At 43.1% G+C, this 72,089-nt stretch overlaps 2 protein-coding genes across 2 annotated transcripts; one reads left to right on the top strand and one right to left on the bottom strand.

Annotated features, from left to right (window-relative positions):
- The first annotated feature begins 38,961 nt into the window (after nt 1–38,961).
- On the top strand, nt 38,962–40,172 carry LOC124688709 (protein FAR1-RELATED SEQUENCE 11-like). The gene is made up of 3 exons (XM_047222345.1): nt 38,962–39,107; nt 39,231–39,512; nt 39,621–40,172. Exons 1-3 carry the CDS (start codon nt 38,991–38,993, stop codon nt 39,777–39,779), a joined length of 558 nt encoding a protein of 185 aa, XP_047078301.1. The 5' UTR covers nt 38,962–38,990; the 3' UTR covers nt 39,780–40,172.
- Nucleotides 40,173–44,176: 4,004 nt separating this feature from the next.
- LOC124688710 (probable CCR4-associated factor 1 homolog 7) lies at nt 44,177–45,436 on the bottom strand. Its single transcript, XM_047222346.1, has one exon. It carries the CDS (start codon nt 45,343–45,345, stop codon nt 44,479–44,481), a length of 867 nt encoding a protein of 288 aa, XP_047078302.1. The 5' UTR covers nt 45,346–45,436; the 3' UTR covers nt 44,177–44,478.
- Between the last annotated feature and the right edge of the window lie 26,653 nt (nt 45,437–72,089).

Raw genomic sequence — 72,089 nt, forward strand, 5'->3', positions numbered from 1 at the left:
GCGGGGTCCCCAAACGGCCACCTCCTTGCGGTGTTCCCCAAACGGCCGATCCGACGCATTTGCCGGACATGATTTGGGGGACGTGGATGGATATGCTATGATACCATCTATACCTTAGCAACGAGTAGTGAAATTCAACTCTTCATTTATTTTGAAGAAGATCATGTTGGTTGAAAGGATTGTTAGAGCTCTCATAGCCAATCACCTACCAAAGACCAACCTCATGACCAATGGATTGCTTGTTATTGACCTACTGGAGGAACAATGGCTTCATATGACTTCCTGCAACCAAACTCTTCTATAAGTAGCAAGGCTAGCCCAAGCATAGGATGATCGGCTTATTTCTAGTGCTCTACTTATTTCTGTATCTTCTGATTACACTATCTGAGTTGGTGTACTATTTGGGCTATCTCTACACACCAGTAGAATGTTAGTTTCGGTATACATATGGGCATAGGGGACACCAGGAAATACGGATGAATTGCCGAAATCACAATATGCACTTGGTTACTTTTGCTGCCTCTATGCTTGGCCGGGCCGTGATGGATCCAGTCCAGAGTTCGAGGCCCGGCAACCATGTGAAGTAGATCATGGACGCAGCTCCGCTCTTTGATAGACGAGTCCTGTTGGACTTGAACAAGCTGACTTCGTCAGAGAGGCAACAGCTCACGAACACATACGTCTATCACAGCCCTAGGATCAGGTAGATGGACGCTAGACCGCTCATTGACACGGTGATGCCTGCAGTGCAACGCTAAGCTGCAAGGGTCAATGGATCTGAATCTTCTACTACGTCTTGCTCTGGCTGCCGTCGTAAAACCTGGCTGATCCTCGACACTGACGACAGAGCCCGCCGCTGACGACACTTCAGAAGGTCATCTAGATGATTGATGCGGGATCATGGAGGCCGAGCAGACCATGGCTGTCTCGGCTGGTACTGCATCCATCTCAGAGGTGACTGTCTCCATCAATGTGTAAGAATTGTAATTCGTCGGTGCTACGTACACGGGTCGTAGCATAGGACTGTAATTTACTATCAAAAGAACCAAAAGGCACCCACCTGCATCCACTAAGTAGTAATTAAAAAAAGGAAAACACTTGGAACCCTCCTAGATAGAGGGGGCAAGACGGAAATAAGCCGATCATCCTATGCTTTTCAAAGTGAATTTGGAAAATACCCACCTCCATGTAGCTCGAGCTTCAAAGTGAATTTCCGAATTCAACTCTTCGTTTATTGAAAGAAAATTTGTTGTTTGTTGAAAGGATTATTATACTTCCTCCGGTCCAAGTTAATTGCCTTAACTTTATCTAGATATGGATGTATCCAGACCTATTTGTTGACTAGATACATCTATATTTGGACAAAGTTGAGTTAAATAATATGAATCAGAGGCTTTCATAGCCGTGAACCTACCAATGATGGAGCTCATAACTATATGGCTGCATACCATTTCAAGTGTTTATAAGTAGCAATGCTTCCCCAAGCACAAGATGAGTCTCTTATTTCTCGTTCTACTTCTTTGTATGATAATTACACAACCCAAGTTGTTGCACTATTTGTTGCCCTCTACACATTAGGATATTTATTTTTTGAACATTAAGATACTATTAATTTGGTATGTATTATGGGCATAGAAGGCACCGGGATCACAATAGGCACTTTAATTCCTGAGGCTATTGCGATGCGCGAAGAGTGACAGAGCAATCCCAAAGTTCATGGCCAAGCAACCGTGTGAATTGTTTTGTTTTGGTCAGGCCCAAGACCATGTTGCAGATTATGCTGAGCTTTTTGGTTGTGGCCAAGGCCAATTTCCAATTAGGTACTTGGGAATTCCGATTCACTATCGAAGACTTACCAATGCTGAGTGGAAATTGGTTGAGGAAAGACTTCACATCAGATTAAGTAGCTGGAAAGGTAAATTACTGTCTCTGGGAGGAAGATTAGTACTCATAAATGCGGTACTAAGTAATATGGTACTTTATATGATATCTTTCTTCCAACTTCCCAGAGGAGTCTTAAAACGATTGGATTATTTCCGATCAAGATTCTTCTGGCAAGGGGATAGTGAGAAGCGTAAATATCGACTGGCTAAATGGAGTGTGCTGTGTCGGCCCAAAGATCATGGAGGACTTGGTATTCAAGACCTACAGGTCAAGAATAGGGCACTCCTCGGTAAATGGTTGTACAAACTACTTACCGAAGAGGGCATATGGCAAACACTCCTCAAGAGGAAGTATATTGGCTCAAAGGCTATGTCTTAGGTTCTTTGGAAACCAGGAGATTCGTGTTTTTGGGCTGGTCGTATGGAAACAAAGAAGATTTTCTTTCTATATGGATCTTTCTCTATTAAGGATGGGTCGGAAATTCGTTTCTGGGAGGATAAATGGTTGGGTAATACCACACTCCGAGAACAGTATCCGGCATTGTACAATATAGTACGCCACAAAAGCGATACTATCGCTAAGGTGTTGGAAACTTTCCCACCAAATGTGGATTTTAGAAGAAGTCTCATCGGTCCCAGACAAACCGCTTGGCAGGAATTGTTACAACGTCTTGAGTCAATTCAATTGACGCAGGGACCTGATGTATTTCGATGGAATCTTACCGGGAATAGTTCATTCTGAGTGGCTTCCATGTACAATGCTCTCATTCAACCTGAGTTATCAGTCGATAATAATTTAAAAATCTGGAAGATGAAGATACCATTGAGAACAAAAATCTTGCTTGGTATCTTCGTCGGGGGGTTATTCTTACTAAAGATAATCTTGCCAAACGCAACTGGCATGGAAGTAAAAAGTGTGTCTTCTGTCATCATGACGAGACTATTAAACACTTATTCTTCCATTGTAAGTTTGTTAGGTCTATATGGTCAGCTGTCCAAATAGGGTCTACCTTATACCCACCTCGTAATGTTGCCAATTTATTTGGCAACTGGCTCAATGGTGTGGATGTTAGGTTTATTCTTATTAGGATGGGAGCGATTGCAATTATTTGGTCGCTATGGCTGTGTAGAAATGAAAAAAAAATCAATAACAACTCTTCTTCTTTTCTACAGGTCATCTATCGGTGCACTGCTATGCTTCGTTCATGGATACCTCTGCACCGAGTGGAGCACCGGGACCTTTTTACGGAGGTGTCTTCACGATTGAAGGATATGGCGAGGGATATTTTCTCCCAACATGGGTGGCAGCGTGACTTCCGGCTAGATCCTCCTAGCTAGTCTTTTTATTTCTCTATGAACTCTGTTTTCTCTTTGAACACCATTCGTGGATTTGTAATGGATCTTTGTGCGGCTGTGTGCATCTTAGTTATGCAGAGGTCAGGTATATAATAAAATGCCCATTTTCGAAAAAAGCAACCGTGCGCGAGAAGGAGATCCTTGATGCATCTATGCTCATCAATGCTGAGTGAAAGCTGCCCTGAACAAGCTGGCAATTGAGTCATCGTCGGCGAAGAAGCAACAGCTCATGAACAAAGATGTTCGTCGCAACCCCAGGATCAAATGGATGCATGGTGGACTACGTGTTGATACGGCGACGCATGTGCACACGGCGCTAAGCGCTAGTGGATCTAAATCTTCTACAATGGAACACCAACCAAACATACCCTAGTTCTGTCTGGACTCGAATTTCTGAAGCTTCAGTAATCTGTACATTGTAAGCTCTATTTACTAGCTCACTTAATAAACTGAAAGGAAAAAAAAACCTTCAGAAAAAATTAAACCAACTATGTTTACAGTGCAACGCTAAGCTGTAAGCGACAGTGGATATGAATCTTCTACTACGTCTTACTTTGGTCCGCCATCGCAAGACCTGGCTGATCTCTGACACTTGAGAAGGTCAGCTAGACGATTGATGCGGGATCATGAAGGCCGAGCAGACCATAGCCGTCTCGGCCGGTGGGTAAAAACTCATTAAAAGTAGGTATGGAACAAAAAATACCAATAAATGTGTAACTGAAAAATTATCATACCCAAAGGGTAGGACGGTTATGAAACCATAGAACCCTTACCCATGTACCCATCTAACATTTGACAAGTGCAGCTTTCATAATATTCTAAAGTACTTATTTTCCCACTAGTCACACGTGCACGTAGCTAGGTCGGATCGCACACCTCCTAGTCCCACGATCGCTGGTAGATTAGATAGGATTAGGCACTAGTTAGGATCGCTACGTCTCCGTTTCGTAATGGTTGGGTCTGTATATTCTTTACGTGATCACATCAAGATGTGTTGTTGTTTACGGGCAAGTATTGTTGTTCATGAAAATGCATGTGATCTTTATAATATGATTTTGTTCATAAATATGTGTTTATGTCTATAATGTGTTGTTGTTTTTTTAGACGGAAGGCTCGAAATGAGCCCGGCTTTGAATTAACGAAGTAAACAATTGGCCAGGAGTTACACCAACAGCTACAACACACACACCAAACGCAAACCGAAAACCAACAACAAAAGACAACACAAAGAATGCCGCCAAGCACCAGGTTGAGGGAGCCTTGTCTTCTGTTGCACCGGAGCGAGCACGTCCTAGTCCACGCCAACAAACCTCTACGCACCTACACCACAACTCAAGGGGGACTCGACAACGGGCCAGCAGCCTAGCAGAACTTGAGGATCCAAAGAGGAGGGGGTCTTGCAGCGATGCCTCCAAGAAGGTGCATGGCGCACGACTGCGTCATCGTCGTCGGCAGAGACCGAGGTCCTACAAAGCTTTCACCCAGACCCCAAACCACCACCCCCGAGCTCGGGGTAGGTCCAGACCCGAAACACAACATCTTCTAGTGGCATTGGGATACGCACACCGTCCGAAACTACGGCCAAACACCGACCTAGCAATGCCCCCCAAGGCACTAGGCGAGCAATCAGCTACCGAAGCAAGGCCGTGTATAAGCAGCCAGGCTGACAAGGTGAGAGGTCTGGGACACCAGCGGGAGCAACGGGCGATCCACAAGGCACTACAAGAGAAGCATGCCCAAAGCGGGGCCACCAAGATTAGTAGGTTGAGGCGGAGGGATGAAATCCATCAATTCGAAACGGAGGATCCACAACGGGACGCCTTCAATAAGGGAACGCCACCTGAAAGGTGATGTCGTCATGGGCAATGGCAAGGCCATGCGTAGCTTTCGCTTAGATCCCACCGGGTCAAAATCTGGTCGCCATCGCGAGGACGCAGAGCGGACGGAACAAAACTCGCTGCCGCACCTCCAACCCAGGCCACACTATGACCTAGCCCCAGCTAAAGTCACCCGCAGGAGGGATGCAAGAGCTGGTTGGCCAACCCGACCAGACTCGGAACCAGACATTGCTCGACGCTAGCTCGGCGGCACCACGACGGCTGCAACATCCTAGCACGCCAAACCCTGCAGAAGCACGACATCAATAGATCGGAGGGAGAAACTATAGCCGCAAGAGCACCTGCAGTACATGTTGCCTACCCCGGCGAGCACGCGCCGACTTAGGAACCCTATCCCAGAAAAAGCCGGACAAGACGGGCGTAGAGGTTGCAAGAACCACAAATGCAGAGGAATAGATCTGGCGGCCGACAGCCAACATCGCGACCGAAGGCCACAATGCCTGTCACGGCAGAAGGAGATCCGGGACGGGCCCTACCAGGCCTAGATCTAGGCCCACAAGCCCAGATATGGCAAAACCCTAAGGTCCAAGCCCACAGCCACCGGTGGCCGGAGGAGCACCATGTTGGGCGCTGCCGCTGCCGACAACCACCCTGCCGCCAGGGCCGAGCCAGAGCAGAGCTGGCCTGAGCCAATGTCGACGCCCCCCCCCCGCCCCCACGGTGAGGCCACGGCCCGCCCCAACAGGCCTGCCTGACGCGCGGGAGGAGAGCGACCAGGGCACGTTGTTGCGAGGGGCAACGAGGCGCCGCTGCGACCGCACGACCCGCCGCCCGCGGCACCAACCGGAGCCTGCGCCACGGCGCTTCGCCGCGTGCTAAGCCGGGGCTGCCCCGCCGGGCCGCCTAGCGCGCAGAGAAGAGGAGCACCACCGCCGCCGGCACCGCACGGGCTTTGCCCGGTGGCTCTCGCCGGCGGTGGCCGCCAGGGAGGAGTGGGAGGCGGCGGGTGTTGGGTGGGCGAGGTGGGGCGCCCCGGTCGCCTCGGGGTGGCGACGGGAGCGGGGGTCCCGGATCAATTCCGTACACCTGACTCAATTTCATCACTCCTAATGTGTCGTTGTTCATAAATTATGGTTACCTATTGTTTTTTATAACTATATTTTGGTCAATTTGATGTGTTGTAAAGGCGGATATCTTTACGGGTGGGTAGCCATTTACCCTGTCGGGTGACGGGTATGGAATTTTTTTGTACCCGTTGATAGATATGGGTACGGGTGTGGGTAAGATTGAAGTAGTCGCATATGGGTGTGGGGTGGCTCCGCTCCGTGCGGATGCTATCCCTAGTTGTAGCATAGGATTGTAATTGCTTTCCAACCACATTCTGTTTACAATCAAAAGAACAAAAAAAAAACACCCACCCTGCATCCATAAAGTAGCAATTTTAAAAAAGGAAAACACTTGGGACCCTCCTAGACAGAGGAGGCAAGTCGGAAATACTCCAATCATCCTATGCTTTTCAAAGTGAATTCGGAAAACACTCACCCCATGTAGCTCGAGCTCCAAAGTAAATTTCTGGATCAACTCTTCACTTATTGAAATAAAGTTTGTTGTTTGTTGAAAGGATTATTATAGCTTTCATAGTTGCTGACCTACCAATGACGGAGCACGTAACTAAGGGGCTGTTAGCTATTGACCTCCCAGGAGGACCAGCGGCTTGATATGGCTGCATACCATTTCAGGTCTTTATAAGTAGCAAGGCTTCCCCAAGCGCATGATGAGCGGCTTATTTCGCATTCTACTTCTTTGTCTGATAATTAGACAAACACAATCCAGGTTGTTGCACTATTTGTTGTTCTCTACTACACGCTAGGATTTTTGTTCTATTTTAATTAAACACTCTAGGCACTAAGATATTAATTTGGTATATATATGGACATGGAAGGCATCGGGATCACAGTAGGCACTGTAACTCTGGACTCTACTGCACTGCACGGAGCCATGACGGAGCAAGGCCAGAATTCATGGCCTAGCAACCGTGCGAGAAGGAGATACTTGGTGCAATTCCGCTCGTTGACACCGAGTGTTGCCCTGAACGAGCTGGCGACCGAGTCATCCTCGACCAAGAAGAAACATGTCATGAAGAGATATGTCTGTGGCATCCTCAGGATAAGGCAGATGCACGGTGGACCTCGCATCGGTACGGTGACGGGTGCATCCCATTGCCAAGCTGCAAGCCCTAGTGGATCATAACATTCTACTGCGGTTTCTGATGTGTCGCATGGGATTTATTTTACACTAGAAAATATAAATTGTAATACAAGTGAAACCTATATGTGATCCACTTGGCATCCTTCCTATTCTGCCTGCTGTTGCAAGACCCCGACATTAAAAAGGTCATGCATCTGCAGAACAGTGACCTTGAGCCCGCCGCTGACCACGCTGAGTAGACCATGACGGGTCTCGGCTGCTACTGCATCCAGCTCTGATGGAACGGTCTCCTGTAATTGATAAGCACTCTGTACTAGCCTAGCTCATGGGTGGTATACATTGTAGTAGAGAGTTGTATTTGCTTTCCAAACACATTCATTTTACTTTCTCTTCAAAGCTGGTGATGCACACGCTAAGTGGCGCTCCAGAGATCAGCACCTAGTCTACTACTTCACTTCAGTGCACACTGTTGAACCCTGTAACACCTATCATTTGTTATGTGATTTGTCATGTTTCTCTATCTGATATGGTGGCGAACTCCCGTGGGATCTGACCAGGAAAAAACCCTCCCCTGCCGCTCCCCTCCCGAGCGGCGGGGGAGGCCCCAAATTCACAACCCTAGCGGCCGCCCTTCAGACCGCCGCTTATGCGGACTCCGGTGGTGGTGGCGGCGCCCCTCCCGTCGAAGGACGAAGGGATGGAGAGGTCTTCCAGCGGCGCTTCATGGGAGGCGGTGGGTCGCATGCTGAGGACGCCGGGCGGCATGGCCCCGGTGGCCGTAGCCTGATGCACTTCGCCGGTCGTCCTAGAGGAGTGGGTGGAGCGTGGCGACCATCGCCTCCGGCGGCGGTTCAGCAGTGGTGGCAATCTGGGCCAGATTTGGACCCTCTTGGCCCCAATCATCGGTGCCAGAACCATGGCTTCAACCAAGCCATCGTCGGTGCTCCGTGCCGCCTTATTCTTCTCTGGTGATCCGGTAGGAGAGACTGGCAGAGTGAGGGCTGCTAGTCTCGTAAATAATGGTGGTCCTAGGGTTCCTCTCGTGCTAGGACAAAGATCCACTTGATCATGTCCCTTTGGATTTGGCTCGAGTGTGGATTTCCGGAAGGCTCCGCCGGCGAATGTAATAGTGCGCCTTATGCCTGGAGTTTGCTGGATCGGGATGTATTCGGTCGTGCGCACCCATGCTTTTATTCCGACCGTTTGGTTCTGGAGGGAGCGGCACGAAGCTCTCTTTTGGGTTGCCATCAGATGACTTTCTGGTCCATGGTGAAATCAGAGACGGAGAATATCATGAAGGCCGGATGAGATGAATAGTGATGTAGGTTCGAGTCTCTGCGATGTTGAGGCACTTGCTTGGTATTCTGGGTTTGGCGGCAACAATATGCAAGTGGGGGCGGCAACACAGGTGAAGTTCAGACTCTTACCTTTCAGGGTGAAAATTCAAGGTCTGGCCTTAATTGGTTGTGACTGGCAATTGACCTTCTTAAAGGCATTGTTTTAAAAGCGGAGACTATCTTTAGAATGAAAAGCTAAAATCTTTTGATCGGGCGACGATGACGCTTGTGCATTGTTCCTTCTTGGAGGCGTCGCTTTTGGACAGACTGGAGTTTAGGTGTTGTCTTCGTGGTGGTTATACTGTTACTGCTAGGGCTGGAGTACCGTAGCTGGACTTTTCATTTTTTTGTTTTCCTTTTCTTTTTTGGCTTTGTGCATCTATATTACTATTAGGGTATTGCATTGTTGCAGAGACTGGGTGTAATTGATATTTTTTATTAATATATTTCCTTTATAAAAAAAATGTTTCTCTTTGCATTTTTCATGTCTCCTATCTGTGCCTATTTTCGATCATTTCCATGTGCATCATGCTCTGTTTTCTCTCTTTGTTATTGCACCAGGGTTTTTCACTGAAATGAGAGTCATGCCATGGACTGTGCGAGGACCAGGGGATGAGGGAAAAATACGACACTCATTAAAGATATTATGGATGCAATACTGAAATAGTTTCTCCCTTCAAAGTAGCACGGTTTCTCCGGACACATATTCAGAGCTTTGTCTTCCAGACCTTCGAGGGCGTATCGGTTGGGACCTTGATTGCATGGAGTAGCAAAGAATAATCTGGCATGATTATCCAGCAGTCTTAGCAAAGAATAATCTACGCTCCCATCTAAACAAACGTCTAGGCTCCAAGCTACAACTGGCATAGCTATGTTTTATGAGGAAATGAAAACCACAAGATAGATGTGTAAAGCTTATGGATCCGCCAAAATTTTGGGAATGAAAGTGAAGACATCTAGCTAGGCGCATAATACAAATCTTGCCCGTGAAAGAAGCCGGTGAATAATGAGTTGATCTTGACCCTTTCTATGAAGTCTATTGGCATCGAATGGATGTTTCATTGAGTCACCTAATAACCTGTATCACTAGGTATGTTCTTGCTCCATGATGTTCTTACATGTGATGACGTGTTGTCTCGAATGTTGTAGTAATTCATGTTCAATGAAACGAAGCAACATTGTCTCTACTTGGCTCACTTTTTGTCTCTCTAGGGACGGGATTTGTGTGAATAACAACCATTAGATTATTTTCATGAACTGTGTGATAATGAACTGCTTTAGATAGGTGCATCATCTTTATCTTGGTACTGAGAATGCAGTACAATTATTCATTTTTTTTAAAGAAAAGCTATGAAAATTATTTTTTTAGGAGTTGTTAGAGCTCTCATACCCATTGACCTACCAAGGATCAAGCTCATAACCAACAAAATCGTAGCTATTGACCTACCTGAGGAATAATGGCTTCGTATGATTTCCTACCACTCAAGTCATCTAAGTAGCAAGGATTTCCGGATAAGTTGGTTATTTATAGTTCTACTTCTTTGTACACAAGAGGATATGAATTTGTTACATATAAGCATAGAATGCACCAAAAATTACAGATGATTTATCGAAATCACAACAACCGTTGAGTTGCTCTTCCCACTAGCGTGTCTTTCCTTCCTACTTCACCATCTCAGCTATTCTCCCCCCTCCACATCTTCTACCAGACCATGTATGCATTCTGAGCTATCCATCGTGTATGCCATACTCTATTGGAGTTTCGAGAAAGTACTATATTGATATACTCCCTCCGTCCTTAAATAAGTATACGTTAGGACATGTGTTAAGTTAAACTTAATTAACTTTGACCAACTTTTTAAGAAAAAATAGCAACATTTGTGACACTAAATTAGTATCGCTAGATTCATCTTAACATGTAGTTCAACAATATATTGACTTGATGTCACATATATTGATATTTTTTTGTAAAAATTAATCAAATTTAAAATATTTAATTTCTAAAAAAAGAACGTACACTTATTAGCGGATTAAGGGAGTACCCCTACTTTGCTGGGGTTGGTTGGAGGCAGCAGCCCTCTCAAGGATAGCAGTTAGAAAGAATGTGGTATTAATGTGGTGGAAGTGGATATGGCTTGTTCGGGCCTCACGTGTTGTTGTTATATAGTAGTAGGAAAAGCCTCTATTGTGACGTATATATTTTTCGATAAAGGGAATATATTAATATCAAGAAGATACCAATTACACCCGGCCTCTGCAACAACGCACCACCCTAATGGCACTACGGATGCACACAGCCAAAAAAAGAAAAAGAAAACTAAGAAACAAAAGCCCCGCTACAGCATCTCGGGCCTAACTGAAGGAGATATGCCCTAGAGGCAATAATAAAGTGGTTATTATTTATATCTTTATGTTTATGATAAATATTTATATATCATGCTATAATTGTATTAACCGAAACATTAGTACATGTGTGATATGTAGACAACAAGAAGTCCCTAGTATGCCTCTTAAACTAGCTTGTTGATTAATGGATGATTAGTTTCATAATCATGAGCATTGGATGTTATTAATAACAAGGTTATATCATTATATGAATGATATAATGGACACACCCAATTAAGCGTAGCATAAGATCTCGTCATTAAGTTATTTGCTATAAGCTTTCGATACATAGTTACCTAGTCCTTATGACCATGAGATCATGTAAATCACTTATACCGGAAAGGTACTTTAATTACACCAAACGCCACTGCGTAAATGGGTGGTTATAAAGGTGGGATTAAGTATCCGGAAAGTATGAGTTGAGGCATATGGATCAACAGTGGGATTTGTCCATCCCAATGACGGATAGATATACTCTGGGCCCTCTCGGTGGAATGTCGTCTAATGTCTTGCAAGCATATGAATGAGTTCATAAGAGACCACATACCACGGTACGAGTAAAGAGTACTTGTCAGGAAACGAGGTTGAACAAGGTATAGAGTGATACTGAAGATCAAACCTCGAACAAGTAAAATATCGCGTGACAAAGGGAATTGGTATCGTATGTGAATGGTTCATTCGATCACTAAAGTTATCGTTGAATATGTGGGAGCCATTATGGATCTCCAGATCCCGCTATTGGTTATTGGTCGGAGTGAGTACTCAACCATGTCCGCATAGTTCACGAACCGTAGGGTGACACACTTAAAGTTGGATGTTGAAATGGTAGTAGTTGAATATGGAATGGAGTTCGAATATTTGTTCGGAGTCCCGGATGAGATCCCGGACATCACGAGGAGTTCCGGAATGGTCCGGAGAATAAGATTCATATATAGGAAGTCATATTCCAAGTTTGGAAATGATCCGGTGCATTTATGGCGGGTTCTAGAAGGTTCTAGAAAAGTCCGGAAGAATGGCACTTTGGAAAGTGGAGTCCGAAAGAGACTCCACTTGCATGACCAGCCAACCCTAAAGGGGAGGAGTCCAAGGTGGACTCCCTAGGGTGGCCGGCCAACCCACCTCAAGGAAAGGTGGGAGTCCCACCTTGGGTAGGACTCCCTCCTTGAGTAGGTTTCCCACATATGGGAGGTTTTAGTGTTGGGGTCTTATTCGAAGACTTGGACTAGAACTCTTGGGGCTTCCACCTATATAATGAGGAGGAGAGGGAGGGGGGCAGCCACTCTTTGGCTCAGCCTTGGCCGCACCCCTTAGAGGGCCGGCGCCCAACCCCCTCTCTCCCCAAACCCTAGCGGTCTCTCTTCTCCACCATATCCCGCACGCTTAAGCGAAGCTCCGCCGGATTTCTCCACCACCACCGACACCACGCCGTCGTGCTGTCGGATTCAAGAGGAGCTACTACTTCCGCTGCCCGCTGGAACGGGGAGGTGGACGTCGTCTTCATCAACAACCGAACGTGTGACCGAGTACGGAGGTGCTGCCCGTTCGTGGCGCCGGAACCGATCGTGATCAAGATCTTCTACGCGCTTTTGCAAGCGGCAAGTGAACGTCTACCGCAGCAACAAGAGCCTCATCTTGTAGGCTTTGGAATCTCTTCAAGGGTGAGACTCGATAATCCCCTCGTTGCTACCGTCTTCTAGATTGCATCTTGGCTTGGATTGCGTGTTCGCGGTAGGAAATTTTTTGTTTTCTATGCAACGTTATCCTACAGTGGTATCACAGCCGTGTCTATGCATAGATGGTTGCACGAGTAGAACACAATGGTTTTGTGGGCGTTGATGCTCTTGTTATCTTTAGTTTGAGTACTTTGCATCTTTGTGGCATAGTGGGATGAAGCGGCCCGGACTAACTTTACATGACCGCGTTCATGAGACTTGTTCCTCGTTCGACATGCAACTTGTATTGCATAAGAGGCTTTGCGGGTGTCTCGTCTCTCCTACTATAGTGAAGATTCAACTTACTCTTCTATTGACAACACTAGTATCACCGTTGTGGTTCATGTTCGTAGGTAGATTAGATCTTACTCGAAAACCCTAAACCACGTAAAATATGCAAACCAAATTAGAGACGTCTAACTTGTTTTTGCAGGGTTTGGTGATGTGATATGGCCATGATATGATGATGAATATGTATGAGATGATCATTATTGTATTGTGGCAACCGGCAGGAGCCTTATGGTTGTCTTTAATTTTCATGTTGAGTAGTATTTCAAAGTAGTTGTAATAGTTGCTACATGAGGTGAACAACCATGAAGACGGCGCCATGAATCTTGACGCTACGCCGACGATGATGGAGATCATGCCCGTTGATGATGGAGATCATGTCCGTGCTTTGGAAATGAAGATCGAAAGCGCAAAGACAAAAGGGCCATATCATATCACATATGAACTGCATGTGATGTTAATCCTTTATGCATCTTATTTTGCTTAGATCGCGACGGTAGCATTATTAGATGATCCCTCACATTAATATCAAGATAATAAAGTGTTCTCCCCTCGTATGCACCGTTGTACAGTTCGTCGTTTCGAAGCATCTCGTGATGATCGGATGTGATAGACTCAACGTTCACATACAACGGGTGTAAGCAATGTTGCACACGCGGAATACTTGGGTTTGCTTGACGAGCCTAGCATGTACAGACATGGCCTCGGCACAACGGAAACCGAAAGGTTGAACACGAGTCATATGGATGATATGATCAACATGTTGATGTTCACCATTGAAGCTACATCATCTCACGTGATGATCGGTTTTGGTGTAGTGGATTTGGATCGTGTACCACTTAACAACTATGAGGGATGTTGTATTAAGTGGGAGTTCATTAGTAATTAGATTAAAACATGAACTAATTACCATAAACTTAGTCTGAGTAGTATTTTGAATTAATTTTGTAGTTTTGGCATCCGTTTACTACTATGCGCTAGTCTTGTTATTGAGATATAAATACTGTTAAATCTGATAAGAAACTTTACGGACTGGTACTGTATTGTTAAAGAATCAAGAATTGATTAAGTCCTATTGCAAACTTTTAGTAAACCTCACTTTGTTGATTCAAAGAGCTATGTTTTCAATTAGTACCCAAAGTTATCTTGTCTCCGTGAAACTTGAAGTTCAAATCTGTTTGAAAAGTAAGGAGCTGAAAATTTAGTTTTCAGAAATAATCAAGGTATGAGATATATGTGATATCTAAGACCTTATTGCAAGATGATAGAATATAAATTTGGTGAGACTACATAAACTCATAAGTTTTATGGGAATGCATGAAGGTTGAAGACGCCAGAGCGTCACAATCCTCCAACTATTGGGGCACTAATAATATTCGCATATCCATGAAGTTATCATCCTTAGTATGCACCGTTGCTAAGACTCGTCGTTTCGAAGCATCACGTGATGATCGGGTGTGATAGATTCTACGTGTGCATACAACGGGTGCAAGCCAGATTTGCACATGCGAATACTAAGGTTGAACTTTATGAGCCTAGCATGTACAGACATGGTCTCAAAAAGTTGTCATGAATTGATGGATAAAAATATGAGTGAAATTGTTCATCATATTACAAAGTTACTAATAAGTGAAATCTAGAACACTTGTCATGTGATGATCAACTTCAAAGTAAGAACCTCAAGGTTATTGGTATTTGACCAACAAACCTAGAAGTTATTGATGTTAAAGTGTTTTTCTGAATAATGAGGAAAGCTAAAAGAGAAACTGCAAAAGATATTTTGGCAAAAGAAAGAAAAGACTAGAAAGTCTAGCTCAGGTGTATATAAATGATATACATGTTATGGTTGTATTCCTAGTTAGGTCACACAATGAAATTCTTGGGTATTTGTACCATATTGGTTGGTATGAAGTGTCATACAAAACAACGCAATACAAGAATACAATGGCCTAAGTGATCGACAAGGAATATGATAAGAATGCACGTCTGGAACAAAAATAAAGTGTTATTATGTTCGTCGTTGGCATCCTATCTAGCCCTTAGAATTTATAATAAAGAACTTAATAATTGTTATTTTGCTCTGGTCAAATGAAAACAATGAGTTGTTCAAATTATGACATTACTCCATATACGATGGATAAGTTATTATAAATCTTAATGGTGAAACACACACACATAATACTGACGCTAAAATGCCATAAGGCAAATGATTTGAATTCCACTTATTTGTGGAACCGCCATTTAGGTCATATTGGAAAGGAACGCATGAAGAAACTCCATGCAAATGGATTATTGGAGTCATTTGATTTTTGAATCATTTGGCGCTTGCAAATCTTTTCAAAAGAGAATGACTAAAATACCGTTCATAGGCCAAGAGTTGAACGGGTAACTAACTTAGTGAAAAACATACATGATGATGTATGTGGTTCATCAGGCATAGTTGTGTGCGGGAGATTCTTCTACTTCATGAAAACTTTCAAACAATGAATTGAGTATATGTGGATATATTCGATAAGGAAGAAGTTTGAAACATTTGAATGGATTCAAATAATTTTCAGCATGAAGTGGAAATCACCGTAATAGAAAAGTCAAATATCTATGATTGGATCATGGTGGAAATATTTGAATTACGAGTTTTAGCGAACATCTAAGAGAGTTATGAAATTGTTCTACAACTCACGTTTCTTGGAGTATCATAGTGATGATGTAGTATCCAAGAGATGTATCCAAACTTTGTTGGATTAATGATGAGATAAAATAAAATAAAGCCATTATATTTTTGTGGATTATGCTTTAGTGACTACCGCTTTTACACTAAATAGAGCATCATCATGATCCGTTGAAATGACACCATATGAGTTATGGCATAGGTAAGAAACCTGATAGTCTTTTCTTAAATTTTGGTATGCATAGCATAAGTAAATAAGTTTACAACCAAAATCGGATGAATGTCTTTGTTGGTTATCCCAAAGATTTGATTGAGAATTCTTCCCACGAGACAAAGACAAAAGTGTTTGTCAATGTTTCTTATTTCCGAGAAAATGTTTCTAGTGAAGTATTTGAGTGGGAGGACAATATAATTTGATAAGGTTTATGAACCTGAGCATAATGATCAGAGTAGTGCAGCATCGGAATTGGTTTCGGAAGCGGCCACAACGATCATGGCTCCCATGACTACAAAGTGTTTTAGTCATGGAGATCGAAGTACATATTGAACCTTGTAGGTATGGTTTACTTTGTGATCAAATAAATGATTTGTGGACAAAGGATTGATTTTGAACAATGATAAACCAACTACAAAAAACAAAGAAGTTATGATGGGCCCTGACTCCGTTAAAATGGCCATGCGCCATGAAATCCATAATAGATGAATATTTTTTGAAAGTAAATGGATCTATAGACTTGGATGAAATATCCTTGAAGAAGCTCGACTTGTCGAAAAATTGTTTACGACAAAGTTCAAAAGAGTTGACTACGATAAGATTAGATCTTCCGTAGAAATGCTTATAGTCTATATGGATTATTCTAGTAGGATGGCAAAATACATTACTTATCAGAAGTATGTATTAAAGGTGTATACAAGATACAACCAAGAGTTTTGCTAGTCTGTGGAATACTAGATAGGTATACAAACTTCAATTTGATGAAGTGAGTATCGCGGAGTTTGAATCTTCACCGGATGAAATAGTCAAAGAGTTTTTGATTTCATCAGAGACGATGAAGAGGATTGCATTTGCAAGAAATTAAGTGGGAGCGCTAAGACATATTTATAATACTTTATGTAGGTGACATATAGTTGGTTATAAATAATGTAATTATATACTTGATTAAAAGGTTTCATTGAGAAATTAACTTCAATGAAAAGATATGGACTGAAACAAATTTAGTGTCAAGATCTATGAAGATAGATTGAAACACAAAATAAGTTTAAGTCAAAGTACATAGAATGGATATTGAAATAGTTCAATATAGAAATATTAAGAAGATGTTCTTGTCATGTGAAGTTTTAACAAGACTTGAGTGTATCTGACACTCAATGAGTAAAAACACATGAGTGATTATAGATCACGAATAATATGTACACAATCAGATATCCTATGCTCTAAGAGTGTTATGAGCATGATTCATGTGATAATCACTGAAAAACAGTAAGAATATTCTTGAGTACTTAAGAAGAACCAAGTATATATATATAGTTTTATATGGAGAAATGACAAAACAAAATCGCTGTAAGGTGTTGCACCGATACTAATTTTGTCACATATGAAAATAAAATTTCAAATCTCAAATTAGACTAAGTGTTGTTTAAAAGGTAGCACAATGAGCTAGAAGTTGTCTATGCTAGATTTAGAAGAGTTCTAAATATTGTGACGGATTCTACAAAAGAAGGCAGAGTATGTCATTATTTTGACAATGACAAAGGATGTTAAGTCAAGAAGTTCTTTGAGAACTAGGTGTAGTTCCGATAGTGTCAGAACTTTGAAGCTATATTGTGTGTGACAATATTAGTGACATATTTCAGACCGCGGAATTAAGGTTCCACCAGAAGACCAAACATATTTAATGCCGACTCATTTGGAAATGAGTGATGCGTTGAGACGCAAATGAATTACAAAATACATATGTTTCTGAACGTGTCAGATCCGTTGACTAAAACCTCTCCCGTGAGCAAAACATGATAAAGCACCGGAAGGCCAAGGTGTTATATCTTTACAAATGTAAACTAGATTATTGACTCTAGTGCAAGTGGGAGACTGAAGGAGATATGCCCTAGAGGCAATAATAAAGTGGTTATTATTTATATCTTTATGTTTATGATAAATGTTTATATATCATGCTATAATTGTATTAACCAAAACATTAGTACATGTGTGATATGTAGACAACAAGAAGTCCCTAGTATGCCTCTTAAACTAGCTTGTTGATTAATGGATGATTAGTTTCATAATTATGAACATTGGATGTTATTAATAACAAGGTTATATCATTATATGAATGATATAATGGACACACCCAATTAAGCGTAGCATAAGATCTCGTCATTAAGTTATTTGCTATAAGCTTTCGATACATAGTTACCTAGTCCTTATGACCATGAGATCATGTAAATCACTTATACCGGAAAGGTACTTTGATTACACCAAACGCCACTGCGTAAATGGGTGGTTATAAAGGTGGGATTAAGTATCCGGAAAGTATGAGTTGAGGCATATGGATCAAACAGTGGGATTTGTCCATCCCAATGACGGATAGATATACTCTGGGCCCTCTCGGTGGAATGTCGTCTAATGTCTTGCAAGCATATGAATGAGTTCATAAGAGACCACATACCACGGTACGAGTAAAGAGTACTTGTCGAGGAAACGAGGTTGAACAAGGTATAGAGTGATACTGAAGATCAAACCTCGAACAAGTAAAATATCGCGTGACAAAGGGAATTGGTATCGTATGTGAATGGTTCATTCGATCACTAAAGTTATCGTTGAATATGTGGGAGCCATTATGGATCTCCAGATCCCGCTATTGGTTATTGGTCGGAGTGAGTACTCAACCATGTCCGCATAGTTCACGAACCGTAGGGTGACACACTTAAAGTTGGATGTTGAAATGGTAGTAGTTGAATATGGAATGGAGTTCGAATATTTGTTCGGAGTCCCGGATGAGATCCCGGACATCACGAGGAGTCCGGAATGGTCCGGAGAATAAGATTCATATATAGGAAGTCATATTCCAAGTTTGGAAATGATCCGGTGCATTTATGGCAGGTTCTAGAAGGTTCTAGAAAAGTCCGGAAGAATGGCACTTTGGAAAGTGGAGTCCGGAAGAGACTCCACTTGCATGACCAGCCAACCCTAAAGGGGAGGAGTCCAAGGTGGACTCCCCTAGGGTGGCCGGCCAACCCACCTCAAGGAAAGGTGGGAGTCCCACCTTGGGTAGGACTCCCTCCTTGAGTAGGTTTCCCACATATGGGAGGTTTTAGTGTTGGGGTCTTATTCGAAGACTTGGACTAGAACTCTTGGGGCTTCCACCTATATAATGAGGAGGAGAGGGAGGGGGGCAGCCACTCTTTGGCTCAGCCTTGGCCGCACCCCTTAGAGGGCCGGCGCCCAACCCCCTCTCTCCCCAAACCCTAGCGGTCTCTCTCCTCCACCATATCCCGCACGCTTAAGCGAAGCTCCGCCGGATTTCTCCACCACCACCGACACCACGCCGTCGTGCTGTCGGATTCAAGAGGAGCTACTACTTCCGCTGCCCGCCTGGAACAGGGAGGTGGACGTCGTCTTCATCAACAACCGAACGTGTGACCGAGTACGGAGGTGCTGCCCGTTCGTGGCGCCGGAACCGATCGTGATCAAGATCTTCTACGCGCTTTTGCAAGCGGCAAGTGAACGTCTACCGCAGCAACAAGAGCCTCATCTTGTAGGCTTTGGAATCTCTTCAAGGGTGAGACTCGATAATCCCCTCGTTGCTACCGTCTTCTAGATTGCATCTTGGCTTGGATTGCGTGTTCGCGGTAGGAAATTTTTTGTTTTCTATGCAACGTTATCCTACACTAACAACAGCAGTACATCCACCGCCAAGACAACACCTGAATTACAGACTCTCCAAAAAACGACGCCTCCAAGAAGGAAACAGTGCTCAAACACCATCGTCGCCCGATCAAAGATCTTAGGTTTTCACCCTGAAGATAGTCCCCGCTCTTAAAACAATGCCTCCACCAAGACCATTGGCAGGCACAACCAGTTAAGGCTAGACCTTGGGTTTTCACCCTGAAAGGTAGGACTCTGCGCTTCACTGTGTTGTCGCCCCCACTTTCATACCGCTGCTGCGAAGCCCGGAACACCAAGCCAGTCTCTCAACAGCGTGGAGACTTAAACCTCCCTTAGCTAGTCCTCCCCTCCGGCCTTCATGAAATTCTCCTCTTCCGACTTTCATCATGGATCCATAGTCACTTGATGTCAACACAGAAAAAGAGCTTCGCGCCGCTCCCTCCAGAACCAATCGGTCGGAATAAAAGCATGGGTGCGCACGACCGAATACCTCCGATCCAGCAAACTCCAGGCAAAGCACTGTTACATTCACCGGCGGAGCCTTCCGGAACTCAACCCTCCGGCCAGATCACGAGTCCAGGCCTCCGGTAGGTCCTCCTCTTCACGCAAGAGAGGCCCTAGGACCGCCGCATTTTATTCTGCAAGACATGAGATCCCAAGATCCACCATATCTTGCTGGCCATCTCCGGCGGAAGGAGGAGGCCGCCGCCCCGACGCCCAAGTGATGCGGGCAGAGCCGCAGACCATCGATGCAACCCGCGACGGAACAACATGGTGCAGGAGCTCGGGACCCTCCAGACCCATGCGGGTCTAGATCGAGCCCAACCACCCCACCCCATCTGCCAACCGCCAATCGCCGCACCTCCGGCCGCCGTTGCCACGCACCACCACCGCAAGGCCCGAGAGCGAGCGCCGCCGTCGCCGAGCCCTGCCGCGACCAGCAGGAGCCCCGCCGCCGCCACACCGCGCGAGCTTTGCCCGGCAGCGCCTTCGGCGGTGGCGGAGGGAAGGGAGGGCGGAGGGGAGGGATACTCGGGCGGCGGCAGATGGAGCCCCGGTGCGGCGCAGCGCCGCCGCACGGGGGGCGGGGGAGGGGTTATATGTGTACATATACGGATGGAGAACTACTCCATATCGTATTGTATAGATATTACATTTTATTTGTTTAACAACCCCCTTTAATCTAAATCTTCATTGTGCCTAAACTCATGAAAACTTGCAACTGGCACGTTCACAAAAAAAGTGGAAGTCAATTTCTATGTGGTTTGTACGAGCATGGGAAACTGGATTTGCACATAAATAGGTGGCTCCTAAGTTGGCATACCATGAGCATGATTTTTTCCTTTAATTTTATGCCAAATTATTGAAGGAGAGCTTCAATCCAAATTAGCTCAGTTGCAGTAATTGCAAGTGCCTTATACTTGACCTTGAAACTGTGGTTTGTTTTTTAGCACTCCATGAGACAAGATTTTATCATACAAAGATAGCAAAGTCTCCTATAGAACACCTATCATCAATGCATCCAGCCCATTTTACATCTAAAAAAAGCACTTAATAGAGTAAATATGGACTTCTGAAAAATAAATGTCTAATTTTAGAGTGTCACAAATATCTCAAAATCCTTTTTTACCATTGTCCAATGAGAGGTCATAAGTGCATGCAGTTATTGGCAAACCTTGTTCATAGAAAATGACAGATCAGAACATGTCAAAGTAAGATACTGAAGAGCACCAACAATGTTTCGATATCGTGTGCTATCTTTTGTACCAAGTGGCTCCCCCTTAGTAAGAGATAGCTTTTCACTGGAGGACAAGGGTGTGGGCGCGGACTTGCAACCATTTATACCAACTTTAGCTAGTAAATCAAATGCATATTTACCTTGAGTAAGAAATGGAGATCACCAAAATCCTTGATAGCAAAATGAATATTATGGTCCTTGAGTAATATTGCGATAGCCTGATCTGAAGAGCTAGTCACATAAATCAAGACATAAATAATAATATATGCCTTCTGATAAAGGAACAAGAATGTATCAGGCTAAGATGGAAGATCAAGAAGGTTGGAACTCAACCGAGAGAAGCAGGCATGAGGGGGGGGGGGGGCTCTGCTTTAAACCATATAAAGCCTTATCAAGCTTGCACATGTGATGAGCATTGAGCTTTTCAAAATTTGGAGGTTGTTGCATGTAAACTTCCTCTTCCAGAATACCATGTAAAACATGTTCTTAACATCTACTTGCCAGAACTACCGATAGATCATCAAAATCACAACACACTCACCCTGGTCCTCTCTTTCTGGCAGAAACACCACGCTCTCGTGCCATATTAGGAAAACGTTGGTCTGATACTAGCTTGCTTGGCTGGGATGGAAGGTAGACATGAGGCTAAGATGTAATGGGGATCGTACCAGATGGAGTGTCAGTAGTAACTCTTGGAAAACGTGGGCAAGAGAAGCAGCCTGCAAAATGCCAATGCCCTTCGATGGTGCTATTCAGCTGTTATAAGAACCTACATACTTGCTAGTTCTTCTTCCTTTCTTTGTTTTTTTTGGCGAGCTTGCTAGATTAGATATAACTGTAATAATTATGGGTCAAGGAAATGTCGTCCTTAAGCAATCACACTACACATTTTACAACTTCACAAGCATTACGCGGTTGAAGAAGCGATAACATCTTGCTAGAGATCGGTGCTGCTGACACCTCGGCGATGGAGACGACATGCAAGGCGTCATGTAGATACACTGACACAAAACATACCATGCTTATGAACTGACAAAGGGAAAACCATTAAAAAAACTCAAACAATTATTCTCAAGTTGTCTATAGTAGAAAGATTATGTCTCCTTCAATTTTTCTGCCAGGGGAAACACCCCTCAGCAACCTTCTTAATTAATTATGCAAAGGCATCAGTACTAAAGGGTTTAGCATTTATCTGCAAAAGATATATCGAAGGATTGGCAATAACCCAATGACAATAGCCTATTTGCACCAAAGCAAATAAGCAATCTTAAGTCTAATATTACAGGTTGCAAAAGAAATGACTAGCAAGATACAGGAACATTGCTCTAAAAGTATTTAAATTTGTACTAAATGATGTAAAACTTGCAGCGATAATTCTCCTAGATATTTGGTTATTGAAAATAAAGAAACGAATTCAATGAAAATCTCTTGGATATACTTTTGGAGTAGATAACAAATTCAAGTCTTGCATGAGAATGAGTTAATTAGCATCAGCAGCAATAGCTCAAGAGGATACTTATCCTGCTCAACATCGCATCATGAGAAAACAGATCCAGGATGAAATTAAATTACTCGGACTTCCAAGTTATTTGCATAGTTTGTACTTCGTACAAATTGGAGATACATAACAGTATAAAATTTGAAATGTTTTGTGCAGAAGTGCTATCTCTAACTGAGCACCGGGTAGGAAAAAATTGCAGGAACTCCTTCATGAAAGCAAATAAGCAATCTTAATTGCAGGAACTCCTTCATGAAACTGATGAGTAGATACCTGAACTATAAAATTCTCAATCAAGTGGCGATATTTACGAGCTGCTATCATGGATACCAAAATCATGCTAGCTCAAGCAAAGCATCAGAAAGCACCTTCTATAATCATTTTTTTCTTTGAACTTCTTCGCTTATATTGCAACACGGGTACATGTTGTTACAATCTCGAATAATAAAACCCATCACCTAGGTGGTGGAATATAGTCAATCAATACTTCCTGTCAACACCCGGATTTTTAATTCTAGATGCCTATTATGACATACATCGCAATCCCAGCAATATTGTTTTTGCGAGATATAATAGTTTTATATCACAGAACATCATTCATTACAAACCATAATAGTCTTACATCAAAGGATCACATGATCCAGTCTTAATACAACAGTTGATCTAAGGATCAATTACAAAACACACAGCGGAAGAAACGTAGTAGCGGTCTATCTGTTCCACAGGCAACGCTTTGACGTCAGGAGGTAGTCCTAGTTATCATAAAAGTCCCGATGTCCATCCTCCTGGTATTGGTGCTCCTCTTCATAGTCTGGCCATTTGAATAGCCAGGGACAAAGCCATGAGTACTTTTAAAGTACTCGCAAACTATACTAATAGCAATACTAATAACTCTAAGCGGGTTCTAAGCTCTAGGTCCATTTGCACAAAGCCAATTTTATTTCATAAGCACTTACTAGTCAAGACCCTTTTTTTACCTAGACTTACTCAAGTGGGAACATTAGTGTCATTCCCACAACTCTGTTGTGATTCAAGTCAAAGTCACATTTCAAGTCACCCTTCATTTTAGAAAACATCTGACAACGGAACAGTATGGCCATCCAACTGTCCATGACCGCGGACGCGGATATTCTAATAGTTTAACACTCTGCAGAGGTCGTACTCTTGTACCACAACATTTGATTACATCCGTCAGGGGTAACCCTGAATCATCATAACTCAGTATGCGGATCATCAAGCATTAACCTTTCACTTACATACTCTAGTATAGGCACCTCCCCTATGAGCTTGGCCTCCTAGTGATGTCAAACTGCCATCCTAGGAACTGCACAGAGCTTGGGTAGGGCATTCAACTCTTTTTCACGTCATTTCACTTTCAACAGAGGCAGCCTTAGCATAACCTCTATGACGCTTGTTCAGAGGGAACCCATACTAAGATACATAAATTTCAAGCTAAAGCCTTACCCATAATCAGGTATTGTGGGGGTACTCTAAAATTGGAATGGTATCGCATCCGAACCCAACCATCAGTTTTTATCAAATTCACCATGTCATTCAAAGGTCATATTCACCTTCAACACTTTCAATAGAATGACTCATCATTCCAAGGTTTTCAAAGTCATTTGATTCAGAAGTTCCCATCTAGAGTAGTCAATTTTAGTTTAGCACTAGCAACTAGTCATGAGGGGTGCTAACTACATTTTGACTCTCTAGGCTAAGTGTGAAGCTCTTGTGATACTCTACACTTGTACACAAATTAACTACAACAAGTAAACCTTGGTAAATCAAAGTAAAGTTAAAGCAAGATAAAACTTGGGTTTGGATGAATAAGACTTTAAATACCAATACTAGTGCCATAGTATCTTGCACTAGTAACTTGGCAATAGTAGAGCTTGCATTAGGGTAGCTTGCCTTGGTTGGTGTATTGATCAAAGTGTTCTTCTTCTTCTTCGTAGAAGACCTCCTCCTTCTCGTAGCCTTCGGTACTAGCGTCTATAAATGGATACGAGGTAACAATCACCATACAATGCTTAAGGAGACTACTTATCCCCAATGGCTCCCACAAGATGATCTATCATCATCACAATCATCACTCCAAATCATACTAGGGTTTTCTTATTTAGTGTTAGGAAAATAATTTCCTCTCATTGAAATATTTATTAGGGTTTCTATTTATTTTCTTTGAGAAATAATTTCCTCTTATTGAATATTACTAAAGTTCAATATCCTCCAATAATAAAGTATGAGATCATGTCGACCAAGGTCAACAATTCATATTTATTCATTTGAGAAAATGATTTAAATGAGATACTACATCTCATACCATTTAAATACTACTTTGGAAATGATTTAATATCCTCAAGTAATAACATATGAGGTCATGAAGACTAATGTCATCACCTCACATTGAATTACTTAGAAAAGTGATTTAAATGAGATGCCACACCTCATAGATTTGAAATACTAAATTTGAAATAATTTAAATGGGCTAGAAATGACTACATAGCCATTATTTGAATCTAGCCCATGATCATATGAAACAACTATGTCATATTTTTGCATATTCAGAAATAAAATATGAAATGTGATTTTTGAGAGTTGGAATCAACTCAAAATGAATTATGGTTGATTTGTAATAAATGTTTGAAATTTGAAAAGGTACTGCCTTGTTAATTTTATTGCAAGTGTTATATAATGTGCTAGGGTTTGAGACCAGTGGGGTTGGGTAGATATTTTCATCTACTTTCACAGAAAATTGGAATTACCCAAGTTGGATGGGTAGATTTGTTTTTATTCCAATTTGAATAAGGCACCGGTATTGAAATTGAATTTAAACGAATTAACAGAATTTGAATTTTTGGGCTCGCGCGGGAAAACGAATTGGGCCAGAGAGGGGGGGTTAGCAGGCCGGCCCAGCAGTGCGTTTCGCGCAGCAGGCCGCCTGACATTGGGTCCCACTGTCAGCGTGTCTTAACGTACCGAAACGGTACGCGCGAGGTGAGCCTTAGGATTAGAAGGGGATCGAACGGTCGAGGCTCGTCGTCGTCGACGGCGAGCTCAAACCCTATCTGCGGCGGAGCTAGGGGGTCGGAGGGCTCACCGGTGGCCGGAGGAGCTCAGGGGTGAGGTAGATTGGCGTTGCGGATGACGAGGAAGCAGCTGGTGGTCGCGGCAGATCCGGGGGAGCTCTACAGCTCCAGCTCCACCTTCTCCTGCTCTAGCGATGCTCCGGCTAGCAATTGGGAGGCTACAGGCTAAATTGGGACGAGAGAGTGCTTGGGCAGGCTCAGGGAGAAGAGGGAAGGAGGTTGGTGTGCTCAGAATGCTTGGGGAGGGGCACCTTTTATAGGGTCGACGAGGTGCCGAGGCTTGCGGACATGGAGATGGTGGCGACGGTGCTACAGCAGCTCAGTGACGTGGGCGAGGATGCGACACTGCTCTACATGTCACGGTGATCATCACACGCTTCATCGCACGGAGAATGGTGGTCCAGAACAGTGGGGAGATCGATGTGTCCAGAGGTACTATGGCGGACAGCGTCGATGAGGATGACGGCGACGGGGCACGGGGGAGAGAGGGCGAGTGTCTGGCAGGTTCTTGGCATCATGGCGACTCTCCTGGCGGGCGCTGACGGCGAGGCGAGGGCTAGGTCAACGGGGCACCATGGCGCTCTGGCGCCCTCTGGGGCGTGTCCATGCGCATCATGGCATCCCTGGGCTGACATGGGCGTGCCCTGTGCTGACCTGGGCAAGCCTCTCCTTGGCCAATGGCTGGCATGAGCAGGTGCAGGGGAGTGAGGGGAGTCTCCAGGACAGGATGATGTAGGCCAGAGGTGAGAGGAGAGGAGTTGGCATGGTGGAGTGGCATGGTGATTGGCATGAGAAAGGTTTGGTCATGTGTGGCCTTGGAACAGTGAAGCAAGGGCATGGTGAGGTAGAGGAGAGGTGCAGGGATACTGTGGATGACCAGAGCATCCAAGTGCATGCTAAAATCCACTAGGTTTTAGTGTGTGTCAATTTGGCCAAATGGTGCACACAAGGTGTTTGATGAAATGGCCGAATGAAATTTGAATTTGAATTTTGGCAAAATATTTTATGGGTGTTACTCTAATAATGTTTAGCACACCTTGGTGGCATTGGTTAGCAAAATGGGTTTGATTTGATGAAAATCAAAATTGGGGTGATCTTAAATCTGATTCAAAGTTGCAACTTTGGATGCAATTTATAAGAATTCGAAAATACTTCTGCAAGGTTGGTGCTGACGTGGGAGTTGGATTGCAACGGCACCAGAAAGTAGCTTCCTTGTGATGGTAAAGCACTCGTCTGTTGGGAACCCCAAGAGGAAGGTATGATGAGTACAGCAGCAAGTTTTCCCTCAGTAAGAAACCAAGGTTTATCGAACCAGTAGGAGATGAAGGCCACGCGAAGGTTGTTGGTGGAGGAGTGTAGTGCGGCGCAACACCAGTGATTCCGGCGCCAACGTGGAACCTGCATAACACAATCAAAATACTTTGCCCCAACTTAACTGTGAGGTTGTCAATCTCACCGGCTTGTTGTAAACAAAGGATTAAACGTATGGTGTGGAGAATGATGTTTGTTTGCAAAGAACAGCAGAGAACAATGATTGCAGTAGGTTGTATTTCAGATGTAAAAGAATGGACTGGGGTCCACAGTTCACTAGTGGTGTCTCTCCAATAAGATAAATAGCATGTTGGGTGAACAAATTACAGTTGGGCAATTGACAAATAGAGAGGGCATAGCAATGCACATACATATCATGATGACTACTATGAGTTTTACTTAGGGCATTACGACAAAGAACATAGACCGCTATCCAGCATGCATCTATGCCTAAAAAGTCCACCTTCGGGTTAGCATCCGTACCCCTTCCAAGTATTAAGTTGCAAACAACAGACAATTGCATTAAGTACTGTGCGTAATGTAAACAATACAAATATCCTTAGACAAAGCATTGTTGTTTTATCCCTAGTGGCAACAGCACAACCATAACCTTAGAACTTTCTGTCATTGTCCCAGATTCAATGGAGGCATGAACCCCTATCGAGCATACATACTCCCTCTTGGAGTTACAAGTATCAACTTGGCCAGAGCCTCTACTAGCAACGGAGAGCATGCAAGATCATATACAACACATATATGATATATCAATAATCAACTTGACATAGTATTCCATATTCATCGGATCCCAACAAACACAACATGTAGCATTACAAATAGATGATCTTGATCATGATAGGCAGCTCACAAGATCTAAACATGATAGCACAAGAGGAGAAGACAACCATCTAGCTACTGCTATGGACCCATAGTCCAGGGATGAACTACTCACGCATCAATCCGGAAGCGGGCATGGTGATGTAGAGCCCTCCGGTGATGATTCCCCTCTCCGGCAGGGTGCCGGAGGCGATCTCCAGAATCCCCCGAGATGGGATTGGCGGCGACGGCGTCACAATATGTTTTCTCGTATCGTGGCTCTCGGTATTAGGGTTTTCGCGACGGAGAGAATAAATAGGCGAAAGAGCAGAGTCGGGGGAGGCACGAGGGGCCCACCCCATAAGGAGGCGCGCCCAGAGGTGGGGCCGCGCCCCCCTAGGGTGTGGCCGCCTCGTCGCCCCTCTTCGTCTCCTCTTCGGACTTCTGGAAGGCTCCGTGGAAAATAAGACCCTGGGCTTTTGTTTCGTCCAATTCCGAGAATATTTCCTGTGTAGGATTTCTGAAACCAAAAACAGCAGAAAACAGGAACTGGCGCTTCGGCATCTTGTTAATAGGTTAGTGCCGGAAAATGCATCAAAATGATATAAAGTGTATATAAAACATGTGAGTATTGTCATAAAACTAGCATGGAACATAAGAAATTATAGATACGTTTGAGACGTATCAGTTGGCAAGCTCCAAAGTGATCACCTTGATGTGCTCTTAGATGAGGAGCAAAGAGTTGAGAAAGTTTGGTTTAGAAATAAATAACCACAGGGGTCCAAAGTGGGTAACATGTTAAAAATGCCACATGTGACCATTATCATATGTGACTAGGTTTTTCATTTCCTTTTGTTTTGTTTTCAATTTCTTTGACCAATAGGCATTGTTTTGGGTTCATTTAGGGTTAGGTTGAGTTTAGTATTGGTTTCAACCATTTTGGTAAAGTAATTTGGGCATAGGCCTATATTTGCCAAAAATGGCCATAAGCTCACATATGCTTTTTCTTTTATTTTATTTTTCTTTTGCTTTGTTTCTTTTTGACTCCAAAGAGCAAGGTTTAGGGTTTAGGAACATTTCCAAACACTTCACACAACAATCATGGCCTAAACACAACATTCATGCATGAACACTATGCACACTATTAAAAATCAATTAAGTTTTTGTTGGCTCAAAATTTTGGAATAAGGAAATTGCATGTCTTCTTTGTTTTGAAATTTGGGATGTTACAAACCTTCCCCCCTTAAACAAAATCTCGTCCCGAGATTTAAGAAAAGTTAGGATCCTAAGAGAGATTGGGCAAATGGGTTAACAGGAAAACATACTCTCTGTGGTATTGGGTGCTTCCTGGGCTTCGGTTGCACTCATGCGGTAGAAACGACCGTTGCGGTTGTTTGGGTTCCTTCCAGTTGAGACACGGCGCTGTTGCTAGGAAGGTGTAGCGGTATTGGGGGCTGTCTTCGCCTGTTTCTTGGGGCACTCATTGGAGTAATGACCAGTAACTCCACATTCATAACAAGTCATAGTTGACTTGTCTTTTGGGGCAATGGGGACAACATTGCTTCCAGTCCTTGGGGCAGTGTTGGTGTTGTTGTTGTTACCAGTATGGTTGTTGTTGTTGTTGTTATTGTTGTGGTTGTTTCCTCCGGGCTTCGGGGGTCCTCCATTGTGGTTGATGAAGTTTGAACGGAACGTTGAAACAGTTGGCTTGTTGTGTCTTGAGGAAAATCCTCCAGGTGAATTGGTGTGGTACTTCTGTGTATTGTTGGGTCCATTCTGGTGCATCATTCTGTGCTTGCGGTTCTCATTGGCTTGGTGGAGCTTTCCTTCCATCTGGATGGCAGAGTCTACTAGTGCTTCTAGGTCAGCAAATGGAATGTTCACTAACACTGTCTACATCTCGTCATGCAGTCCATTCAGAAATCTTTTCTTCTTCTCGGTGGTGTCGGTCTCATCCGGAGCGTACCTAGACAGAGTGAGGAATCTGTCACGGTATTCCACCACGGACATCCTTCCTTTTTTGAGTTCGCGGAACTCATCCCTCATCTTCTTGATCAGACCCGGTGGCACATGGTATCTGCTGAACTTGAGCTTGAAGTCTTCCCAAGTCATCATTTGTCCGGCATTCATTGCACGGGTACTGTTCCACCAGGCTCTGGCAGGTCCTGACAAGTAGTGGGTGGCAAATAGTACTTTCTCCGCAGCTTCAACTCCTGCAACTTCCAGGTTGTTCTCCATTGATTGGAGTCAGTCATCTGCATCTAGGGGCTCTTCAGTCTTGCTAAGCATTGGGGGGTTAGTATTCTGGAAATTCTTCAACTTAGATCCAGGATGATCATTATGTCCATTTCCTTGGTTGTTCTGGGCTATCCGTTGCAGTACGGCAAGGTTGGCTTGTCGCTCAGCCCTTTCGACTTCTCTATCTTCCATCATCATTTGTAGCATCTGCAGCATTGCATCTTGGTTGGTGCTGCGGGTTGGAGGGGCCATCTGAACATTGAAATAGATCATAAGATAAGAGGGAAATTTCTATGGTTTGTTTGGTTTAAAGTTTAAAAAGTTTCAAAACTTGAGTAGTGCTGAGGTGGTAAAAACCAACAACACTTTTTCATTCATTCGAAACAACACACATTACAAACTAACACACAAATGGTTTGAAGAACTATTTCCTCGTTCTACGATACAAGTGGGACAGATACAAACTCACACTAGTGCTCTCTTGCGTAGGTGTAAGTTCTACTAAAGTGATCTAGGGATACTACTCTTCATCCGGAATGGTGGGTTCTTCGTCTTCACGGGTAATGTGCTTGGCGAAAGGCGCAGGCATTGTCTAACTCCTTGCGGGTCTTGTACAGCATGAAGTCCAGGTATGCCACATAGTGGTTCATCTCCGGGTGCGGTGGCAGGGTTATTGGCCTTCCCATGGGATCATGACTTGGGTAGTAGAAGAAGCGAGTGTTCTTGATCTTGTTCTCATTATGTCCACATAGACGGGCAAGTGCTTCTTGCATGGCCTTGGCTATTCCATTCTTCCAGCTGTTCCCCTTTACAGAAAACCATATGGTTTCCCAAATTGGGGCTCCCAGGTTTCCTCTTAGATCTGCAGTAACTTCCCACTGAGGTTGTCCTCCCGATTGATTATTGAGGGGTACTCCAAAGAACTCGGGATATGGGCATCCTAGATATTCAACTAGCTGTTCCAAATCCTTCTCGAACATTAGGTCTCCTCTGTGGCCAAGCTGATAGGACTCATAGTTGTACTCCATCTGTGGGCAATTAGGATGAGTAAGTTTGTGAAGTGGTCAAGTGTGCCAAATTTTATGTAGAATTTCAAGAAAAAGTAGAGCATGGATTTTTTATTTTGAAAAGATCTCAAGGATAAGAGTGAGAATAAGTTTTCATAAATATTCACTTCCTTTGTTTTGAAACTAAGTTTTTCAGACGTCCATTCTAACTAGGGCCTCCTAAGGTCAAACAATGGCTCCGATACCAACTTGTCAACACCCGGATTTTTAATTCCAGATGCCTATTATGCCATACATTGCAATCCCAGGAATATTGTTTTTGCGAGACATAATAGCTTGATATCACAGAACATCATTCATTACAAACCATAATAGTCTTACATCAAAGGATCACATGATCCAGTCTTAATACAACAGTTGATCTAAGGATCAATTACCAAACACACCGCGAAAGAAACGTAGTAGCGGTCCATCTGTTCCACAGGCAACGCTTGACGTTAGGAGGTAGTCCTAGTTATCATAGACGTCCCGATGCCCATCCTCCTGGTACTGGTGCTCCTCTTCATAGTCTGGCCATTTGAATAGCCAGGGACAAAGCCATGAGTACTTTTAAAGTACTCGCAAACTATACTAATAGCAATACTAATAACTCTAAGCGGGTTCTAAGCTCTAGGTCCATTTGCACAAAGCCAATTTTATTTCATAAGCACTTACTAGTCAAGACCCTTTTTTACCTAGACTTACTCAAGTGGGAACATTAGTGTCATTCCCACAACTCTGTTGTGATTCAAGTCAAAGTCACATTTCAAGTCACCCTTCATTTTAGAAAACATCTGACAACGGAACAGTATGGCCATCCAACTGTCCATGGCCGCGGACGCGGCTATTCGAATAGTTTAACACTCTGCAGAGGTCGTACTCTTGTGCCACAACATTTGATTACATCCGTCAGGGGTAACCCTGAATCATCATAACTCAGTATGCGGATCATCAACCATTAACATTTCACTTACATACTCTAGTATAGGCACCTCCCCTATGAGGTTGGCCTCCTAGTGATGTCAAACTGCCATCCTAGGAACTGCACAGGGCTTGGGTAGGGCATTCAACTCTTTTTCACGTCATTTAACTTTCAACGGTGGCAGCCTCAGCATAACCTCTATGACACTTGTTCAGAGGGAACCCATACTAAGATACATAAATTTCAAGCTAAAGCCTTACCCATAATCAGGTATTGTGGGGGTACTCCAAAATTTGAATGGTATCGCATCCGAAACCAACCATCATTTTTTATCAAATTCACCATGTCATTCAAAGGTCATATTCACCTTCAACACTTTCAATAGAATGACTCATCATTCCAAGGTTTTCAAAGTCATTTGATTCACAAGTTCCCATCTAGAGTAGTCAATTTTAGTTTAGCACTAGCAACTAGTCATGAGGGGTGCTAACTACATTTTGACTCTCTAGGCTAAGTGTGAAGCTCTTGTGATACTCTACACTTGTACACAAATTAACTACAACAAGTAAACTTGGTAAATCAAAGTAAAGTTAAAGCAAGATAAAACTTGGGTTTGGATGAATAAGACTTTAAATACCAATACTAGTGCCATAGTATCTTGCACTAGTAACTTGGCAATAGTAGAGCTTGCATTAGGGTAGCTTGCCTTGGTTGGTGTATTGATCGAAGTGTTCTTCTTCTTCTTCGTAGAAGACCTCCTTCTCGTAGCCTTCGGTACTAGCGTCTATAAATGGATACGAGGTAACAATCACCATACAATGCTTAAGGAGACTACTTAGCCCTAATGGCTCACACAAGATGATCTATCATCATCACAATCATCACTCCACATCATACTAGGGTTTTCTTATTTAGTGTTAGAAAAATAATTTCCTCTCACTGAAATATTTATTAGGGTTTCTATTTATTTCCTTTGAGAAATAATTTCCTCTTATTGAATATTACTAAGGTTCGATATCCTCCAATAATAAAGTATGAGATCATGTCGACCAAGGTCAACAATTCATATTTATTCATTTGAGAAAATGATTTAAATGAGATACTACATCTCATACCATTTAAATACTACTTTGGAAATGATTTAATATCCTCAAGTAATAACATATGAGGTCATGAAGACTAATGTCATCCCCTCACATTCAATTACTTAGAAAAGTGATTTAAATGATATGCTACACCTCATAGATTTGAAATACTAAATTTGAAATAATTTAAATGGGCTAGAAATGACTACATAGCCATTATTTGAATCTAGCCCATGATCATATGAAACAACTATGTCATATTTTTGCATATTCAGAAAGACAATATGAAATGTGAATTTTGAGAGTTGGAATCAACTCAAAATGAATTATGGTTAATTTTTAATAAATGTTTGAAATTTGAAAAGGTACTGCCTTGTTAATTTTATTGCAAGTGTTTTATAATGTTTTAGGGTTTGAGACCAGTGGGGTTGGGTAGATATTTTCATCTACTTTCACCCAAAATTGGAATTGCCCAAATTGGATGGGTAGATTAGTTTTTATTCCAATTTGAATAAGGCACCAGTATTGAAATTGAACTTAAACGAATTAACAGAATTTGAATCTGTGGGCTCGCGCGGGAAAACGAATTGGGCCAGAGAGGGGGGTTAGCAGGCCAGCCCAGCAGTGCGTTTCGCGCAGCAGACCACCTGATAGCGGGTCCCACTGTCAGTGTGTCTTAACGTACCGAAATAGTACGCGCGAGTTGAGCCTTAGGATTAGAAGGGGATCGAATGGTCGAGGCTCGTCGTCGTCGACGGCGAGCTCAAACCCTATCTGCGGCGGAGCTAGGGGGTCAGAGGGCTCACCGGTGGCCGGCGGAGCTCAGGGGTGAGGTAGATTGGCGTTGCGGACAACGAGGAAGCAGCTGGTGGTCGCGGCAGCTCCGGGGGAGCTCTACAGCTCCAGCTCCACCTTCTCCTGCTCCGGCGATGCTCCGGCTAGCAATTGGGAGGTTACAGGCTGAATTGGGACGAGAGAGTGCTTGGGCGGGCTCAGGGAGAAGAGGGAAGGAGGTTGGTGTGCTAAGAATGCTTGGGGAGGGGCTCCTTTTATAGGGTCGACGAGGTGCCGAGGCTTGCGGACATGACGATGGTGGCGATGGTGCTACAGCGGCTCAGTGACGTGGGCGAGGATGCGACGCTGCTCTATACGTCACGGTGATCATCACGCGCGTCATCGCACGGAGAATGGTGGTCCAGAACAGTGGGGAGATCGATGTGTCCAGAGGTACTGTGGCGGACGGCGTCGATGAGGATGATGGCGACGGGGCACGGGGGAGAGAGGGGGAGTGTCTGGCAGGTTCCTGGCGTCATGGCGACTCTCCTGGCGGGCGCTGACGGCGAGGCGAGGGCTAGGTCAACGGGGCACCGTGGCACTCTGGCGCGCTCTGGGGCGTGTCCATGCGCATCATGGCGTCCCTGGGCTGACATGGGCGTGTCCTGTGTTGACCTGGGCAAGCCTCTCCTTGGCCAATGGCTAGCATGAGCAGGTGCAGGGGAGTGAGGGGAGTCTCCATGACAGGATGATGTAGGCGAGAGGTGAGAGGAGAGGAGTTGGCATGGTGGAGTGGCATGGTGATTGGCATGAGCAAGGTTTGGTCATGTGTGGCCTTGGAACAATGAAGCAAGGGCATGGTGAGGTAGAGGAGAGGTGCAGGGATACTGTGGATGACCAGAGCATCCAAGTGCATACTAAAATTCACTAGGTTTTAGTGTGTGTCAATTTGGCCAAATGGTGCACACAAGGTGTTTGATGAAATGGCCGAATGAAATTTGAATTTGAATTTTGGCAAAATATTTTATGGGTGTTACTCTAATAATGTTTGGCACACCTTGGTGGCATTGGTTAGCAAAATGGGTTTGGTTTGATGAAAATCAAAAGTGGGGTGATCTTAAATCTGATTCAAAGTTGCAACTTTGGATGCAATTTATAAGAATTTGAAAATACTTCTACAAGGTTGGCAAGCTCCAAAGTGATCACCTTGATATTCTCTTGGATGAGGAGCAAAGAGTTGAGAAAGTTTGGTTTAGAAATAAATAACCACAGGGGTCTAAAGTGGGTAACATGTTAAAAATGCCACATGTGACCATTATCATATGTGACTAGGTTTTTCATTTCCTTTTGTTTTTTTTTTTTCAATTTCTTTGACCAATAGGCATTGTTTTGGGTTCATTTAGGGTTAGGTTGAGTTTAGTAATGGTTTCAACCATTTTGGTAAAGTAATTTGGGCATAGGCCTATATTTGCCAAAAATGGCCATAAGCTCACATATGCTTTTTCTTTATTTTATTTTTCTTTTGCTTTGTTTCTTTTTAACTCCAAAGAGCAAGGTTTAGGGTTTAGGAACATTTCCAAACACTTCACACAACAATCATGGCAAAAACACAACATTCATGCATGAACACTATGCACACTATTAAAAATCAATTAAGTTTTTGTTGGCTCAAAATTTTGGAATAAGAAAATTGTATGTCTTCTTTGTTTTGAAATTTGGGATGTTACACTTCCCCACTCGGCCCACTATCTCCTAGTTTTACCAGTTCATGAGAAATTTTCTTTCCAGTCCAACTGATCTTTGAAACAGTATAGGACGATAAGGAGGACAAAATAAATTTATGTGCATCATAGTCCCAGCAATAGCAGACTTTGTAAGGCCAGAATTCTGGAGTTCAGCAACGAGAAAAGCACAGTCGCTCTCGATAAGTAAAGGCACAGCATAAATTGAAAGGATGGCTTGATTCTCTGGACAGTCTCTTGGCGATGGACAGTTCATGGCATCTACCCTGTCACGTCTGCTTATGCAGCGCAATTTGAGGGATCATTCTAGGACTTCAGGTGTACAGTTTGGTGCAGTGACGCTCCCATGAAGTGTTGCATCTTTGCCTGGCTTGCTATCTGGGGCTGGTGGCTGACCGGCGATGTCCTCACTCGCCGTGGATCGCCTCAGAGTGATTCATGCCCTCTTTGCCTCTCCGGCCAGTAGACTGCAGTTCACCTGCTCAAACCTTGCCCCTATCATTGCAGCTACGGTGCCACATTCTGCAGCAAGCCAATCTGCCAATCATGCTTACTCCCGCAGACTAAACGATCATCGACCATGTGGATATCTTCGACACAACAGCTCATTCCTTGCAGCAAGCGTAAAGATTGGACCTCACGTGTCCAACTGGTGTGGTGGTCTCTCTAAAAGGAACGCAACACGCGCGGATCTTCCAATACCAAGCTGCTCATCTACATCGTCGGCAAGGTCGTTGAAAAAGCTGTGTTGTGGCAGGCTGCCGGACGCCCTCGTTCTAGTAGCCCGATTGGGACATGTATTGCTGTTTAGATTAGAATAGATGTTGTCTCTTTTTTTTCTTTCTTTTCCTGTTTGGTTTGTACTCCTATACACTTCCTCTATGATCAATGAAATAGCGGCTCCGTCTGCATTTCCGTCAAAATAAACCTGCTCACAATTAATAGAACAAGGGTGTGACTATTTCTCAGTTGACTAAAAATTAACTTCGTTCTCAGTCAGATGATGGCATCAAAGTTGATGATATCATCAAAGTTTAGTTATAACTCATGTTCAACTAATGATTAACATAAATTACGATGCAAATTAAATGGTGTAAGATTTGATTGAATACAAAGTTCGTTCTCAGCTAGCTAAGAACTAACAAATCTCATACTGTAGAACAAGTTGAATCCAAAAAAGAGCTAGATGTAAAACTGAGAAAATGTTTCCGTCAATTTTCCTTTGACTAAACACAAATAGTGACATGGGGAAATTTCATGATTTGTTTGAGGAATGATGATGCTTTTGTAGCCACTTACGTACCCAAGGACTAGGGTCATAACCCCACATGATTCTTAGCTATTGGCCTACCAGATGACCAAAGACTTCATGTCACTGTCTAGCGTCTACCACTAAGTTATTTATAAATAGCAAGGCTTCCCTGAGCATAGGATGCATAGCTATGAGAGCGGACGAATAGCGCCCGGGCTTGGGTGGTCCGGATATCTGCAGACTTAGTGTGTGGCGATGCGGCTATGGAGCAGCATTAAATGATGCAATGCCAGAACAGGAATTGAAAGAAATACGCCGTATGATACGTGAACGGTGGCGCTGGCGCAGGAACAGGGGCCGACGATATTAATGGGGGCAGTTGGGCCGACGATAGTACATGATGTCCGGGCGGCGGTGAAACATGTTCCGCCGGCCGGCGCCGATGCCCGCCACCTTCTTCGGAGATCTGGAGCCGAGGACCCCCCCCCCCCACCCCCCACCCCCCACCCCCCACACGGTCAGACCACATCCGCCTTGGGGCCTTTTGCAAGCCCTGCTGGCGCAAGTCAGGAGCGGCAGAGATGAAGTGGAAGCAGTCGTTGGCTGTTCTTGACTGCCCGAGGAGGATCATAAAATATTCCCCGAGGAGGTGGCGCCGGCGGCGGCCGCTGGCGAGAGTACCAGTACTGGATCGGGCAATTCGGTGGTGGGGCTCAATTGCACGGCGGGCGCTGGCGAGGAATTGCAGACGGAGGTATCCATGGCCGATGCCGGCAATGTGGGCGAGCGCGCCGTCGTCTCGGGATGGAAGAGGGGGTACTGGGCCGTCTCCCGTTTTCCTTTTTGCGATTACGCACGCCTGTGTGTCACGCTGGCATAGTTTGTTTTTGTTGTTTGATTGGATGATCCGTGTTACTTTACTCGCTCGCGCGCCTAAGTATGCCTTTTGCTTAGTCGGGCAGGTGCTAGTTGAAAACTGAGGGGAAAAATGTCTCGCGACCGCGGCCGTGCCCAGGTAGGTGCCCTGCCGCCGCCGCGCTGATCTGCCTTCTCCGGCCTCCTCCACCCTTGCTGAGGCCAGATCCGGGATCCCCTACACGCCCTCTCTCTCTCCCACCTTCCAGTCCAGCCTCGGAAGCCTGCGTCGGAGGCTGCCGAGCTCCATCTCCCCGGCAATCTTCCCTGCAACCTTCGGCGACTCCGCGTCCCGTCGCGGGCCGCGTCGTCGCTCCGCCTCGACCGGCACCACCGACAGGGAGAAAAAATTTGCGCTCGGTAATTCTCTTAGCAGGGGGGCTCTTTTTCTTGTAATGGTCACTGTTGCCCATCCAGGTGGTGTATGAAAACAAAGCTACGGTTATGATGCGACCAACCAGATTCTAAATTCTGGTTATGAAATTAGATCTACTTTTTGGTTATAAAATTAGATCTACTTTTTGGTTATGGTTGATAGCATTTCACGAATTTGTAGAATAGTTAGTCAACTTCCAGCCGAAATGGTGATAGTATGCATCCATCTCTTTACTTGGCACCTTTCAAATTAAGTTGAATAAAAGCGTGGTTTGGCGCGAACCTTGTGTAGATCTAGTGCAACAAAAAAGTTCACCTACATGGAGTTTTCAGTTTGTTAGCTGCAGGAATGACTCTGATTGTTTGCTCTTCAAAGTTGACACACGGATATGTAGGATTCTATTGCATATTAGCCTTCATCTGTAGCAGCATTTGATCAACAGAAACTGTTTCGCTGGTTGTTACAAGCCTTGAAAATGCAGTATACTTGTAACAAAAGCGTTCAGTAATTTTTCAGCAAATTTGGATACTGTACAGACTTTAATCATGCAGCGAGTAACCTTATTACATACAGAAACGCTCTATGGCAAACATGATGATGACTAGCACTCAGAGAAGCGAAAGTGCGAATCACATGCTCAGGACATATGTGCCTCCTGGATCGGCAATGTACGTGTTTGTTAAACAATTTAACAAATTGTTGTATGATAGGGACGTAGAAGAGAGCTTCCAGGAGAAGAGGACACGCCTGGTAAAGCCCCGAAAACAATGAGAATAATCGTGACTGTGGTTTTGCATGTTTTGTAATGCTTGCCATGTGTCCCCTCCTCTTTTTTGGACTGACCTGGTTTTTTTCCATTACTGTACCCCGCAGGGTGGGGTGGTTTGCAAGGTTGGTGAGCCTATGGAGAATCATGCCGCAAAGATCTACATGCGAACAATGTTCGAGAAGTTCCAGGATAGTATGTACAAGATTGGTTCTTACTACGCCGACAAGGTGGTGCCAGGGGAGATGTATGTTACAACACATTTTGATTGCGAGAGCCGAGAGAAGTGGTGCAAGGTGCAGTACAAGGTTTCGGGTAGCGGTGGCTATTACACATGCGAATGCGGCATGTATGAGCACATGGGCATGCTCTGCTGCCATGTCCTTAAGGTACAAAATGGAAGTGTTTTTTTTCCATTTAATTGTTCTACTTTTTGGCGCGGCTGGCACGATCTGGAAACTTTGGTGGTAATGGCATACCTTTTTGCCCTGGTGCAGGTTCTGGTCCACCTCAGGTTCAAATTGACGGTGGACGCGCGCGATGTGTTGCCCATGCACCTGGTGCACTACCAGAAAGATCAGGGCCTGATGACATCCTTCAGTTTCCGGCATTCCCAGCTATACCTCAATTGCATGGAAGTGGGATGTAAATGTTGATGCATACACCACAACAATGGAGTCCATAAAGGTTATGGTGCCAAAGCTCAAGAAGGTAGGTGTCGAAGGGGATGGTTTAGGTCTCGAGGCGAGGCTCAACGTGAAGAAAGCTCGGGTAGATGGTGCGGCTGCACAAATGGTCGTGCAGTACCTCCACTGGGACAATGGGGTCTCTGATGCAATCAGTCTGGATGCAACCCTGCTCGCTCCATCGAAGAACAGAAGTGGTGGAAGGCCAACAAATAGCCATGACAAGCCGCCGTATGAGACTACGTCGAAGCGTACTAGATTCTACACGATATGCAGGTTCCCCGGACACAAGAGCACAACATGCCCAGACTGTCCTCCGGGGGTGGCGAAGCCTCGGAAAGAAGCAAAATGCTCGAATTGTGGTCTGCCAGGGCACAGTAACAGTAAGACAAGCTGTGTCAACAAAAATACAGCGGTTTAGCTTGTTCGTGCATTTGCAGGGATGTGCCCTAGATTGCTGTGAGGAAATTTTGGTTCCGCAATCTGCTGATAGCAGAATGAGAGATTGGAAATGTATTATCTTTTATTTATTGGACAAGGACATGTGTGCGGGCTCGCTGTGGATCGTGCCTGTGCGATGTTTGTTCTTTCCTGCAATTCTATTTTTTAGCATGATTTGTTTTTGCCATCCCCTCCCCTTCCATTGCTGTGTGTCTGGAGTTCAAAGCTTAATGGACTGTGTACTCCGTCTTCCGTATGCATTCGTTCCAATTCCAGGCTCATGATCTGATCAATTGTTCTTTCTTTGTAATATGGTGGCGAGAAGCCTGCGCCTGCTGGGGGAAGCGCCATGGGAGCTCGAGCAACCAGATCGGGCCATTGTTTTGTTGTGGATCTGGATGGGGGGTTGAGCTGCTCGGTGTGGCCCTGGATCTGGGTAATATAGCCAAGCGGATGCGGTGGAACATGATGGTCTGCTGGCTGCTGCCTACCGCGTCGAACTATTCTCTTCTTGGTTCGCACCAGAGCGTTGCTTACGTTGGAGGTAGTTGGCCGTCCGCGCCGGGCGTATTCCGTGCCTGAATTACTCCATCTGATACAGCCCCTATTATGACGTCAGTTAAAGATGCCAACGGTCTGATGTAGTGTGGATATCCGGATCACTCCAGCTCGGGCGTACTAGTGAGTTTTCGGCATAGCTATTTCTCATTTTACTTGTCTATCTTGGAGTAATGCACTTCTATGGTGTACATTATTTGTTGTGTCTCTGCACATTGAGGATATGAATTTTGTATCTATATGGGCATAGAATGCACCAGGAACCACTAATGGACCATCTGAATCACATTCTGCACTGATTCTGGTTCGCTTTGTCCCCCCTATTTTTATTACCTCTGCCTGGCCTTTGCGTCCTGCTCCTGTGCCTGTCAGGAACGAGGTTTCATAAATCTCATGTAAGTGTATCAAGGAGATGCTGTCCTCAAACCACCACACAGCACATTTTACAACTTCACAGGCATTCAACCATCACAAAAGCGATAACCTTTTGCTGGAGCAGTGCAGCTAGCACCTTGGCCAAGGAGACGACATGCAAGGATCATGTAGACATTGTACATTTTTCTTCAGTGAAAATCCCACACACAAGACGAGTCTAAGGCTGGTCATAGTGGGAGTAACTTAGACTAGTAACATATGTCATGCTACTAGTTTAGGTTACTACCTTCATAGTGGGTACTAACGTATATATGGTGTCATGCATTGTATCATTTATTGTGTTGTAGACTCATCTTGCCTTGAGGTGTGTGATGTTATGGTAACATAGCTAGTTATCATCTCACTCTCTTTCTTCATTTATTAGCATGCCATGTCACCAAAATGCCTTGAGATATATGATGTTACTAGCTATGTTACTCCTACTATGAGCAGTCTAACACCACGATTGCACAGGCTTCAAAGAATGATGTGTTGGACAAATACATAATGTCTCCTTCAATGTTTCTATGACTGAATGCGAACAGCAAAACGGGCAAATTACACCAATCAATGACCATATTGATTACACAAAGAAAGCAGACCCAAATCAGTCCTATGTGGTCTAGCATTAATCTCCAAAAATATATTTAAGGAACCAGCTATGAGACCATAACCCAATGACAAAGTGCCTGTTTGCACCATAGCAATATACAGTCTAATATTCGACGTTACAAAGGAGAATGACAAGAGAAGTCGAGTAGACTAGCAGTCAAGTAGGATACAGAAGCAATAATATTGCCCTACAAGTATTTAGATTTGCAGCAAAGTATAGAAATTTGTAGCAAGACATCTTCTACATATTCAGTTGTTGGCAAAGAAATAAATGAATCCAATGCAAATCTCTTATCTCCTAAATATAGTTTGGAGAAGTGGATATCAAATCCAAGTCTTGCATCAGAATAAGTTAATTAGCATCACGAGCAATAGCTTAAGACAGATATAGTTAATCCTGATCAGCATCGCGTCATGAGAAAACAGGTTCATGATGAAATTAAATTGCTAGGACTTCTAAGTTTTGTGCATAATCTGTACTTGGTCCAAATAAGAAAATACATAGCAGTATAAATTTAAAATATGTTGTGGATTATGGAGAAGTGATATTGATAATTGAACTTGGCGCAGGAAAAAAAAATGCAGGATCTCCCTTGTGAAATTGACTGACCAACAAAAGGAAGAAAGTAGATACTAGAACTGGTGAGCAGATAACACAACACTTTACCCAGAAATCCATCAACTATACATTTTTTTAATCAAGTGGCAGTATTTACAACCTGTTCTCACGGATACCAAACTCATGCTAGTTTCTAGCTCCACAACAGCATCAGACAGCACCTTGTTAATAACTACTAACTACTGTATCTGAATGAAGAATACCAAATAAATTAAACTAACAAATGGAACAATAAGACCATGAGATACACTGATTCTAATTGCAAATTATGAAATGGCATTCTGTAGAAGGACAGTAATGAATTTTCTTTCGTATTGCTTGGGTAAGTAAAAAAAAGCAGCCTTGTGTGACACTTCCTCAAGATCTGAATGAAGAGTACCAAATAAATGAAGGTATAGACAGTGGTATGATAAGATCATAACTCAAAAGATACACTGCAAATTATGTAGTGGTGCATTCCTCGGAAGGGGAATGATGTGGTGCCTTTCATATTGGCTGGGTAAAAGAGCAACAGTGAGAAATAGCAACGTCCTAATGGATGGTGGCATTTTCTCATGTAGTGGTATAAACTATAAAGTATACATTTCTTGATGCTTAGATGTGCCGTCACCCCACCCTACTAATACAACCAGCTTCTGCCCACGTTGTTTTCTAATCATGATCACAAAATAGCAAGAAAAAGGACTCGTTTTGCCACATTGAAGTATTGAACAGAGATAAATGAGCTATGTTATCGTTAAAAAACAGAGGAGTCCTTGTCCGAGATTTAAAGGTGTTATTTTCTGTTTAATTAATGTGCATAGAAGGCTAACAAAATAACACTAGTTCAATGGGAACACTGAAAAACACTAGTTACCATGCAAATATCTTGAGTATAGTTTGGATAAGTAGATACCAAATCCAAACCTCGCTGGAGAATAAGTTAATTATCAGCAGCAGCAATAGCTCAAAATAGATATACTTATTCTGATGTTCAATGAAGTTATGTGCATAATCAGTACCTTGTAGAAAGTGGAAATACATAACGATATAAATTTGAAATATGTTGTGCAATCTCAAGAAGTGCCATCTCTAATTAAACTTGATGTAGGAAAAGAAAATCAGGATCTCCCTCATGAAATTGACTGACTGCACAAGGCAGAAAGTAGATATCCGAACTGGTGAGCAGATAGATAACAGAATACTTTACCCAACAAAACCATCAACTATACATTTTTTAATCAAGTGACGATATTTACAAGCTGCTATCACAGATACCAGCATCAGAAAGCACATTGCTAAGATCTGGATGGAGATTGCCAAATAATTGAGCTAAGAAATGAAACCCATAAGATACACTGATTCTCCAGTAGAACAGTAAATTCATATTGCTTGGGTAACTACAAAAGAGCACTTCCTTTTGTATATAACAAAAAAGTGTACATTTGTGAAAGCTTAGATCAGAATAGTTGGTTAGTTCCCAAGATCTGAATGAAGATACAAAGGAGCTACAAAATCATAAGATGCACTTTCTCATAGTAAATTATGTAGTGGCGATTCTACAGCACAGTGCTGTGGTGCCTTTTCATATTGACTGGGCAATTGAAGAGCAACCTCGAGAAATACCAATGTGCCAATGGATGGTGGTGTTTTCTCTTGTAGTGTGGTATAGAGTGTACATTTCTGGATGCTTGCAAGTGCCGCCAGCTTCTCTCCATATTGTTTTCCAAACATGACAACAAAATAGCAAGGACTTTTTTTGCCACATTGAACAGAGCTAAAGATGTTAATGCTATCATTCAAATAGAGGAGTCCTTGTCCAAGATTTGAAGGTGATAGTTTTCTATTTAATTAATGTGCAGACAAGGCTAACAAAATAAGTAAAAAAAAAACACCATTTCAATGGGAATACTGAAAAACACTACATTCAATGAAATGGGATTGAGCGAGATAACTCAACCTACATAACTGGTCCTCATTTTGCCTGCTTGGTCATCTGTCTGTCCTAAACCAATTCATTCACAGAGCTAAGGGAGCGATCATCCGTCAATGTGCAGTGACGCCATTCTCTGCATTGAGCCCATAGAGCACGCCTGCATATTTCTCCGTCGATCCAGCGAAGAAGGAATCCTTGAGCTTCCAGAAGGCGCAGGACGTGACCAGGCTATCGGAGCCGGCCTGGTGGGACTCCCCAACGCGCTCCACGTCGAGGAGCTCGGCGAGCTTGTTGAGCCCGCCGTGCAGGCTGTTGCAGAACTTCATGAGGTGCTTGATGTCGTAGACGGTGGGGAAGTAAATCTTCATGAGCTTGAAGAACCCCGCCTGCGTGTCCGGGAGGGTGTCGCAGGTGAGGATCTTGAGCAGGTAGCCGAAGTCGTAGCCGGCGTGGAAGGTGACCCAGTAGACGCCGTCGTTGAGCACGACGCCCGAGGACATGAGCAGCTCGGCGAAGCGGCGCGCGTCGACGCCGCGCTCGGCGTTGCGGCGGAAGTCGATGCCGCTGTGGCGGAGCAGCTCGATGGAGTCGGTGGCGTAGATGTCGCGCGAGTCGTCGAACTCGCGGAAGTTGAACTGCCAGACGCAGCGGCGGCGGCCGGCGCCGAGGGCCGGGAGCTCGCCCGTGGGGCCGGAGAAGGTGAGGCCGAGCTGGATGAGGTGGAGCATGTCGACGTTGGCCTTGAGGGTGGCGTAGTTGTAGTCGGCGGGGGAGCGGAAGGCCCCGACGGGGCGGCAGACGATGCCCGGGAACTCGGTGTCCATGGCGACGAAGGGGAACTCGTCGACGACGTCGCGGATCAGCGCGAACTCCGCCTCCAGGTTGTCCGCCCACACCTCCCGGATCTCCACCGTCTCCTCGTTCACGCGGCCGTTGGCCGTGGAGATCACCGCGGCCGCGAGGTCCGACATGGCCATTGCAGCTGCAGATCTCCGCCTCCGGTGCTAGGGTTTGGACGGATTTGGGGGAGATGAGATCGGAGAAGGCTCTGGATTTTCTAGACGGAGAAAGATGGGGCAGCGCTGGTGCGGCGTTGCTTTGCCTCTATCCCGACTCGACGGTCCAGATCAAGGATCTCAGACCGGATGGACGACAGAGAATGGGCCTCGCACCTGGCCGCAGTTTCAAATCTGGTGCACGAATGGGTTACCTGGGCCCTTTTGATAACCTGGGCCGATTTCCTGCACTGCGCCAGAAAAAGAAACCTCTACTCGTTTTAGATTCCCGAACCAATCATCGAACCCATCACCTGAGGGGTTAGTATATACCATCTTATTATAGTTACAAAAGGGGGCCATTAATTATCTTCCATCCCTAGCTACTGCTAAAATGTACATCATCGTCATCATCATCTAGTCCATCACCTCCATGCATGCATTCCCTAAACCACGCCCTCAAGGGCACCACTACGGGTTGTAGTGGTACTTGGCAAGGTCGTAGTTCCTTAGCCAGAGGATGCACTGTGGGTCGTTCATGCCCACAAAGCTGTAACCATGGGCCTTGTGGTCGACTAGGTGGCTCAGCGCCACCATGAGATCCTCCTCTGTGAAGCCAAGCATATCCATGGCCGTATTGTACACGTCAGGGTGCATGTCTGTGGGCTTGTTGTCTCGGATGGCCTGTGTCGCATCATTCACAACAACAGTCATGTTGGTGAAGGCCGCCAGATCATCATCGGCGAAGGTACATCTCTTCCTCTTGCTGGCGGTCTGCTTATCAGGCACGTCGATAGCCTTCTCAGGTGGCCATCGAGGATGAATGTGTCACTAGTGTTAGCATCCTCAGGTGAAGGCGTAGCTGTAACTGTGCCTAAGGGCTCACTTGATCCCATGGCATACTTGCCTGTGGTGAGGCCGAAGAAGAAGATGGCATGCATCTCGTCGTAGTTCGCAATGGGCATATTCAGAAACTCCGCGTCCCTTGGGTGATCCTACGATATGAAGGGACAATGATGTTAGTTGTGCACGTTTGTGATGAAAAGAGTTAGTGAGGTGGACAGAGAGCATGCTCACCACGACGTTCCCATAATAGTGCTCAGCCTCAAGGATGATGCATTTGGTATCGTCGCACCACTTAGCCCCGCTTAGATCGCGGAGCCTGCTAACGATGAGGCACCTTTGCTGCCGCTTCCTCAAGTGGTTGTACACCTGAGTGGAGCTAACGTCTACACCATAGCGTTCAAACAAGGCATTCGCCACACCAGTCAGATGGACTTCCTTGAATCCTTTGTCAGTTCTCACTCTGCACGTGATCAAGGTGCACATCTTCTCCAACACGAAGCTGGACATGAAGGCATTCCATGGTCGCGTTAGCCTTCTGTGAGGCCTTCAGGGCCTTGTCCGCGTCCGTGTGGTTCTGGCTCTTCTTTGTGGAGGCCATTCTTGTCGACACCTCTACCTCTACCTCTGGCACCAGTTTAGCCACATGCCCATTGTCAGCCGGCACAGGGGTGACCGCCACCTTGGACTCATAGGGGGGTTTGTGAACCAACAACTTGCGAAGGGATCTGAGAGTCTCCAACGCAGATAAGAGTCGGGCTAAAGTCCTCACAGAAGAAGTCATACACATATCGTAGTACAGAGAACGTGAATCTACTTGGGAACAAAGACATGGCTAATGTTGACAATACAAACCATACCAACATCATGGTAAATTAGACAAGCAATACATGGCAACTATGGACAACACAAACCCTAGCAAGATCATGATAACTCAGTACATTTGGGACAAACACGAAATGGAAAATGTGGCACCCTAGCAAAATCATGATAACTCAGCACATTTGGGACTAACCCCTGCAACAAGATCAAACCCTAGCCAAGAACTGAGAACTCCTAACCAAGACCTAAGCAAAACTGAGCAACAGGGGGTGAGGGAATTCTTACAGTCATCACCGGAGGTGAAGAAGTGCTACACCAAGAAGAAGATGAAGCCGCCGAGTTGCAGTCGCAATTGCCGACCGGAGATCTGGGCGTCGCTTACCTGCTTGCCGACGGGGGGGGTGGGAGAGTGGAGGAGAGGGTAGAAATAGATGATGGGGTGATGTAGTGCAGTTGGGAAACCCCAAGAGGAAGGTATGTTGAGCACAGTAGCAATTTTTCTCTCAGTAAGAAACCAAGGTGTAATCGACCAATAGGAGAAAGAAATCACTTCTAAAGGTTGTTGCTGGCTGACTTTGGTAGGGCGCACTACCGGTGTCAACAAAAACGTGGAACCTGCACACAACACAACCAAACTACTTTTCCCCAACTTACAATGAGGTTGTCAATCTCACCGGTTTTGCTGAAAACAAAGGATTAGACATGTAGTGTGGAAAGAGTTATTTGTTTCCAGTGAAATAAAGAGAACAATGTTTGCAGTAGAACATGTATTTGCAGTAGATGGTTTTATCAATTGTAATAAAAAGGACCGGGGTCCATAGTTCATTAGAGGTGTCTCTCCATAAAGATAAATAACATACTAGGTACACAAATTACAGCTAGGCAATTGACAGAATAAAGACCAGACATGATAAGATGATTACTATGAGATCCATTTGGGCATTACAACAAGATTCATATATCGTAATCCAACTGCATCTATGACTAATAATCCACTCTCATGATATCATCCGAACAACTTTGAGTATTAAGTTGCAAGCAACAGATTATTGCATTAAATAAAGTGTGTAAAGTAAACAATAGAATTATCCTTGGATAAAGCATTGTTGTTTTCTCCCTAGTAGCAACAACACATCTACAACCTTAAAAGTTATTGTCACTCTCCCAGATTACTAGAGGCATGAACCCACTATCGACCATAAATACTCCCTCTTGGAGTCACAAGCACATACTTGGCCAGAGCATCTACTAGCAACGGAGAGCATGCAAGATCACAAATAACATATATAACAGATCATAATCAACTCAACCATAGTACTCAATATTCATTGGATCCTAGCAAACACAACATGTAGCATTACATAAAGATGATCTTGATCATGATAGTCAGCTCACAATATCTAAACATGAAGCATAATGAGGAGAAGACAACCATCTAGCTACTGCTATGGACCCGTAGGCTAGAATGAACTACTCACGCATCACGTCGGAGGCGGGCATGGTGATGAAAAGGCCTCCGGTGATGATCTCTCTCTCCGGCAGGGTGCCGGGAAGAGCTTCAGAACCCTCCCGAACTAGGGATGATGATGGCGGCGGCGACGGAACTTTTCGTGGATGGAGGCTCGGGTATCTGGGGTTTTCCCGAGGATGTCAATTTATAGGCGAAAGGGCAAGGTCAGCCTCCTCCAGGCTCTTCTCCGTCTCCCCTTTGGACTCCGTCTTCGTGACAGACAAATAGGAAATTCGGTTTTTGTTTCGTCCAATTCCGAGAATTTTTCCAGAATAACTTTTCTGAAATACAAAAATAGCAGAAAATAGGAACTGACACTGTGACATCTTGTTAATATGTTAGTTCCAAAAAATGCATAAAAATACCACGAAATATAAACAAAACATATAGCAATTGGTGTAAAATAAGCATGGAGCATCAAAAAATTTAGATACATTTGCAACGTATCAGCATCCCCAAGCTTAACTTCTGCTCATCCTCGAGTAGGTAAGTGATAACAAAAATAATTTTTGAGGTGACATGCAGCCAACACAATCTTGATCAAGTTATTGTAAAAGCATTGTAAGATGGGATCAAAGTACTCTAAATATCGGCATGATAGATATAATCCTAACAATAAAACTTAGCAACTATGTTACAACATGAAAAGTAACTCAAACAAAAGATCATGAATAATAGTGCACTGAAAGCAACTGTTTATTTTTTTAGCATAGAGAAAACATAGCAAAGTGGTATTCAGCTTATCCTTCGTGGAATATCAATACATAAATGGCAGGACACCTTTAAAGTTCAAAGGGTGACTAGATACAAATAGTTTGAGAACAAGCAATAGCATAATTATGAATCAATCAATAATAAATTTAGGGACTATGCACATTATACTCAGAATGAAAACTATGCTCTCTTAATTGGTGCATAAAGTTAGAAAATGAAGACTCGACATAAAAATAAAAGAAAGACCCTTCGCAGAGTGAAGTAGAGATTACTCATGTCTTTGGAGTCTTTTATTTTAAATAAAACAGAGGTATAGAAAATATAATTTTAAGTGGTATATATGTCTATGTCAACGAATGGTATCAAATGATTTATCATCCTTTCATGCTTAATGGATTCAAGAGAGGCTCCCATAGAGAGAACAATAAATCTATTCTTCTCCTTTGTTTGAACAAGCTAAGTTCATGATTTCTCAAGTGCATAGTGTTAGCAGATTTATTTGATTATTTGTTTATTTTATATTTTGTGGACTGGACACCCGTTTGCCTGCTCTTTTTGCAATATTAGGGACTAGCACATTATGCATGCTAGTAAAGGTGTGAAGCCAAATAAACATTAAAGAGACATTAAAGCATCCAACACTTTCTCATGAGCTAAAACAGGAACACAAAACAGATAATAGCTTTTGAAGTTTTTAAAGGTAGCACACAAGCAATTTACTTTGGAGTGGCGGTGAAATACCACATATAGGTTGGTATGGTGGACACAATTGGCAAACTTTGATTTTTTGGGAGTTGGATGCACGAGTAGAGCTCATACTCGGTTCAGGTGAAGGCTAGCAAAAGACTGGGAGCGACCAACTAAGAGAGCAATAATGTCCATAATCATGCATAGCGACAAAACATTATTACTAAAAGCATAAAGTGATATTACAAGTCAAAAACTAAATGATCATAGAGGCTTGAGGTGACTGGTTTGTAGTCATAACATGGTGTAAGCATGTACCAAGTCAACCCAAATAACGCATCAAAGGAGAATACCATAATATTATGCTTTTGTATGATGGAAACAAAACATGATTCTTTCAATGACACATTAAGCACTCTCAACTATTTGAGACAAGTCATGCTACAACAATAACTACTAAGCATATAATTAAAGTAACATCTAACATGACATGCTAAAGTCTAATTAAGCCATAGTCTAAACAAGCTTCTTTTTGCACCACTATGAGCATGAAAATTTTACTCTTCTCCAACACCAATCAACTTATTTGAAACAACTCTCACAGATAATAATCAATAAAGACCAGAGAGCTAATCATACCTAGCTAAATAAAGCTAACAAGCTCTGAACAAAATACGAGTGGAAAACAAGAGCTAAACGCAGTACTAGCAAAATAGAACACTCGAAGAACAATAAAAGTGAAAACTAGAGTGTTCTATACCGAAACTAGAGTGTTCTATACCTTTTTGTTCTATACCTTTCTGTTCTATACCTTTCTGGCTGAGAGTACTATTTTTTTCGGTAGCAGCACAAATTCTGTTTCAGGACAACAACTTCCCCAAATCTTAACTTCTTCCTATTAGAGGCTATCATTGACAGAAAAACGAAATAAAAAGGATAAGGAGAGGTTGTTACAGAGGTAACAACTTCCAAGACTCCAGAAAATAAAATTACATAAGTAAAACATGGGTTATCTCCCAAGAGTGTTCTTTAACGCCTTTCAGCTAGGCGCAGAAAGCTTGAATCAAGAATCTTCAAATAAAGAAGTATCAGCATCATAATTTGTCCTAATAATAGAATCAAAAGGTAGCTTCTTTCTCTTTCTAGGGAAGTGTTCCATACCTTTCTTGAGTGGGAATTGATATTTAATAATCCCATCTCTCATATCAATAACATCACCAATAGTTCTAAAGAAAAGGTCTTCCCAAAACAATAGGACAAGAAGCATTGCATTCAATATGCAAAACAACAAAATCAATGGGGAAAATTTTATTATTAATCATAATAAAAACATTATTAACTCTCCCCAAAGGTTTCTTCTTAGCAATATCAACAAGATGAACATTCAAATAACATTGTTCCAAAGGTGGCAAATCAAGCATATCATAAATTTTTCAAGGCATAACAGAAATGCTTGCACCAAGATCACATAAAGCATGGCAATCAAAGTCATTCACATTCATCTTAATGATGGGATCCCAACCATCTTATAAGTTCCTAGGAATAGAAGCTTCATGTTTTAACTTCTCTTCTCTAATTTGCATGAGAGCATTTGTAATATGTTCTGTAAAAGCCATATTTATAGCACTAGCATTAGGACTTATGATACGTTGCAAACGTATCTATATTTTTTGATGCTCAATCCTTGTTTTACACCAATTGCTATATGTTTTGCTTACACTTCGTGGCATTTTTATGCATTTTCTGGAACTAAACTATTAACAAGATGCCACAGTGCCAGTTCCTATTTTCAGCTGTTTTTGTATTTTAGAAAAGTTGTACAGGAAATATTCTCGGAATTGGATGAAACAAAAGCCAAACCTCCTATTTTTCCCGACACGAAGACGGTGTCCAAAGCAGAGACGGAGGAGGGCACCGAGGTGGCCACACTATGCCATGGCGCGGGCCCACCTCTGGCCGCGCCTGGCTATGGTGTGGGCACCTCGGGCCCCCACTGACCTCGCCCTTCCGCCTATATATTGCCTTCGACGCGAAAAACCTAAATACCAGAGTCATATTCCCCGAAAAGTTCCACAGCTCCGCCGCCATCGAAGACAAGTTTCAAGGGTCAGAAGTTCATGTTCCAGCACCCTGCCGGGATGGGGATTGACCCCCGGAACCATCTCCATCAACTCCACCACCTCCACTTCGACTTCCATGATGGTTTCTGATTAGTTCCCCCATGGACTACGGGTTGTTGGTTGTAGCTAGTTGGTACTCTCTCTCTCCCATGTATTTCAATACAATGATCTCATGAGCTGCCTTACATGATTGAGATCATATGATGTAATTGGTGTTGTGTTTGTTGGGATCCGATAAATTGTGGAATTGTGATCAGATTATTCATCATGTTATCATACTATTGTTTATTTAAGATCTTGCATGCTCTCCGATACTTGTGGTTACCTTGATCAAGTAGTTGTCTATATCTCCAAGAGGGAGTATTTATGCTAGATAGTGGGTTCAGTCTCCATTTAATCTAGGGGAGTGACAACAACCTCTAAGGTTGTGGATGTGATGTTGCCACTAGGGGTAAAACAACAATGCTTTGTTCAAGGATAATTGTGTTGTTTACATTATGCACTTTACTTAATGCAATAATCTGTTGCTTGCAACTTAATACTGAAAGGGGGTGTGGATGCTAACCTGAAGGTGGATTATTGATGACCCACAAGTATAGGGGGTGTATCGTAGTATCTTCGATAAGTAAGAATGTCGATCCAACGAGGAGCAGAAGGTGTTGACAAGCAGTTTCGATGAAGGATTCACTGTAAATGCTCACGGACAAGTATTCGGGGGTTTTGATGTAATAGATGAATAAAGTACGAGTAAGTAAAGTGCGAGAGTAATAATTGCAGCGAGTGGCCCAATCCTTTTTAGCACAAAGGACAAGCCGGTTTGTTTACTTATAATGACCAAACGTTCTCGAGGACACACGGGATTTTAGTCTAGTGCTTTCGCTACATACGGCTAATTAATCATCATTGTTTTGATAAGTGTTGTGTGGGTGAACCTATGCTAATGTACCGCCCTTCCTAGGACTAATACATACTTGTGATTATACCCCTTGCAAGCATCCGCAACTACAAGAAAGTAATTAAGATAAATCTAACCACAGCCTTAAACTGCGAGATCCCGCTATCCCTCCCGCATCGATATACCAACGGGGGCTCGGGTTTCGTCACTCCGGCAACCCCGCAATTGGCAAACGAGTACAAGATGCATTCCCTAGGCCCATAAAGGTGAAGTGTCGTGTAGTCGACGTTCACACGACACCACTAGAAGAATAACACCACAACTTAAATATCATAACATTGAATATTACTCAACCATACTTCACTACTAACATTTAGACTTCACCCATGTCCTCAAGAACTAAACGAACTACTCACGAGACATCATATGGAACATGATCAGAGGTGATATGATGATGAATAACAATCTGAACATAAACCTTGGTTCAACGGTTTCACTCAATAGCATCAATAACAAGTAGAAATCAACACCGGGAGAGTTTCCCCTATCAAACAATCAAGATCAAACCCAAATTGTTACAGCGGTGACGGCGTGCAGCGGTGGAGACGGCGGTGATGATGATGAAGATGATGATGATGGTGATGGAGATGATGTCCAGCTCGATGACGGTGACGATGGCGTCGATTTCCCCCTCCGGGAGGGAATTTCCCCGGCGGATCTCAGCTTGCCGGAGAGCTCTTTTCTCTCTGGTGTTCTGAAACGTCTCCGACGTATCGATAATTTCTTATGTTCCATGCCACATTATTGATGATATCTACATGTTTTATGCACATTATATGTCATATTTATGCGTTTTCCGGAACTAACCTATTGACGAGATGCCGAAGGGCCGGTTCTGTTTTCTGCTGTTTTTGGTTCCGAAATCCTAGTAAGGAAATATTCTCGGAATCGGACGAAATCAAGACCCAGCATCCTATTTTGCCCGAAAGCATCCAGAACACCCGAGAACCGCCAGAGGAGGGCCCTGTGGGCCCCAGATGATAGGGTGGCGCGGCCTGGGCCCTGGCCGCGCCAGCCTATGGTGTCGCCGCCTCGTCGCCCCTCCTACTCCGTCTCTTCGCCTATATAAAGGTCCCAGACCTAAAACCTCGAGACGAAAAAGCCACGGTACGAGAAACCTTCCAGAGCCGCCGCCATCGCGAAGCCAAGATCTGGGGGACAGGAGTCTCTGTTCCGGCACGCCGCCGGGACGGGGAAGTGCCCCGGAAGGCTCCTCCATCGACACCACCGCCATCTCCATCAACGCTGATGTCTCCCATGAGGAGGGAGTAGTTCTCCATCGAGGCTCGGGGCTGTACCGGTAGCTATGTGGTTCATCTCTCTCCTATGTACTTCAATACAATAATCTCATGAGCTGCCCTACATGATTGAGATTCATATGATGATGCTTGTAATCTAGATGTCGCTATGCTAGTCAAGTGAATTTTACTTATGTGATCTCCGGAGACTCCTTGTCCCACGTGTGTAAAGGTGACGAGTGTGTGCACCGTGTGGGTCTCTTAGGCTATATTTCACAGAATACTTATTCACCGTTATGAATGGCGTAGTGAAGTGCTTATTTATATCTCTTTATGATTGCAATGTGTTTTGTATCACAATTTATCTATGTGCTACTCTAGTGATGTTATTAAAGTAGTTTTATTCCTCCCGCACGGTGTAATGGTGACAAGTGTGTGCATCCGTGTTAGTACTTGGTGTATGCTATGATCATGATCTCTTGTAGATTGTGAAGTTAACTATTGCTATGATAGTATTAATGTGATCTATTCCTCCTACATAGTGTGAAGGTGACGAGTGTGCATACTATGTTAGTACTTGGTTTAGTCTTATTGATCTTTCATGCACTCTAAGGTTATTTAAATATGAACATTGAATTGTGGAGCTTGTTAACTCCGGCATTGAGGGTTCGTGTAATCCTACGCAATGTGCTCATCATCCAACAAGAGTGTAGAGTATGCATTTATCTATTCTGTTATGTGATCAAAGTTGAGAGTGTCCACTAGTGAAAGTCTATTCCCTAGGCCTTGTTCCTAAATACTGCTATCGCTGCTTGTTTACTGTTTTATCATGCGTTACTATTGCTACCATATTACCACCATCAACTACACGCCAGACAAGCTATTTTCACGGCGCCAGTTACTATCGCTCATATTCATTCATACCACCTGTATTTCACTATCTCTTCGCCGAACTAGTGCACCTATTAGGTGTGTTGGGGACACAAGAGACCTCTTGCTTTGTGGTTGCAGGGTTGCATGAGAGGGATATCTTTGACCTCTTCCTCCCTGAGTTCGATAAACCTTGGGTGATCCACTTAAGGGAAAGTTGTTGCTGTTCTACAAACCTCTGCTCTTGGAGGCCCAACACTGTCTACAAGAATAGAAGCTCCCGTAGACATCAAGCTATTTTCCGGCGCCGTTGCCGGGGAGGAAAGGTAAAAGGTACTCACACTCCGGATCTCGGCTACTAAGCTATTTTCGCCGTTGTAAGTACTCGAAGCTATTTCCTTTAGATCCTGCAATTGCATCTTTTTGTTTCTTGTTTACACTAGTTTGGCATAATGGACGACAATGAGCTTCTTATTCTATTTCCCGATTTAAGACATGGATGGTTTGATGCGAAAATTAAAAAACCCATGGAACATATTAGCATGAATACTTTGAATACCATTGTTGCTAATGATATGGAAAATTCTAAGCTTGGGGAAGCTGGCTTTGATGAGCATGATATTTTTAGTCCCCCAAGCATTGAGGAGAAAATTTTCTTTGATGATACTTTGCCTCCCATATATGATGATTATAATGATAGTGGTCTTTTGGTGCCACCTACTATGGAGAGTAAATTTTGTTGTGACTATACTATGCCTCCTACACTTGATGAGAATAATAATGATAGCTACTTTGTTGAATTTGCTCCCACTACAACTAATAAAATTGACTATGCCTATGTGGAGAGTAATTATTTTATGCATGAGACTCATGATAAGAATGCTTTATGTGATAGTTATATTGTTGAGTTTGATCATGATGCTACTGAAAGTTATTATGAGAGAGGAAAATATGGTTGTAGAAATTTTCATGTTACTAAAATGCCTCTCTATGTGCTGAAATTTTTGAAGCTACACTTGTTCTATCTTCCTATGCTTGTTACTTTGCTCTTCATGAACTTGTTTATTTACAAGATTCCTTTACATAGGAAGCATGTTAGACTTAAATGTGTTTTGAATTTGCCTCTTGATGCTCTCTTTTTCTTCAAATACTATTTCTTGCGAGTGCATCATTAAAACTGCTGAGCCCATCTTAACGGCTATAAAGAAAGAACTTCTTGGGAGATAACCCATGTGTTTATTTTGCTACAGTACTTTGTTTTATATTTGAGTCTTGGAAGTTGTTTACTACTGTAGCAACCTCTCCTTATCTTAGTTTTGTGTTTTGTTGTGCCAAGTAAAGTCTTTGATAATAAAGTAAATACTAGATTTGGATTACTGCACAGAAACAGATTTCTTTTCTGTCACGAATCTGGGTCTAATTCTCTGTAGGTAACTCAGAAAATTAAGCCAATTTACGTGAGTGATCCTAAGATATGTACGCAACTTTCATTCAATTTGGGCATTTTCATTTGAGCAAGTCTGGTGCCCTAATAAAATCCATCTTTACGGACTGTTCTGTTTTGACAGATTCTGCCTTTTATTTCGCATTGCCTCTTTTGCTATGTTGGATGAATTTCTTTGATCCATTAATGTCCAGTAGCTTTATGCAATGTCCAGAAGTGTTAAGAATGATTGTGTCACCTCTGAACATGTTAATTTTTATTGTGCACTAACCCTCTAATGAGTTGTTTCGAGTTTGGTGTGGAGGAAGTTTTCAAGGATCAAGAGAGGAGTATGATACAATATGATCAAGGAGAGTGAAAGCTCTAAGCTTGGGGATGCCCCGGTGGTTCACCCCTGCATATTCTAAGAAGACTCAAGTGTCTAAGCTTGGGGATGCCCAAGGCATCCCCTTCTTCATCGACAACATTATCAGGTTCCTCCCCTGAAACTATATTTTTATTCCGTCACATCTTATGTACTTTACTTGGAGCGTCGGTTTGTTTTGTTTTTGTTTGAATAAAATATGATCCATCATGTTTGTGTGGGAGAGAGACACGCTCCGCTGGTTCGTATGAACACATGTGTTCTTAGATTTTAATGTTCATGGCGAAGTTTCTTCTTCGTTAATTTGTTATATGGTTGGAATTGGAAAATGCTACATGTAGTAATTCTAAAATGTCTTGGATAATTTGATACTTGGCAATTGTTGTGCTCATGTTTAAGCTCTTGCATCATATACTTTGCACCTATTAATGAAGAAATACATAGAGCTTGCTAAATTTGGTTTGCATATTTGGTCTCTCTAAAGTCTAGATAATTTCTAGTATTGAGTTTTGAACAACAAGGAAGACGGTGTAGAGTCTTATAATGTTTACAATATGTCTTTTATGTGAGTTTTTCTGCACCGTTCATCCTTGTGTTTGTTTCAAATAACCTTGCTAGCCTAAACCTTGTATCGAGAGGGAATACTTCTCATGCATCCAAAATACCTGAGCCAACCACTATGCCATTTGTGTCCACCATACCTACCTACTACATGGTATTTATCCGCCATTCCAAAGTAAATTACTTGAGTGCTACCTTTAAAATTCCATCATTCACCTTTGCAATATATAGCTCATGGGACAAATAGCTTAAAAACTATTGTGGTATTGAATATGTACTTATGCACTTTATCTCTTATTAAGTTGCTTGTTGTGCGATAACCATGTTTACGGGGACGCCATCAACTATTCTTTGTTGAATATCATGTGAGTTGCTATGCATGTCCGTCTTGTACTGAAGTAAGAGAGATCTACCACCTTAATGGTTGGAGCATGCATATTGTTAGAGAAGAACATTGGGCCGCTAACTAAAGCCATGATTCATGGTGGAAGTTTCAGTTTTGGACATATATCCTCAATCTCATATGAGAATGATAATTGTTGCCACATGCTTATGCATTAAAGAGGAGTCCATTATATGTTGTCCATGTTGTCCCGGTATGGATGTCTAAGTTGAGAATAATCAAAAGCGAGAAATCCAAAATGCGAGCTTTCTCCTTAGACCTTTGTACAGGCGGCATGGAGGTACCCCATTGTGACACTTGGTTAAAACATGTGTATTGCGATGATCCGGTAGTCCAAGCTAATTAGGACAAGGTGCGGGCACTATTAGTATACTATGCATGAGGCTTGCAACTTGTAAGATATAATTTTCATAACTCATATGCTTTATTACTACCGTTGACAAAATTGTTTCATGTTTTCAAAATAAAAGCTCTAGCACAAATATAGCAATCGATGCTTTCCTCTTTAAGGACCATTCTCTTTACTTTTATGTTGAGTCAGTTCACCTATCTCTCTCCACCTCAAGAAGCAAACACTTGTGTGAACTATGCATTGATTCCTACATACTTGCATATTGCACTTGTTATATTACTCTATGTTGACAATTATCTATGAGATATACATGTTACAAGTTGAAAGCAACCGCTGAAACTTAATCTTCCTTTGTGTTGCTTCAATACATTTACTTTGATTTATTGCTTTATGAGTTAACTCTTATGCAAGACTTATTGATGCTTGTCTTGAAGTACTATTCATGAAAAGTCTTTGCTTTATGATTCACTTGTTTACTCATGTCATTACCATTGTTTTGATCGCTGCATTCATTACATATGTTTACAAATAGTATGATCAAGTTTATGATGGCATGTCACTCCAGAAATTATCTTTGTTATCGTTTACCTGCTCGGGACGAGCAGAACTAAGCTTGGGGATGCTGATACGTCTCCGACGTATCGATAATTTCTTATGTTCCATGCCACATTATTGATGATATCTACATGTTTTATGCACATTATATGTCATATTTATGCGTTTTCCGGAACTAACCTATTGACGAGATGCCGAAGGGCCAGTTCTCGTTTTCTGTTGTTTTTGGTTCCGGAAATCCTAGTAAGGAAATATTCTCGGAATCGGACGAAATCAAGACCCGACGATCCTATTTTGCCCGGAAGCATCCAGAACACCCGAGAACCGCCAGAGGAGGGCCCTGTGGGCCCCAGATGATAGGGTGGCGCGGCCTGGGCCCTGGCCGCGCCAGCCTATGGTGTCGCCGCCTCGTCGCCCCTCCGACTCCGCCTCTTCGCCTATATAAAGGTCCCTGACCTAAAACCTCGAGACGAAAAAGCCACGGTACGAGAAACCTTCCAGAGCCGCCGCCATCGCGAAGCCAAGATCCGGGGGACAGGAGTCTCCGTTCCGGCACGCCGCCGGGACGGGGAAGTGCCCCGGAAGGCTCCTCCATCGACACCACCGCCATCTCCATCAACGCTCGCTGTCTCCCATGAGGAGGGAGTAGTTCTCCATCGAGGCTCGAGGCTGTACCGGTAGCTATGTGGTTCATCTCTCTCCTATGTACTTCAATACAATAATCTCATGAGCTGCCCTACATGATTGAGATTCATATGATGATGCTTGTAATCTAGATGTCGTTATGCTAGTCAAGTGAATTTTACTTATGTGATCTCCGGAGACTCCTTGTCCCACGTGTGTAAAGGTGACGAGTGTGTGCACCGTGTGGGTCTCTTAGGCTATATTTCACAGAATACTTATTCACTCGTTATGAATGGCGTAGTGAAGTGCTTATTTATATCTCTTTATGATTGCAATGTGTTTTGTATCACAATTTATCTATGTGCTACTCTAGTGATGTTATTAAAGTAGTTTTATTCCTCCTGCACGGTGTAATGGTGACAGTGTGTGCATCCGTGTTAGTACTTGGTGTATGTTATGATCATGATCTCTTGTAGATTGTGAAGTTAACTATTGCTATGATAGTATTAATGTGATCTATTCCTCCTACATAGTGTGAAGGTGACAGTGTGCATACTATGTTAGTACTTGGTTTAGTCTTATTGATCTTTCATGCACTCTAAGGTTATTTAAATATGAACATTGAATTGTGGAGCTTGTTAACTCCGGCATTGAGGGTTCGTGTAATCCTACGCAATGTGCTCATCATCCAACAAGAGTGTAGAGTATGCATTTATCTATTACTGTTATGTGATCAAAGTTGAGAGTGTCCACTAGTGAAAGTCTATTCCCTAGGCCTTGTTCCTAAATACTGCTATCGCTGCTTGTTTACTGTTTTACTGCGTTACTACTGCTACCATATTACCACCATCAACTACACGCCAGCAAGCTATTTTCTGGCGCCGTTACTACTGCTCATATTCATTCATACCACCTTTCTTGCTTTGTGGTTGCAGGGTTGCATGAGAGGGATATCTTTGACCTCTTCCTCCCTGAGTTCGATAAACCTTGGGTGATCCACTTAAGGGAAAGTTGCTGCTGTTCTACAAACCTCTGCTCTTGGAGGCCCAACACTGTCTACAAGAATAGAAGCTCCCGTAGACATCATGTTCTCCGCCCCGCAGAGGCGGCTGTGGCTCTTCGCGATGTACCCCCTGGAGCTTAAGTTTTTGGGACGAAGGCGTACGCGAAGAAAAGGAGGCGAGAGGGGGCTATGGGCCCCCTCCTCACAGGGCGGCTCCCCCTTCTGGCTCCCTTCGTCTTCTGGAAAAATAGGATTTTTCATATAATTTCCGTCAACTGTTGATCTTCCGAAATATTGCATTCTGACGGCGCTTTTTCCAGCAGAATCCTGACTCCGGTGCGCGATCCTCCAATAATCATGAAACATGCAAAATAGATGAAATAACATAAGTATTATCTCCAAATATGAAATATATCAATGAATAACAGAAAATTATGATATAAAATAGTGATGCAAATTGGACGTATCAACTCCCCCCAAGCTTAGACTTCGCTTGTCCCCAAGCGAAACTGAACTCGGTAAACAGGACCACATGTTTATGGAGTGAAGAGTCGATAAATCAAATACGGACAAGAAGCATCATATTCATTCACACAAGACATTCTAGTAAACAACTTCCTCATATAACTCAACTTGAAACAAGTATAAGGTAATCACAAATAAAGGTGCATAAGAAATCATAGTTGGTGATGGCAAACTTTGTTCTTGGTCAGAGAACAATTAACGAGGTTATTCTTATCTATCGAGCAGCGCTCTCATGTTAAAGTTTATATGGCTCATCTTGCATACTCAATCATAATGATCATTGATAACTTTCAAAGCTATATTCATTCAGATAAAACTTGTACTAAACAAGGAAGAGTAAAAGACATGATGAAGCAAATCACAATATAATGGTTTGATCACAACAACTCAAATGTTTGCTTGAGATGGAGGGAAATAGGTTTACTGACTCAACATAAAGTAAAATACAGGCCCTTGGCAGAGGGAAGCAGGGATTAAATCATGTGCTAGAGCTTTTTCAGTTTTGAAATCATATAAAGAGAATAAAAGTAATATTTTGAGAGGTGTTTGTTGTTGTCAACGATCGGTAGCGGGTACTCTAACCCCCTTGCCAGACAAACTCTCGAAGAGCGGCTCCCATAAAGTTTTATTTCGGAACTCCTTCCAACCTTGCTTTCACACACCATGGCTAACCGAATCCTCGGGTGCCTGCCAACAATCTCATACCATGAAGGAGTGCATTTTATTTTAGTTTTATTTAGATGACACTCCTCCCCTCCTTTGCTTTCTCAAGCCATGGCTAACCGAATCCTTCGGGTGCCGTCCAACAATCACATACCATGGAGGAGTGTCTATTTAGGTTAATTAATTTGGGACTGGGAATCCCATTGCCGGCTCTTTTTGCAAAATTATTGGATAAGTGGATGAAGCCACTAGTCCATTGGTGAAAGTTGCCCAACAAGATTGAAAGATAAAACACCACATACTTCCTCATGAGCTATAAAACATTGACACAAATAAGAAATAGTGAATTTTGAATTATTTAAAGGTAGCACACGAAGTATTTACTTGGAATGGCAGGAAATACCATGTAGTAGGTAGATATGGTGGACACAAATGGCATAGGTTTGGGTTGAGGTTTGGATGCACGAGAAGCATTCCCTCTCAGTACGGGTCTTTGGCTAGCAAGGTTAATTAGCAAGCACAAAAGTTGAGGGAAACAAACGAATATACATGTGATAGAAACAATCATGCATCTTTCTTGTAAGCACAAACAATTTTAACTTCAGAATAATAGGCTATGAGCTAACAAGAAAGGAAGACAATGAAACAACTATATGTATTTCTCTTTTCTACTTAAACCTCAAGGTGTTGTTGCTATTGACCAATGCTAAGTTTGCCAAAACCAAATAGATTTACTCAATGCTCCCAAAGTGGTACCAATACTAAAATCAAGATCAATCATATAATAGAGATTGCAAACTAAAATAAGGTGTGCAATATGTAAATGATAAGACTTCTCATTGATATTTCATAACGATAACTCACACCAAGGGATACATAGACAACCAACTAAAGGAGAGATACTTCCACACTGCAACCCATCTTATATGATAACTTCCCTACTCATGATATGACACTACTTGATAGTAAAAAGTAAAAGGTAGTGATGATGTGATACCGCGGCACTCCCCCAAGCTTGGAACAAACCAAGGGGATGCCAATACCGATGATGAATTACTCCTTCGGTGGTGATGATGAATTCCTCCCGCGCTTCTTACAGATCCCCTTCAGCTTCAGTTTCTCAGTTTGGCAATTCTGCACTAAGACTCGAAGAGATTCATTGTTATCTGAAGTTGGCGGTGCCGACCTTGTGATGGGAATCGAGTAATATTCCAGCATTCTACGGAGTCGGTAATTCTCCTCCTGCAGTATCTCCACTTCTCTTCTTAGAGCACGGTATTGATCACAAAACTCATCGGTAGCCCGTAGAGCTTCTTCCAACACAGGGAAATAATCGAGGCTAAGAGCGGGTGGTAAGGGTCCCTGCAAGTTATGAGAGAAAGAATGTCGAGTGTCAACAGATCCCACCAAGATTTGCTTACTCCCAATGGCTTGTTGCTCTTGCTTTGACGACATCCTCTTCACTTCTTCCTCTGAAAACCCCTTGCCCTTGTTCTTGGAGACCATGATGCTTCTAGATTGAAAATAGATCCTGGCAGAAACAGCTTGAAACAAAACACGTCGAGAAAACGATATACGGACCTCCAGGGGTCCGGGGGATTATATAGCAGGAATTTTTATGTCATAAGGAAAGTACCAGGTCGAACCGGAGTCGGAAAGAAACGACGAGGCGGCCAGCTCATAGGGCGGCGCGGGCCAAGCCCTGGCCGCGCCGGCCTATGGGGGCACGCCCTCGCGCGTCTCCTCCACTCCGTTTCGATCTCGTAATTTTTCATATTTTCCAAAAACAGCAAAAATATTGTTCGGAAAGTAAAACGCGAACTTTTTATTACCTGTACTGTTACCTATTCAAAGTCGAGTTCTAGTGGACTGTCGATTTGACCTTTGATGAAAGCCTCCGGTGTTTCCACTCGAATAATATCAACATCTACATTATAAGAATCACCTGAAATATAATGCTTGAGTCTTTGTCCATTCACCACTTGCGTGGCATCGCCTTGGAGAGAGCTAATTTTAATTGCTCCTGAACGATACACCTCCTCAACAACATATGGTCCTTCCCATTTCGAGAGTAATTTTCCTGCAAAGAATCTGAGATGAGACCGATACAATAGGACTTTATCCCCAATATTAAACTCTCTTTTGATAATCATTCTATCATGCCATTTCTTAACTTTCTCTTTAAAGAGTTTAGCATTTTCATAAGCTTCACTTCTCCATTCATCTAGAGAACTTAATTGCAGCAACCTCTTATTACCGGCTAGTTTAGGATCTTTATTTAATTCTCTAACAGCCCAATAAGCCTTGTGCTTAATACGTCCAAAACGTATCTACTTTCCCGAACACTTTTGCTATTGTTTTGCCTCTAATTTGTGTATTTTGGATGCAACTAACACGGACTAACGCTGTTTTCAGCAGAACTGTTCTGGTGTCTCGTTTTTGTGCGTAAATCCAACTTTCGGGAAAAACCTCGGGATTTTGACGGAAGGCCCTATTTTCCCGGAATGCGACGGAGCCAGAAGGACAAATCGAGTGGAGGCCCGAGGGCCCCACACCATAAGGCGGCGCGGCCTAGGGGGGGCCCGCGCGGCCCTATGGTGTGGCCCCCTCGGACGGCCTCCGACGCTCTCCTTCGGACTACTTATTGGCCTCGACCTAAAAACGCACGGGGAGAAGTCGAAGTCGCCAGAAACCCTCCAGAACGCCGCCACATCGCGAAACTCCGTCTCGGGAGCCAGAAGTCTCCGTTCTGGCACTCCGCCGGGACGGGGAATTGGAGGAGATCATCGCCGCCATCACCGCCAACGCCTCTCCATCAACCAGCCATGTTTCCCCCATCCATGTGTGAGTAATTCCCCCGCTGTAGGCCGAAGGGGATGGTAGGGATTGGATGAAATTGGTCATGTAATAGCATAAGATTGTTAGGGCATAGTGCCTAGTGTCCGTAATTGGTACTTTGATGATATTATTGCAACTTGTTATGCTTAATGCTTGTCACTAGGGCCAGAGTGCCATGATCTCAGATCTGAACATGTTATTGTTTCATCATGATATTCATTGTTTATGGTCTTACCTGCAAGTTGTATACACATGTCGCTGTCCGGAACCAATGGCCCCGAAGTGACAGAAATCGGGACAACCGGAGGGAATGGTAGTGACGTGAGGATCACATGTGTTCACGGAGTGTTAATGCTTTGCTCCGGTACTCTATTAAAAGGAGTACCTTAATATCCGAGTAGTTTCCCTTGAGGCCCGGCTGCCACCGGCTGGTAGGACAAAAGATGTTGTGCAAGTTTCTCATTGCGAGCACGCACGACTATAATTGGAACACATGCCTATTGATTGATTAGTACTTGGATACCGTTTTATTATTATCTGCAAATGCCCTGCTATGATTGTTACATGAGTTTCTCTCATCCATGCAACGCCCGTCATCCGTCCCCGTGCCTACAGTATTTTAATCTTGTTGTTTACTAAAATCACTACTGCTGTCTTTGTTACTCTGCTGCTGTTATTTCACTACTGCCACTGCTATAAAACTGTTACTACTGATAAACTCTTGCGAGCAAGTCTGTTTCCAGGTGCAGCTGAATTGACAACTCCGCTGTTAAGGCTTTCAAGTATTCTTTGTCTCCCTTTGTGTCGAATCAATAAATTGGGTTTTACTTCCCTCGAAGACTGTTGCGATCCCCTATACTTGTGGGTCATCAAGACTATTTTCTGGCGCCGTTGCCGGGAGCATAGCTTTATTTGGAAGTTCACTTGGATTGATATTGTTCGCTGCAAATTCTCCATCATGGGTAAACCTCGCGATACTAAGGTCGCCATATTACCATCCACTACAAGAAAAGGTACAACTCCGAGTACCTCTCGCTGCTCTTGATTCACCATCTCGTGATAAGTAAACTTGTTTCACCACCACAAGCTTCAAATGCTTTGGTACTTCGCTGAATCTGAAAACTCTCATAATATTGATAATATTTCTGCTGTGCTTGATGATAGTGGTTCATTGGGAACTTTTCTAGATGCTACAATTGCTAGGTCTAGACAAATTGAAAATACTCGAAACTCCTGATGTTACTACACCTGTTAATTCACCCGAACTTGAATACTCTAGTGATGATCTTGATGAAGATTATGTGGAACTTGATGATGATTTTATTGAAAAATGCAATGCTACTACTGATGCAAGAAAAATTAAAAAGTTGCTTGCAGAACATGCTGTTAGATATAAACTATCTCCCGATCCTAAATTTGCCACATCTCCTATAAACATTAAGGATAAAGATTATGATTTTTCTCTTGATCTATCTCATATAGCTATTGTTGAGAAAACACCCTTTTGTGGTACTGAAAAAGAAAGTGCTTGTTGAACACATGATTGAGTTATCTACTACGAGTAGCTTGTTTTCCGATGATGTTAAGAAGCGTACTTACTTTGTTGCTAAAATCTTTCCATTCTCATTAAAGGATGACGCTAAAACTTGGTATAATAGTTTGCCACCTAATTCTATTAAAAGTCCAAAAGAATTGCTTGATGTTTTCTTCCGTAAATACTTTCCTGCTAGTGCTCAACATGTTGCTTTGCAGAGAATTTATAATTTTGATCAGGGAGATGGAGAGAAATTGCCTGAGGCTTGGGCGAGATTTTGCTCTCTTATTAGAGCTCGGCCTGACCACGATTTGGAAAAGCATGATTTACTTGATATATTTTATAGTGGACTAACCATTGAGTCTAGGGCATACCTGGATAGTTGTGCTGGTTGTGTTTTCAGGAAAAGAACTCCAGACGAATCTGAAGAATTATTGGCTAAAATAGGCCGGAATCATGATGATTGGACTACGCCTGAACCAACTCCAACGCCAATATTGAAGAAGAGGGGTTTAATTAAATTGAATGATGAAGATATGAGGGAAGCCAAGAAGTCTCTCAAGGAGAAAGGTATTAAATCTGAAGATGTGAAGAATCTTCCTCCCATAGAAGATATATGTGAGATAATTCCCCCTTCATCCATGATTGAGGTAAATTCCCTTCGACGCTTTACTAGGGAAGATATTCCGTATTCAAAACCTCTCGCGCAATGCTTAGATGAGTTTGATAATTATATTGTTAAGCAAGAAAATTTTAATATGAGAGTAGAGAATCATCTAATGGAAAATTCTCAAGCTATTAGTGAATTGCATGATATTGTGGAAAGAACCTCCAATGATGTTAAGATGCTTGTTAAACATTTTCATATGGTTCAAACTCAAATTGATCAACTCACTAAAGTGCAAAATGACTTGTTGGGAAATAATGCTAAAAAAACATGCTTATGAAGTAACAACTAGAGGTGGTGTCTCTACCCAGGATCCTCTATATCCTGAAGGGCATCCCAAAAGAGTTGAACAAGATTCTCAACGAATTAAAACTAGTGCTCCATCTAAGAAAAAGAAAAAGAAACATAAGAATGTTGTAGAATCCTCTGAACCTGTTAATGATCCTAATAGTATTTCTATTTCTGATGCTGAAACCGAAAGTGGTAATGAACATGATAAAGATAATGATAAGAATGATACTCCTGATAAAGAAGAGGTTGAAGAAGAACCTGAAAAGCACGCTAAAAATAAAAAGTATACTAAAGAAGATTTTATTGCTGAGAAACATGGTAATGAAAGGGAACCTTGGGTACAAAAGCAAATGCCTTTTCCTGCTAAGAAACTAAAATCAAAGGAAGAAGAACACTATAATAAATTTTGTGATTGGATGAAACCTTTATTCTTGCAAATCCCTTTGATCGATGCTATTAAATTGCCTCCTTATTCAAAGTATATGAAAGATATTGTTACTAACAAAAGGAAAATCCCCAATGAGGAAATTTCCACTATGCTTGCTAATTACTCTTTCAATGGCAAAGTTCCAAAGAAGTTGGGTGACCCAGGTATACCTACTATTCCTTGTTCTATTAAGAATAATTATGTTAAAACTGCTCTATGCGACTTGGGCGCCGGTGTTAGTGTTATGCCTTTTTCTCTTTATAAGAGACTTTACTTAGATAAGTTGATACTGATGGCGTGTATTTCACACGTTCGTTGGGCAACCCCAAGAGGAAGGTATGAAGCGCACAGCAGCAAGTTTTCCCTCAGAAAGAAACCAAGGTTTATCGAACCAGGAGGAGCCAAGAAGCACGTTGAAGGTTGATGGCGGCGGGATGTAGTGCGGCGCAACACCAGAGATTCCGGCGCCAACGTGGAACCCGCACAACACAACCAAAGTACTTTGCCCCAACGAAACAAGTGAGGTTGTCAATCTCACCGGCTTGCTGTAACAAAGGATTAACCGTATTGTGTGGAAGATGATTGTTTGCAGAGAAAATAGTAAAAACAAGTATTGCAGCAGATTTGTATTTCAAGTATTAAAGAATGGACCGGGGTCCACAGTTCACTAGAGGTGTCTCTCCCATAAGATAAAAGCATGTTGGGTGAACAAATTACAGTCGGGCAATTGACAAATAGAGAGGGCATAACAATGCACATACATGACATGATAAGTATAGTGAGATTTAATTGGGCATTACGACAAAGTACATAGACCGCCATCCAACTGCATCTATGCCTAAAAAGTCCACCTTCGAGTTATCATCCGAACCCCTCCAATATTAAGTTGCTAACAACGGACAATTGCATTAAGTATGGTGCGTAATGTAATCAACAACTACATCCTCGGACATAGCGCCAATGTTTTATCCCTAGTGGCAACAGAGACAACACAACCTTAGAACTTTCGTCACTCGTCCCGGTGTCAATGCGTGCATGAACCCACTATCGAGCATAAGTACTCCCTCTTGGAGTTAAAAGTAAAAACTTGGCCGTAGCCTCTACTAGAAACGGAGAGCATGCAAGATCATAAACAACACATGTATAATAACTTGATAATTAACATGACATAGTATTCTCTATCCATCGGATCCCGACAAACACAACATATAGAATTACGGATAGATGATCTTGATCATGTTAGGCAGCTCACAAGATCCAACAATGAAGCACAATGAGGAGAAGACAACCATCTAGCTACCGCTATGGACCCATAGTCCAGGGGTGAACTACTCACTCATCACTCCGGAGGCGACCATGGCGGTGTAGAGTCCTCCGGGAGATGAATCCCTCTCCGGCAGGGTGCCGGAGGAGATCTCCGGAATCCCCCGAGATGGGATCGGCGGCGACGGCGTCTCGGTAAGGTTTTCCGTATCGTGGTTTTTCGCATCGGGGGTTTCGCGACGGAGGCTTTAAGTAGGCGGAAGGGCAGGTCAAGGGCGTCACGAGGGCCCACACTATAGGTCGGCGCGGCCAAGGCCCGGGCCGCGCCGCCCTATAGTCCGGCCACCTCGTGGCCCCACTTCGTGTGTTCTTCGGTCTTCCGGAAGCTCCGTGGAAAAATAGGGCCCCGGGTCTTCGTTTCGTCCAATTCCGAGAATATTTCGTTACTAGGATTTCTGAAACCAAAAACAGCAGAAAACAGGAACCGGCACTTCGGCATCTTGTTAATAGGTTAGTTCCGGAAAATGCACGAATATGACATAAAGTGTGCATAAAACATGTAGGTATCATCAATAATATGGCATAGAACATAAGAAATTATCGATACGTCGGAGACGTATCGGATACCTACCGATATATCTTTGCAAATGGCTGATAAATCTACCGCTATTCCTGTTGGTATATGTGAGGATGTTCCTGTTCAAGTTACTAATAACTGCTTGATATTAACTGATTTTGTTGTGTTGGAAATGCCTGAAGATGATAATATGTCTATTATTCTTGGGAGACCCTTTCTTAACACCGCAGGGGCTGTTATTGATTGCAATGAAGGAAAGGTTACTTTCAATGTTGATGATAAGGAACACACCGTCTATTTCCCCAAGAGGATTGAGAAAGCGTGTGGAGTTAATACTATTTCTAATGTGAGAACTATCAAAGTGGGAACTATTGATTGTCCTATATATGAGCCTAAAGAAGAATATCAAACTCTTATGATTGGATCCATATCAATACGATTCAAGGTAACATGATTGATTTGAGGTTTATTTCTTCATATGCTATGTAAAATTTATTTGGTGGCAAGACTTGATCAACCTTGTTAACAAATACTTTTTATATGCATAGAGGAGGTAAACAACATCTCTTTCTTCCTCCACTTTCTCTAGTTGCTGTAGCACTTTTAATTTGCAAAGTTCCTTAGTTAATTGGAGATTTCAAAAAATTTCCTGGCCAGTAATAATAAACTTAATACCAGAAATGTGCATTTTTCAAAGTTTTCAAAAATTCGCAAAAATTACACCGTTGGTCCTATTTTTCGACGAGGCACCTGGGAGTACCAGAGGATGACCTGTGGGGCACCACAGGGTGCCACACCACCAGCCGGCGCGGCCAGCAAGGGGGCGCGCCACCTCGTGGTGTGGGCCCCTCCTTGCCCCACTATTTCATCTCTTTCTCCCAAGCATCTTCTCTCTCCCGAAAAAACTCGAACCAGCTTTCTCTCACTCGCGTTTTTGCTCAAGAGCTCAGGATTTCTCGATCTCTTTGCTCAGCCCAGATTTACGTCTGAAATTTGGCACATTTGCTCTCCGGTATGTGACTCCTTCGATTATCCAAGTAGAATTTTGTTTGGTGGAGTATATCTTGAATATTTTGCTGATGTAGGTAACATATTTAGTGAGCTTGCATACTTGTTCTAAGTGGTAGAAACTAGTTTTGATGCATGATTAGTACTCTAGCAAGTTCCTATAGCAGTTCCCCTTGATTATATGTCATCAAATCAAATTTTATATCACTTGTTGAAAATTTCAGAAAAGAGATGAAGAAGTTCAACTTTGGAGAATTGTTCAAGAAAGGAACAACCAGCACCGGGAGGCCTTCTAGGACCGCCACCCAAATTAGGCGATCGTACAATGAGGACATCATCGCGCCTAGCTTCGCGCCCGAAGAGGACAATGGGGCTCCTAATGCTTCATCCTTCCCATGTTATGATTTTCTGACAAATGCATGGATACTGGATGATTTCTTCACCCTTGTCAACAGGGCGGGTTTAGCCACCTACGTGGGAGATGAAATGGAGCAATACTACATGCTCACCAAAATCTTCGTCGAGAGCTTCAAGTTCCAAAACACGCAATATGAGCCGACAGTTGCATTCAAGATTTATGATAACCCTATTACTATGGAATTGGAAACATTTTGTCGTGCATTGGATATTGCCCCTGTAGGTACAGCAAGGAGGATTGATGACAACCCCGGGACTTGTTGGAGCTCTATCGAGGGATCACCAATGATGACTGTCGCACCATTCAGCGGGGCAAGATAAGGAACATTCAACTCCCCGCCATTAAATATTTTGCATATTACATTGCTACTAGCATACTTGGTAGGGAGAACACTAGAATTATTTCTAGTTACCATCTTGCCTTCTTGAATATTGCACTTATCGGACGGACATCTTATCATCTTGGTTCTCTTATTGCTCGCCGCCTCGTCTAACAGGGGGCCTATTTTTGGAGGAACTATTGCACTCGCGCATTTTAACACATTTAAGACTTCCTATTGATCCTAATGATGTGCCATTAACCCCTAGGAGGCTTGATATCACTGCTATGAAAAGCCATCATTTTGTTACCACCGATTCCACTTTAGATAATATGGTCTATAGAATGTTGTTTGCTGACGGGGATGAGAAAGAAATCCCTTTTCCCCAGCCAGGTTTGTTCTGTATTGACAGGCAACCATGGTCGCGCACTAAGGAGGAGGTGGATGAACATATGAAGATACAAGATTTCCACCAGCAGCACGACTCCGAGGACGCCGAGCCCTCCTACGACTATACCGTCACGTATCCGGGTGCTTCTTCTAGCACATACCCGGAATATGATCCATCTTCGTCGTACTACGGGGATACTACCTCATGGCCTCGGTGGGATTGAACTCCACTTAGGCCAAAAGCCTAAGCTTGGGGGAGGTATACCGGCATCACTCATTCTTTGCATATTATGGTTGCTGGATACTTGTACATACTTGTTTAGTTTGTTTGAGTGGTTTTCTAATGAGAGGAAGATGATATTTGGAGAAGTGCTGCTGAAAACAGATTCTGGACTGTTACTAGAAAAATTCGTGCGCACAGCCAGAACGTTATTTTGAGCTGCCAATTTTTGTGCATGTTCCCCAGGTTGTTATCTAACTTTCATTAGTTGAACACTTTTCGAGCTGAGCACGTACGATTTTTGTAAAATTGATTTCTGTACTGCTGTCAGGTTTTGGCAGATTTCTGCCATCTCGCTTTTCTGTGTTTCTTTTAGTTTGCTATTTCTTGCTTTCACTTTGTTTCTTTCCCAAAACACAAAAAGACCAAAAATATTTCTGTTGTTTCTCTTCACCATTTGTTTATCTTGGTTTCTTGCATTTGTTTCACTTTATTTACTATTGCTAGTTTGCTATAAGAAA

This window comes from Lolium rigidum, chromosome 2, assembly GCF_022539505.1.
Source record: "Lolium rigidum isolate FL_2022 chromosome 2, APGP_CSIRO_Lrig_0.1, whole genome shotgun sequence".
NCBI lineage: Eukaryota > Viridiplantae > Streptophyta > Magnoliopsida > Poales > Poaceae > Lolium > Lolium rigidum.

Excerpts from the sequence above, each read along its gene's own strand:
- LOC124688709 (XM_047222345.1), top strand. The coding sequence starts at position 38,991 with ATGCTCAGGACATATGTGCCTCCTGGATCGGCAATGTACGTGTTTGTT. Across the intron at positions 39,108-39,230 it reads AGGAGAAGAGGACACGCCTG|GGTGGGGTGGTTTGCAAGGT; the intron begins GTAAAGCCCCGA and ends TGTACCCCGCAG. Across the intron at positions 39,513-39,620 it reads TCTGCTGCCATGTCCTTAAG|GTTCTGGTCCACCTCAGGTT; the intron begins GTACAAAATGGA and ends GCCCTGGTGCAG.
- LOC124688710 (XM_047222346.1), bottom strand. The coding sequence starts at position 45,345 with ATGGCCATGTCGGACCTCGCGGCCGCGGTGATCTCCACGGCCAACGGC.